At 36.3% G+C, this 62,172-nt stretch overlaps 1 long non-coding RNA gene across 1 annotated transcript; it reads right to left on the reverse strand.

Moving 5' to 3' along the window:
* Positions 1 to 31,673: 31,673 nt before the first annotated feature.
* LOC116419353 lies at positions 31,674 to 60,511 on the reverse strand. The gene is made up of 4 exons (XR_004229637.1): positions 60,429 to 60,511; positions 33,834 to 33,918; positions 32,447 to 32,487; positions 31,674 to 31,745 (listed from the first exon to the last, which is right to left on the reverse strand). It is a non-coding gene; the product is annotated as an uncharacterized LOC116419353 (long non-coding RNA).
* Between the last annotated feature and the right edge of the window lie 1,661 nt (positions 60,512 to 62,172).

Here is a 62,172-nt window from a genome sequence, read left to right on the forward strand (position 1 = left end):
GTACTTTGAGATCTTACTCTCAGATACAGTATTGGCCACAAATGTTTATGAACACTAGTATCAAGTATGGTAAATCTGACTAGGAGATCACCTGAAAAGATGAGTAAAAGATTAGCCGAGGTTGATATCTCAGAAACAGTTTGACATAGAGAAAGGAGAAAAGGTAGAAAAAACAAGATGCACAAAATGAGAAAGGTGAGAGGTCCAGACTGGCTAAATAGGGGATCCAAGAATAAAAAAAGAAAGAAATGGGAGGAAGGAGAAAGAGAAAGAAAAAGAGAGAAAGAGGAGGGGAAGGAAGGAAGAAAGGAAGGAAGGAAAGAAGGAAGGGAGGAAGGGAGGGAAAAAGGGAGGGAGGAGGGAGGGAGATGGCGAGGTAAGTTGGTAGGTTGGTTGGTTGGTTGGAAAGAAATGTTCACACCAAGTCATGCAGGGTCTCAATACCAGCCTTTCTTTGAATCCCCAATGCTTAGCAGAATGCCTGATATAGAGGAAACATTTAATAAATTCTGGGTGACTAACTGCCTTGGACTTTGAGAAGAAAAGTTGAAACATATAAAAATGCCTAGGTTTGGGGAGAGGGAACAGAATGGGACAAATTAAACCCAAAAGGAAGAGGGGGAAGAGGAAAAGGAGAGTGGGCTATTTTAACTACCAAAGAAATAAAAGTATGATCTGTCCCCTGACTAATATGTAAGACTATGTTTAAAGATTCAAGGCAGCTAATACTCATGAAGTGCTCTGAAGCCCATGGAGGGTGGCTGCAGATAAATACAGGGTACATTACCAAGCAGCTAGATAATCATTATTATTTCCACTTACTCGTACCCTGCTTTTCCAGTTCATTTGAGATTGGAGGCCTTTGGGCCCTCATCTGTAAAAAACAAACCGACAAGAGACACGCAACAGAGGAGAAGGGAACATAGTGTCTGTGCTCAGGAGAGGTGTTAAAATTTGGGGAGAGTTTGAACGTTAACAACAACAGCAAAATCCACCATGAAATCAGAGCTAGAAACCATATGGTAGCCAATAGACAGACTCAAAGATGTCAGAGCTGGGAGGCACTTGGGAAGTCACTGAGTCCAAATGCAGTTCATGTGAAAAGTCCCCCCCGTCCCTCCCCCATCCATGACAATTTTTTAACTTAAATGTATGAGGACGTTCCATTTTGGACAATGTCATTATTTTAGGGACAGCGTCTGGACCTGAGATTTATCAGAATAAGTAACTCACTTTACCCATTCAGACCAGCCCCTAGTCTGCAAATTAGACTCTTAGAAAATTTCCCAGAACAAAAGTGTCACAACCGTAGCCTAAATCAGATTAAAATATGATGGGGAAATATTTAATAATAAACATTAAAAATACAATAGAAGATAAATAATATGTGTTAAAAAATTGCAGCCTGCAAGAATCATTATGGTTTAGTGACTGAGATTTCTTTTTGAGTAGATAGCACTGGTCTAGAGCTCTGCAAAGTTAAGTGACTAGACTCGCACAGCCCATGTGTGTCAGTGGTGAAATTCTGAAGACCACCTCCCTTTCCCCTGTAACCCACAATTGAGCCTTATGAAATCTATCTCTATGTAAAAGATAGAAGCACAGTCTGGTGTTATGGGTCTGGATTTGAAGTTTGAGTCAGTAGTTAATGTCAATAAATATACACTTAATAAGCACCTACTATGTGGTAGGAACCGGGTTAAATACTGGGAATGCAAATTTAAAAAAAAGACAGTTCTTGCTCTGGTGAAGATTACTGTCTAATGAGGAAAGGCAATGATCAAAAGAAAATCAAAAGGGGCCATGGGCATCCGGTCAAGGGCATGGTAGAAAAATCAAAGGGATCCAAAATGCATGCAGCCAGTTGGGAAACAAGAAGGTATTATACTTGAGAATCAGAGTTAAAATGGTTTCTGCTATTTCCTACCTGTGTGACCTTCTGTAAACTACTTAACCTCTCTGAGTTTCTATATTTACATTAGTAAAGTGAGAGATTGGCCAAAATCACCTCCAAGTTTCCTTCCAATTCAAAATTTTCAATTATACAAATTAATCCTTGGTTCTGCCCTTTGGAGCAATACAGACTAAAGCTAATCCTCCTTCCAAAAGTCAGTTTCTTGGATTGGAAGGCAGTGTGCATAAAGAAAAATGTAAAAATGAGGTTGCTGGTCTCTCCTAGCTCTGAATTCATTATCTTTTTGCCTCCCCTCCCCCTGCCCCAGTATGTATGCATATCCATGCATATGGATGAAGGGGAGGATAAGAGAGGGGGACTGAAGGGAGAGAAAGAGGGGGAGCAGGAGGAAGAGGAGAGAGACACATAGAGAGAGGCAGACAGAGAGAGACAGAGGGACAAAGAGAGAGAGATACAGAGAGAGGGAAGGAGGAATGGAGGACTAGAGAGAGAGAATAAATATTCCCTTTTCCAGGATAACTATCCCTCATGTCTCATTAGTTTCTCAGATGAGATGATTCTTTTTCCTATAACCATTCTGATCACCTAACTTTGGTTACTTTCCGACTTGTCAACCATGACCTATGAAACAGCTTGTCAATATACCTCTTAAAGTATGTTGACCAGAATTGAGTGTAATATTTGAGATGTGTTCTTATTATGTCAGAAAGAGGGAAAAGATTACACCTTCCACACTCTGGACATTTATTAGTCGATATTATTGTAACCGGTAAAAGTGAACCCATTGGTTGGGACTCATTTTGAACTAACATCATTTGAATTTTGAATGAGAATGCCTTGGACTTGAAAAAGCATTTGGGGTGAGAAACATAATTTTATTTATCTTATTTTGTATATTCTTGTGCGTTCTATAGACATGTGATTTTATTTTGGTTTCCACTTCATACAATTGACTCAGAATGAATTGATCGTTACCTAAAAATCTTAGATCTTTTTCATCTAAATTGCTTCCAGTGTCTCCAGGATCCAGCTCTTCTGGATTTGGTATTATAGATCAGAGTATCATATTGTAGATGTATTCTTATTAAGTTCCTCTTCCTCGACTCAGTCCATCATTCCAGTCTTTAAGAATTGCTTGGAACTTAATGCCTCTTCTTTTCTCATCCCATGGATTATCTATTACCATCTGCAGATTTGACAATTGCATCTAATGTCTGAATAATTGATAGAAAATGTCGACCACTCCATCTTCTACACAGCTGCCAAATTGATATCCATAAGACAGAGATCCGACTATGTCATTGTCCTTGATAATTTTAAAATGTTTGTCTAATTGAATAGACTAGAAGAGAACTCTTTAATCCATCAAGGGGCTCTCCCTCATCCCAAGTTTATCCATTAATCAATATTCTTTGGATACATTCTTCCAACTAGCTTTAAACTCATGTAGTTGAATTAACTTTCAGCCAGGATTATAATAACAGAAGGTTTTAGAGATAATAGGATCATAGATATAGCGTTGGAAAAAATTACTGAAGCCAAAACCCTAATTTTACAGATAAAGTACAGCAAAAAAAAAAAAAAAAAAAGTAATTTGCCCAGGGTCACACGACTAGGAAGCTTATGAGTCAGGATTTGAATCCACCTATTACACACTATTGACCCTCATAGAAAGCAACATGAAATAATTCTGATCCAAACTATTCAATTTACAGAGTAGGAAACTGAGGTAAAAGAGAAGTAAATGACTTAGGGCCACATGGTAGTGAGGGGCTAAGTGAGGACTTGAATCCATGACTCCTAATTCTAGATTTAGTGTCTTTTCACTGTATGAGACCGCCTCTCTTCCTCCTCACTTTTTTCCTAAACATTGTTTTGCTGGGAGTGAGGTTTGGTGATTGACATAGGGAGCTCTTAAGGTTGCAAGAGATTGTGAAGAGGCAGCCTACAGATGTGTGTGTGGTGATGATTATAATATTTTCACATTGTATTCTAATAGTACAAATGATTTGATGTCTATGACATTTTGTATCTTTAAAGTGTTTTCAGAACCTATTTCTGAAGCTCTAAAGTCAAGTCCAAGTCCATTAATATTTATTAAGTACTTATTATGGGCCAAGTCCTGGGAGGTAAACAAAAAAAAAAAAAAAAAAAAAGCAATGGGGAGGATGGAAAGGATGGACCAATCACTATGGAGAATGGCTCATCCACTTTGTTTTCAAATAAACTCATTGAACTGAGTGTATAGAAGAGAATAACCCCATAGAGGCAATGAATGTAATTGGGGCTACAGTTCAGAATCTTTCATACTATGCCTTTGCTCCCTGAAATGCAGAAAACCTATGAATTCAGTCTTCTCCAGCTAGCTTTGCCTTGGAGAATAATGAAGGGAAAATGAAAATCTGCTTGAGAAAAGGAAAGAATAGAAAAATGGAAGGAAGTGGAGCTTCTCAGTCTTAAACTGCTTGCAGGTGGCTGCGTTCAGAATTGGGTTGGGTTTGGGGAAGAAATAATCCAAACTTCAGAAAAGTCTTATTGACTCCCAAAGACTTTAGGATGCAATATAAATCCTTTCATTTGACATTCAAAGTCCTTCACACACACACACACAACACACACACACACACACACACACAAATGGATTTTATGCTTCAACTCTATAAAACAGTAGAGATGGGACTCATAAAGACTTAATTTCAAAACTAGCCTAATACTTATTAGCCACGTGCCTCAAGTTAAATCATTTAATGTTTACTTAGCTATAAAATGGATTCATTTTAGCAACTCCATTCCAGAATTGTAAAAATCAAATGTGATTTTACCAAATGCTTAGCATAGTACCTGACACATAGTAGGTGCCATATAAAAAATGTTATTATTGTTATTATTGAAATTATCCAAAAAGTCCTATTTGCTTTTTTTCTGTATAAAACATTGCATTTTCTTTCTCTCTTCCTTAACATAAGTCTTTCCCATGCCCAGATTATTCTCCCTGATAATTTCTATCTTTCATTGCCCCGACTTCCCTTTAAAATTTAACTCAAGATCATCTTCTTCTGGAGACTTTCTTGATTTCTGTAGCTCTTGATAATATCCCCTCCATCACTGTGTATTTGCTTTGTATTGATCCCCAACTTATCTATAAATGTTTTGTGTCCTTTTAGTTGAATACAAGCTTCTCAAGGGCTAGAACCCAGCACAGTGCTGGCACACAGTTTAATAAATGCGTATTGATCAATTAAGATTGGGTAGAAATCCTGAAAATTCTGAATTTGATACCATGTACAGATGATTCCGATCTCAGCACCTCATTCTCCCATCCCCCTAAACATACTCAACTAAGAAATCGAGACCTAATTAGCCAAACGGATATCTTGTAGTCTAGTCAGGAAGAAATAATGGAACATCAGCTTTGTTATCAAGTCTCTCATATCCATAGCAGAATTTCGATAATGGCCACTCTTAACAAAGAGCTTGTAAGCTAGTGAAGTGAAGAAAAGGAAGTAGACATAGAAAGGGTGCTAATTCAGGATGAAGAGATGCTTGAATTTTAATCCTCCCCACTACCACTACCATCACCATCACCACATACAGCTTCTAAACCAGCTGTATGAACATGGATACTTCATAGACCCTTTGCTTGCCATATGCCTTCTCTTGGGCAATCACCATTCATCTATTCTGTGTATAGCTTGGCTTTTGGAGGAGTCATATTAGCATCTCCCCTCTTAATCTATAAGCTCCTTACATGTCTAGCACTTAATATAGTATCTAGCACACAGTAACTGCTTCACAAATGCTTGTTGACTTATTTTTAAATTGGGAATCAAAACAAACCGGCTCCAAGAATCCCTCTACAAGATTTCCCACAAATTGTTATCCAGTCACTTTCTTAATATCCCTCATGACCGAGAACTATACACACTCCCTCTCTCACACACAAACACTCACAGGGTCAAACCCACATGTCCCTCTTCAGAGCAGGGTTCAAGTTCTGCCCTACACCTAGTGGCTGTATGATATTGCACAAATCACAGCTTTTCAGGGATTTAGGCAATTCTAACTTTCAGAGAGCATGCAACTTTGCACTGGTGGAGAACATTTCTTCACTGAGAGTTCATTATTCTAATCAAATGTTGTCCAATAACAATGTCAATTAACTCAAGACCTATACTAGCCTCAGATTCATTATGAAAAGGATAATGCTTTGAAAACCAAAAAAAAGTATTCTGATGAGTTACTAATATAACAATAATAATAATGAGAATAATGAGCAGAACATCTTTAACATTATAAAGATCCCAAAATTCCCATTACATTAACCTCATGGTAGTCAGACATTTTCAGAATCTGGACAGGTCTACTGGGTAGGGATATAATATTTCCTCTATTTTCCTCTATATTCCTCTATAAACTTTCCTCTATTTATATATTTATTGCTCAGATCCTATAGTCTCAGCCTGCCACCCCTGCATTCCAATGAAATGGAGAGTTCAAATGCATTGCCCTGATCTTATTGATCCTCAGACCATGTACCAATTTTCCTTTAATCTCTGCATAAGCATTTCTTTTTTTAGCCCAAGTATACCTATGAAAGAATAATAATGGGGATGATTAGAATAATGGTCTGGATAATACATACACACAGGAACTTCTCAGAGAGAGCCAGGGACTCATCCTTTCCTTTTGATCCATTATTACTCAACCATAGTTTCTAGCTACCTCCAGCCAGTAGGGTTTCTTCTGTCTTTTGAGACTCCATTGATTTGTTCTATCCAAAGGACTTTCATCTGGCCCTTCACAGGGATGCATATTGCTTCTTACATTAGCATAATGATATTTTTTTAAAAAATGCTTTGAATACAAAGATAAGTTCATTAAGCTTACATTTCTTCTGGAGTGCACTGTAAGAAAAAGAATTAGCTGTGATAGTACCAAAAAAGCCAATGGGAGCAGTGGAGCTAATTCCATATTAAAAAAAAAGTTATTGGACTTAGAGATGGAAGACAGAGTTCAAATCTGGAAAACCAAATCATTCAAGGTTGATATTGTCCAAAACGAGTCATTACTTCCTCCCCCAGACCCTATTGTTATTTTTACCTGTGTTCCTATGTTTTGGTTGAAAATACCACCATTGCTTTTCCAAATCAACTAAGGTGATAACCTTAGAATTATTCTAAAATTTCCCTGCTGTTCTTCACATTGCATTGTTTCAAACTGCTTTGAGTTAACAGTTATCCCTCCTACATTATGGAAATTAAGGATGCAGAATCTCCATGGTCTGGAAAATATATGTAAAATTTTTTTTGATCCTCTCTTCATAACAGAGAAGTTTAAATTATTATAATATTAAAATATATTGATATTATACAATACTATACATATGTTTTATACATTTCTCATTTTCTAATTTTTTTCTATGTCATCTGCTAGCCTTCACATTTCATCTCCAGCTTCCACAAAACTCCCCCAAAATTCCCTCTGAATTTTTTTTATTCTACCTCTGATATATGAAAACCCCAATGGGTAAAGTCACGATGTGAAACATAATTGTATCCTCTTTTCTGTGTTTTTAACAGAACCTAAAACTATATTCCTGTAGTTAAGCACATAGTAGGTGCTCAGTTCACATTTGTTCAATTGAATAGAATATTTGGGAGAAATTGTGATCCTTATTTTGGCAAGAGGCAACTGAAGTTGAGAACAGTAATTAAACTACACATGATCTTTCAATTAGTGAGTGCTGTGTGTAGTACTCATGCTTAGCTTTCCTGACCCTGAGACTATATAAAGAAATGTGGAAGGAGCCATGAAGAGAACTTTAGATTCCTTCCCCCCCAAAATAATTCAATTCTAACCCTCTGGCCATTCTGGGTACCAGTTGTTTCTACCTTTAGTAGGAGAGTCTAGCCTATTAAGGGCAAGTATTGACTGACTAACAGGTGGTACTGGGGAAGGAGGAGGGCTTTCTGGGAGGCAGATTATAATCTTCTATTCCAGAGCTAAGGCAATCTGCCTGGTCTAAATTAGAGCCTGAGAGCCCTCTAAATGGACCTGCCCAAACAGAGCTGAAAGGGAAATTTTAGGGACATGTAGGAAACATTTAGCTGAGAGGAGAGAAGGACCTTCTGGGGAAAAGCAGAAGAGTCTGTTGCCTTTTCCATATGACAATCCTTCAAATGTACTTGAAAACAATTACTATATCTCCTCTAAATTTTCTCTCCTCTCAGCTAAATGTTTCCTACATGTCCCTAAAATTTCCCTTTCAGCTCTGTTTGGACAGGGCCATTTAGCCCTGTATTTTTAGATTTTTTTATTTGTATGGAGGGCAGGAAAGGTCAACACATGTATGTGTTTCTGTATGTGTGTTTTTGGAGTATGTCTGTGAGTGTGGTATTTGTGTGAATTTGAGCGTTTATATGAGAGTGTCAATGTGTGCTTGTATATGTTTAGTGGATCTCTCTGTGTGAGAGTGTGAACCTGTACAAATGGGTGGAGATAGCATACAGGCGATAAGATACTGCTTGATTCTTCTTGGGACAGCACCGATCGATCTTCGTTTGGAAAAACTGAGCCTGATTTTCCATGATCAGGATGTTCAAAGTCTGAATAGTTACCTGGAGATGATCTTTTTGGCCTTCTCTCAACTCTGTGCCTCATACAAATCTACTGCCATTCTTTGGACTAGTTCACAAAGCTCGGGGCAGCATTTGGGTTCAACAGAAAATATAAAAATACACAGGAGCTCATTTAGATCAGAGCAGAGACCTAGAGTTTCATGGATTTCTCTCTCCCCACCTACCAATTATGAAACCATTCCAAGGCTGGGGAAACCAGGGCATTGCCCTAGGGCACTGAAAATATTGAGGCACAGAGAGTCCTTACAATGCAAAGTGAGCAAATTTTCCTGGACCCCATTTTTGCAATAAAATATATGTGTTTTTTTTCCAGGAACCTCATTTAGACAAGAAAGTAAATGGAGAAATATTTTAATGAAGTTTTCTTTTTAATTGTAGATAAGCTTTATTTTGATGTCACCTCAGTTTCACTATATATCCCTCCACATATGCAGGCTTCCTTCCTATTTCTACATCTTGCCACTGAGTATCTCCTTCCACTTCCTTTTTATATCTCTTCTCCCACTGGACTCCTTGAGAACAGGAACTATCATGCTTGCTTGTATTTGAATCTCTAGTGCTTAGCCCAGTGCCCAACTCATGCTATTTTCAGTCATTTCAGTTATATCCATCTTTCCATGACCCATTTGGGGTTTTCTTGGCAAATATATTGGAGTAGTTTGCCATTTCCTTCTCTAGTTCATTTTCAGATGAAGAAACTGAGGCAAACACAATTAAGGGGGTCAAAAGCGTCTGAAGCCATATTTGAATTCAGGTCTTCTTAACTTCACTCCTGGCATCACTCTATCCACTCTCCCCTCAAGACATTTCACCCCTACTTCCTTTCTTGGGCTGCAATCCAAAAATGAAAGATAGAGATAAGTAATGAAATTGTTGACCATTTTATTATCAAGAAACAATGAGAGAGAGAGAGACAAAGAGGAGAGAGAGAGAGAGAAGAAGGGAATTGAAGGAGATAGGGAGAGAAAGAGAGAGCAAAAAAAATTCTTAAGAATCAAAGGATAGGAACTAAGCAGACAGAAACAGAATGACAGTCATGAACACAGACAGAGAGAGATTGGAAGAGAAGCAAAAGACAAAGCAGTGAAGATTCATCAGTTCTGGTCTTAATGGCCCACAGGATTCCAGGTAGTCTGCATTTGACCTATTTCCTCATCTGGGAAGTGAAGTTTCTAGGGTGCCTCTGAATCCATGACCCCATGATTTGTTACCCTCAAATCCACTATCGGTGGGACTGCTATTACCTTGTCCTACAGACACACAGTGAGGAATTGACTCATAGAATCACAAGATTTCAGTGATGGAAGGGGTTAAAGCCAACACATACATGAATAAGCATGTACTCTATGACACCCCAAGAAATGGTCAACCATCATTCTCTTGAAGATCTCTAGTGAGGGAGAACTCATCACCTCTCTAGTAATCTATTCCGATTCTGAATGGATCTGAGTGTCAAGTTTTCCCTGATATCCACTCTAAATTGCCCTCCCTGTGCCCCATAGCCATTGCTTCTAGTTGGATCCTCTGGGGCAAAGCAGAAGAGTCTGTTCCCTTTTCCATATGGCAATCCTTCAAATGTACTTGAAAACAATTACTATATCCCCTCTAAATTTTCTCTCCTCTCAGATAAATGTTTCTTACATGTCCCTAAAATTTCCCTTTCAGCTCTGTATTTGTGGGTAGATATTGTAACATAGTGCTATCATTATTTCTGAAATGAAGATAGCAAAGAACACAAAAGTTAAGATATTTGCCTGAGGTCACAGAGTGCACCCTTATTAGCAGAACCTGAGCCTCGGGAGATTTCATTCTGTCCCATCTCCAGCTCTAATAGGCTTTGGAAACTTGTTTAGAATCTTTAATAGCAGGAGAATTTGTCATTTCACCGCTGTGGGTATCCCATACCTAATGAAGATGGGAAGCTCTCTCCACCTTAGTAAAAGATTATTGTAAATTACTTGTCAAAATTAAAACCATCTGATCATACTTGCTGAGGGCTGCCTCACTGAGGAGGAAGAAAAAAAGAAAACAATCCTTAAAAACATGTCTCAGGAATGAAGAGAAATCACAACTTTTTTTTAAAGTGCAACCTGATTCCTCCTTCACTCGGATCTTTCCTGCATCTTCCATATTTCCTATGTAATTGTCCTTCCTGTTTACATGTAGTGTAAGGAGCAGTAATGAAAACGTGAGACATTCACATATCCTTCTAAAGACAAGGACTTTTGATCTTTTCTATGTGTCCTGGACCCCTTTGGCTGCGTGGTAAAATCTATGAACCTTTCTCCGAATAATGCTTTTTCTAAATTCATAAGATAAAATCTATAGTATTACAAAGGGTCCAATTATATTGAAATAAAGATGTAATTTTTCCCAACCAAGTTCACGAACTCTGTGAAAGCTTCACCTTTGGGTGGAGGTCTGTAGACCTCAGCTTTAACTTCAAGTCTTCTTGAAAATCTATTGCATTGAAGAACCTATCATAGAGGCTGCCCCTGAATTAATTTGTACAGATGCCTGTGGGTTAATGCCATTATGCATATTTAAATCATTTACTTCTATAATGGCCACAAGATGACAACGGCAAGCCTTGTCGGAATTTGAAGTCTGTAGGGAGAGGCTTTGGGAATCCATAATTACCTGCATACAATGAAAAAGCTTCAGAAGAAGACTTTAGCAAATATTACATCAATTACATGGATTTAAGCCTCCCTTCCTCTATTTTATAAAATATCCCTTACAAAACTGTATATATGATGGCAAAGAAATATGTAGCTTAATAATCAGTCAATAAATATGAAGCCAAAGTTCTATGTTAGACACTAGATACAAGTGTAAAGAATTAAACCATCTCTACCTTTAAGGAAGTCTTTGTGAGTCCAGTCAATGATATCTTCTTGTGGTCATAAAGGAGTAATCATGGAAATATAAGAACGCATCCATACGGCCATTGTTTGACCTAAAAATCAGAGAGGGAAAAAAGAGGGGATTCATGGATATTTGAAAACACAGAAGTTGTCCTATGTTGCCTTCATTTTGGGAGACGGAGCGTCTCAGAGCCACTTTCTATGACATAGCTATTATACCACACATATTTCTGATCCATCTTATATGGGTAAGAATGATGTCCTTCTTACAGGCAGGAAGTATGTTTCTTTTTTTAAATTTATACCTTTAGTACTTAGTACAAGTGCTTAATAAATGTAAACTGAATTAAAGTGCTTAACTTCAAAGAGCATATAATAAAGAGAAATTGCTTTGAATCAATCCAGAGTAATTGCAAGAATGAGAAGTCTATCTCACAAACACCCATTGGAATCTCCATGTGTGATTTTTGTATTTATGACATTGCTTTTATAGTCCCTGGTTTTCTTCCTGAGATTTGTTTCTTTTTGAATCTATTTAATAATTTAAAGTCACGTTTAACATAAAGAGGCAACATAACATAGAGATAGGATACTGACCTTAAAAACCAGAAAGACCCGGCTTCAAGTCCCACTTCTGGCCATCGTGGCTATGGGACCTTGTGTTCTAGGCAACATTAAGACTGTAACTTGCAGAATAGGTGCCTACCTACATTAGTAGAGGAAGCTTCCTCACCTAGGAGTTCTCTCTGCTAATGAAATCACAGGTCAAACTTTATCCCTATGCCCTGTGTATAACAGAATATTAGGGAGGAAACATGCCCTAGATCATTTGAGAAGTTATGGTTGTTGAGTTGTGTGTATGTGTTGTCTGTATGTGTATGTATTGTGTGTATGTGTATGGTGTGGATTGTGTGGTATGTGTATAAACATAAGTATAAGACATAAGGAGAACTAATTCTTATTCATATTTGGTTCTTTCCACCCAACCTGTTTTTCCAACCATTGTCCCTGATAGTTGTTCCTTTTGTCAGCCATTTTCCAGAGTAATTCAACAGAACTCCTGATTTCCAATTCCAGACCAGCTCAATTCAATATAATTTACATTGAAGGTGCGGGCAGAGGATAAGCCAATCCCCAGTCACGGCGGAAGGGGAGGGGAGCAAACTTAAATTCAATATCACTAATGATTCCGTGATTGTATTGCCACTTCTCCTATTGTCCTACTTCATCAAGATGCCTTACCCTGGAATCTAGGGAAACTGGAACTCTTTTTTTTTTTTTTTTTTTTTTTTTTATTTAATAGCCTTTAATTTACATGATATATACATGGGTAACTTTACAGCATTAACAATTGCCAAACCTCTTGTTCCAATTTTTCACCTCTTACCCCCCCCCACCCCCTCCCCTAGATGGCAGGATGACCAGTAGATGTTAAATATATTAAAATATAACTTAGATACACAATAAGTATACATGACCAAAACATTATTTTGCTGTACAAAAAGAATCAGGCTCTGAATTATTGTACAATTAGCTTGTGAAGGAAATCAAAAATGCATGTGTGCATAAATATAGGGATTGGGAATTTAATGTAATGGTTTTTAGTCATCTCCCAGAGTTATTTTTCTGGGCATAGCTAGTTCAGTTCATTACTGCTCCATTAGAAATGATTTGTTTGATCTCGTTGCTGAGGATGGCCTGATCCATCAGAACTGGTCATCATCTAGTATTGTTGTTGAAGTATATAATGATCTCCTGGTCCTGCTCATTTCACTCAGCATCAGTTCGTGTAAGTCTCTCCAGGCCTTTCTGAAATCATCCTGTTGGTCATTTCTTACAGAACAGTAATATTCCATAATTTTCATATACCACAATTTATTCAGCCATTCTCCAACTGATGGACATCCATTCAGTTTCCAGTTTCTAGCCACTACAAAAAGGGCTGCCACAAACATTCGTGCACATACAGGTCCCTTTCCCTTCTTTATAATCTCTTTGGGATATAATCCCAGTAGTAACACTGCTGGATCAAAGGGTATGCACAGTTTGATAAAAAACTGGAACTCTTAAAGGTTCAAACCCTGTAAAGTCCAACCAAACTGGAAAGAACTTGGGTTCTTTACTGAAACTTCTCCTGAATCTCAGCTTTTCCTAATGAATCTCTGCTAGGGTACAGAAGAGTTGTGGTCTTCATCAATGGCAGGAGAGCAAGTGATATCAAATGATGTAATTCTCTAAATATTGAAATATACCGCAGAGTCAGGTAGAGCAAATTACATTTGTGAATTGAGTGAAAAACCCTGGCTCCTGAGTGAAGCTAGAAATGGAGATTTACTCTGGAAACCTTGATAGTTTCTATGAAATTCTTGTATATATTTAGGGTAAGGAACTTTATGAAATGCAACTTATCCCTCACACTCACAATCTGACCTCTGTGCCAAAGGAAAGAAATACTTTATTCTCCCTCACTGACTTTATGCTTCAACCTTTGTTCCCTCCCTGGCCGTTTTCCATACACATCATTCATTTTTGCAAAGGCTGTCCCTCAGATCAGGAATCTTTTCCCTCCTTAAAAAGGCCTAATAGAGACTCGAGCTTCTGTCAAAAGATGGCTCAGTTGTCTCTTGCTTGCTCCTGCTTCCTATCCCATAATTGTGTGTGTTCTCCCTGGCCCTCAAAACTAGTTTGTATTTCCTATTTATATTTGTGATATAGATAGATAAATCTATAGATAGGTATATATGCAATAGATTTAACTCTATCCATCTATTTATATAGCTGTATGTATGTATGTGTATATATGTGTATATACACACATATATATAACAATGTATATGTTTGTATAGACATGCATTGTGATTATATAGATTAGATAAATAGCTTATATATACCATATATATATATATGTATGTATGTATGTATCAACATGCATATTATGTGTGTTATATATGTGTTTATGTATACCACATATACACACATGCAGATAGTATGTGGGTATACATGTATATATGTACATGTTATATATGTATCATATTATATATTATATATACATATGTATATATATAAATTTAAGTGATTATTATGTGCCAAATAATGCTTGGTAGGTGTATGTATGTGTATGTATTTATGTTTTATCATCTGTGTAGATAGAATATATGTATATGCATATGGTTTATTGTTTATTCATATATACATATATAATACAAGATATTACATATATATTTATATATACATATATGAACACATGCATAATGCATAAAGTCCCTCATTTTAAAAGAAAGTTGAATGACTTGCCTTAAATAATAGTGCTCATAAGTAACATATATAAAATGTGAATCTCCGTTCTGATATCCCATAGTCGATGCTTGTTCCATTGGACCATGATGCTTCCCAGACTGTACAGAAGAATTGACTGGCTTCTGTTTCACGTCATCGAACATTATTAAACATTTATAGTATGCAGAAAACTCAATGTCACATCACTGAACATTATTAAGCACTTACAGTATGCAGAAAATCCTACTACTTACTGGGAGGAGGAATAATACCTGTCCTCCTGTTGATCCCCATCTAATGTGTTGGGGGCCTGGGATGATTTCGGGGCTTTGTGACAGATTCTGCTGGTTCTTTACAAGCAGTAACAAAGCTTTTTTTCTGCTCACATTTTTTCCTTGTAAGATGTGATTTTACATATTTAATTGCCCATGAAATAATGGAAAATTTCATGCTATACCAGAGCACACTCTTTATTAATGGATGCCTTGCCAGATGACAAAGTGAAGCAAGTTCACTGAGGCAGCCCAAAATGAAAAATTAAAGGTTATCAGAATGAAAAGCATTGGAAATCTATGCAGTTTTTCCCCTTCTCTTTCTCTAAGAAAAACCAAGCATCTGAACACGGGGGAATCAAAAGTATTAACTATCAAATATGTTAAAGCTGGAAAAGATCCTGAGTATGTCATTTTCCAGACCAACGGGGCCTCATGCTCTCGATTCAGTCTTTTGTTTCTATCTTTGATTATCTTGTGCCTCAGATCCACCTCTTTAATCTTTAATTTAGCCTCTTGAACAGCAAGAAAGCAAAAACTTTTTATATATTTTGCTTTAAAGGAAGACTAACATCCCTCCTTGATTGCTCCTTTCCACCATTCCATTTATCTCTTTCTCTCTTTTCTGGTTTTCCTTTTCTTCTATTTATTTATTTTATATAGTTTCCCCATTTTTATTTATATTTATCATATATATTTATCCTAGATATTTATTAAATATTTATCCTATTTATGTACATGTTCTCAGAGTTGGTGGTATTTGGGACTTAAAAATTGTAAGACTTCTCAACCTAGAAAAACTGAATTTGGAGACGAATTATTTTTTCTACTAGTGTTCTAATGCACATTGGGCAGGTCCCGTCTCTCTGAACCTTGGTTTCTTTATCTAAAAATAATGTTACAAATGCCTGTCATACCCATGTCACAGAATTATTGGAGGATAAAATTGGGCAACGAATGTAAAGCATTCTGTAACAGTAAAATATGTAAATGGGAGCTTTTATGATTCCCTTAATGTCTGGAAGGACAAGGCAATGTCTCTAACTTATTTGGAATGGGGCCATTTTAGAGAGTGTCTTGATCATGAAGGAGGAATAAAAAAAAAAAAAAGGTGGCAGGGGGAAAGGAAGGAAGAAATTGAGGGAGAAGAAGGAAGAGGAAGAATCAGGATGGTTCTTGGAGAATCCAGAAAGTGATGGAGACAACACATCTCATTGAATTTCTCATTTTGGTCCTACTAACAACTCCATGAAGTAGATAGTATAAATATTGCCAATTCATTTTCTATAGGAAAAAATTAAAACTTAAGGATATCAAAGTAAATGGCAAATTCAATTCTTCAATGTAGGTACTATAATCAGTGAGTGGATATTTATTAAGCATTTACCATGTTCCAGGCACTGTGCTTTAATTGCCAATCTTGTGAATCACTAATACTTGGGTACAAAAACTAACTTTACACGTGGGGGAAAAAAAGAGTTAAATAGCTGCTTGGGAGAAGGAAATACAGAGATTTTAGGAAACCAAGCTCAAAAATGAGTCGATAATGTAAGGCAGAAGCTGGAAAAAATCTAATGGAACTCTTAAGTATCATTAAAAAATTGAAAGGTGCCTAGCTCCCAGGAATAAAGGAGGAATAGTCAACCCTACTCTGCTCTGTCTAGGTCAGACCTCATTTTGAATATTGTTTTCAATTCTGGGCACCAGAATTTACTAATGGCATGTACAGCCTTGAGTCTATGTTATATGAGAACAAGTTGGGGGAAAAAATGAGGATTTTTTAACTTGGAAAAGAGAAAATTTCTGTAACTACATAGAAATTTTCTTTAGGTATTAGAAGGAATGCCACAAGGGATTAAGGGATTAAATTCCTTCTCTTTAGCTGAAAAAGGAAGAACCAAGGAGATTAGAAATTACAAAGGAGACTGATTTAAGTTTGATGTCAGGAAATACTTTCCTAACTCGAATTGTCCACAAATGCAACGTGCTTCCTTCAGAAGTCAGGGATCTCTTTTTACTGGAGTTATTCAAGGAAAGATTGGGTGAGTAACTGTCAAATATATTATAGTGGGAGTTCCTTTTGAGATACGGGGTTAGGCAAAAGATGCTTGATGAGGTCCCTTTCAACTCTAAAATTCTGTGATTCTCTGAGTTCTGACTTGAACCACGGTCTTCCTAATTTTTATGAAGTACATAGAAGAGAACTACTTTAAATAATTCATATTTCTATTTCACCTTTAGCTATAGGAAGCACTTTTAGCATGTTGCCTTTCTGAGATACTTGGGTCGGAGGTTTTTAATTTGTTACTGTTCAGTCATTTCAGTTGTGACTGACCTTTGTGATCCCATTTGGGGTTTTCTTGGCAAAAATACTGGAGTAGTTTGCCATTTTCTTCCCCAACTCATTTTATGGATGAGGAAATTGAGGAAAACATGATTAAGTGACTTGCCCAGAGTGATACATCTAGTGTATGTCTGAGGCCTGATTTGAACTGAGGGAGATGAGAGTTTTTCTAACTCGGAGATATTTTTAATACCCTTGTGGCTCAGTATCACTGCACTTCACAAGCAGCCATTAGTATTGCTCACCACCAATTCTTTTGAATACTATATTATGTAGGATCAAAAATCAGAAACTTTTCAATGCTGAGACTTTAGAGGTCATTAATGTAACAGCAAATAGGGTGGACCATTGAATAAAAATCTGGGCTTAAAATCATGAAATATGGTCTCAGACACTTACTAATTACAAGTCAATTACCCACTGTCTATCTCAATTTTCTCAAATGTAAAATGGATAATAATAGCACCCACCTGCCTGAGTTGGTGTGAGAATCAAATGAAATAATATTTGTAATATGCTTAATAACGGTGCCTGGCGCATAGTAGGTACACACATACTCGTTCATTACACTTTATAATGAAGAAAGTTGAATTACAGAATGGAAAGATGCTTACCCAGAATTACACAAATGCTGTGTCAGTGCCAGATTTTAAATTTAGCTCTTTGTGGGTATGATAGAAATCGAGCTGGATTTGGAGTCAGAAAATATAGGTTCAGATCATCCTTCTACTACTTGGAATCTCAAACAGATCAATCAACACTCTGAGCCTCAGTAAAATAGGTGGATTTCTTTACTTTATGGCTTCTAAGGTCCTTGCCAGTCAATCAATCAATCAGGAAAGGGCCATTCACTTTAAATAGATTTTCATTAATCTTTTTTTTTTTGTTATTTGGAGATTTCACCTAGATTTCACCTTCTTTTCTTCTCCCTCTTTTTCCCAGAGAGTCATCTTTTTTAACAGAGAAATTTTAAAAGAAAGAAAAAAAAAAAAAAAGGAAGAAGAGGAAACATGACAAAAACCAATCAATACACGCAATGTTCCAGTGTTCTGTAAATATCCCCCACCTCTGGAAGGAACCGAGGGGGGAGGAGGAACAATTGTCCTTTCATCTCTCTGCTTTGGAGCCAAACTTGTTCTTAGTAATTTCACAATATTCACTCTCAATTATGTTGTGGTTTTTGTTCTTTCTATTTACATTGCTGTAGTCATAATGCGTATTATTTTCCTAGCTCTGCTTAATTTACTTTGCATCAGTTCATTGAAGTCTAAGCTTCCCTGTATTCATCATGTTTCTGACTGCACGGTAACATCCCATTACATTCATTTGCCACCCTTTCTTGAGCCATATTTCAGTCAATGGTTATCAACTTTGTTTCTAGTTCTTTGTTACCACAAAAAAAGTGTTGCTATAAATATATTGGGCTATACAGAGAATGTTGCACTAATTCATAGCTTTTCCCAGAATTCATTAGTTTGCCTTTCTTTTCACATCCCTTTGCAACATTGACAATTTCTAGTTTTTGTTATCTTCTCCACACAATGTATATATACAATGTACTTGGGTACAGTGTGCAATTCACCCAACACGTGTATATATAGAGAACATAGGTGGATGCAGGTGTGCTGTGAACATATATGTGTATGTATATGTATGTATATATATATATATATATATATATATATATGTTACACCATAAAATGCATGCACACATGTGTATTGTGAATACCCAACTGGCTTGTGTTGTGATCATATGTGCATCTAGTGTATGTTAACACTTCACACATGTATATTATTAATATGGGCATAGTATGTGCATACGCATGTATATCTAAGGAATACATGCACATGCATTGCAAGTGTGTACGCACTCATGTGAACATGATACACATGTATACACACACACAAATGTGTGAGTACATATTTGTACACAAATGCATTGTGGGCAAGTGTATGGATCTGTGGGTGTGTATGTACATACAATTTGCATACATATTGATGCTTTGGTGGATTTGTTTTGTAGCCAACAATTTTACTGAAGCTATTAATTTTCTTGAGTATTTTTTTTTTTGCTGAATCGCTAGGATTTTCTAAGTAAACAATTATGTCATCAGAAAATAGGGAGCATTTTCTCCAATTTGTCTCTCTTTACACCTTTGTATTCTTGGTCTTCTTGTACTGCTATTGCTAGCATTTTTTAACTCTAGAAAATAATAGCAGAAAAAAGAATATTTTGATTTACTTCAGTGTTTATTGGGAAAGTTTCTAGTGTGTCTTGTTTGTATATGACAATTGCTTATGAATCTGGATATTTTTAAATGACTTTTTTGTTTAAAGTTCTCTTCTGTACCTATATTTGGATGGGTTTGGACATAAATGGTGGTTTTAATTCACTTGCCCTGTATACCTGGAACTTTCTTCTTCCTCATCCACTCTTTTGCCCTTCCTGGCCCCCTGAGAACCCCAGGAAAACTACACCTTAGAAAAGAAATCTTTCTCAACCTTCCTCAATGCTGCTAATATGAAATGCTAATGACAAACCAGCTCTATTGGCTCTCGCAGAGACCGTGAAAGCAAGAAAAGATAGAAAACATCGATGTATGTGGTCAAGATGTATTTATTGTATCTATGCTCTCCATATTTAAGCCCTAAAACTGCAAAATCACTAAGGAAACATAAAGCAGACAAACCAGTCAGTGCATGAAGGGGCAATGTTTTGTGTGCTAGTAGAGACCAGGCATTCTCTATAGAAATGGCTTCACCCCCTTGCCATCCTGATACACACCCAACATACCCATTCCTAATTCTTCTCAGTCTTAGCTGGCTGACATCTTAGGGGCATTTAAGGGAGGTTCAAAGCCAGGTCAAAATAACCTTGAATCCTGCAGCTAAGGAGCTGTTAACAAGGTAAGTGTCGTTGCTTGGAGAGGCACAGGTACCTTCCCACTATAGATTTTCTCCAAACTGCCCTGGCTATATCGTATTTGTATTTGGTTTGCATGTTACCTTCTGCATTAGATTTGGGACCTTTGAGAAAAAGCATTGTCTTGCATCCTTTTTTTTTGTTTGTTTTTACTGAGGCAATTGGGGTTAAGTGATTTGCCCAGGGTCACACATCTAAGAAGTGTTAAGTGTCTGAGGCTAGATTTCAACTCAGGTGCTCCTGACTTCAGGGCTGGTGTTCTATCCACTGTGCCACCTAGCCTCCCTTTCATGAATCCTTTCCCCCCAGTGATTGGTATACAGCAGACACCTAATAAATGCCCTTTGACAATATGACCTATCACAAGCTTTTTCTACATCTATTTAGAAAATTATATGATCGGGATGTTTTTATTCTTAATATGATTCATTATGTTGATTATTTTCCTCCAATAAGCATTTATTAAATACCTATTATTCAGAAGTACTTTGCTAAGGACTGAAGGGACAAATACAATAGACGAAACCATCCTTACTCATGAAGATTTTGCATTCTAACATGGGAGAAAAATAAGGACATAAGTTTATACAGAATAAATCTATGATCTCGTGAATCAAAGTTCCAGACTTTTTTCTTCCAAATCATAATTGCCTGAATATTCATACAAAGAGAATATGGTAGTAGCAGTATGTATTAAAATACCAAAGAAAAGGAAATTCAACTTCTTTTATGATGCATTGTCCTTTGGCTCCAAAAGGGGTTCCTTATCAGAGTGAAATATCTCCTGGGAGCTAAAAGTCTAAATGAGACTTGAAACAGCTTCCCTACCTATACTTGTGAGCAGCAGGGTAGCGAGAGAGATATTTAGAATGATTTGGGGGATTTTAATATGTAACCAGTGTGTTTATGAGAAAAAAAAACCAAGGCAGCTCTCAGAATTTTTAGAAATGCAATTCATTTATGGGGGGCTAAGAGATTGATGGGTTTGGACAGATCTATTTTCTGTGAAGGCCTACCCTTGGCTAAAGTGGTCTCTAAGTACCAATATGCTAAAACCTGGGCTAGAGGAATTAAAATATTTTCAGCAACTACTTCTGAGACTAATAAAACCATCCAAAAAGGGAGGAATAAAAGAAGAAAAAACAGAACAAATTTCACTGACAGCAGTACTGGACCTGAGATGAAACAGCCAGGCCCCCAGAAAGAAAGCAGGGGAATGGTAGGGAACTCATGGGAGATAAGGTATCCATGAAAAAAATACCAGGAATCAGAGGCTGTGGTGTGTCAGTTGGGGAATTGTTGGTGGAAGCCACTTTTTACTCTTGCTGGATATTTTGAACAATTGAAAAGCTGTGCTAGAAGCCTTCACTCAGTCCCATCTGTCCAACTTGGTTCAATGTGGGTTGTGAGCTTGCGAAATAAACTGACTTGAATCCTGCTGGAAAAATGTAAAGAGTGGATAAGTTATAAAAACAAGAAGCATAGGATCATGGGTTTGATAGATAGGAGGATCTGGAGAAATCATTTAGAGAAGGATTATTAACTTAAGTCTTCGACCCATTTAGCAGTCTTGTCAATCAATAAATCAGTCAGTAAGCATTTATTAAGCACCTATGAGATACCAGGCACTATGCTAAGATATGAGGATACAAAAACTCAGCAAAAGATGGAAGCTACCCTTAAAGAGGAAAAATACAGGGAAGCTTATGAATCCTTCCTCAGAATACATAAAAATTTTAAGTATATAGAAGACATTTTAAATACATAAAACAAATATTTTGAATTAATTATATCAATTATATCCAAAATTTCCTAATTCAGAGTGTCTTAGAAATCTGTCTATAGATTCTGGTGGGGTGGAAGGTGGAGGTGAGGCCCTGTAATTCCAGGTTAAGAACCCTAATATAGACTAATATCTTTTATTTTTCAAATGAGAAAACAGAAAAATTTCCCAAGTCACACAGTAAATTATAGTTAAGATTTGAATCCAAGGCCTCTACTCCCAGTCAACTATGCTTTCCATTGTACCATTGAGAAGGAAGCATAACCAGAGATGTATGTTGTATTATATATACATGTGTGTGGTACGGCAAATCCAATTTACAAATACTCAGAGATATCTCAAATGAAGAATAGAAATATTTATTTTTAGAATCTTTCAAGAAGTGAATATCTCCAGATTGGACTCCAAACCAGTTAGAGAGGTTAATTTCCACAGAGACTGAAATGAGTTATATAGTCATGACCACAAGAATAATGCTTGGAAGTAAAATGAGTTTGTTCAATTTTGACCTGAATTTTATGATGGTAAGTTTACAACTGCTTACAATTGTTTACCATATTTCATTTCCTAGATAAACTAAATCTCAATCTATTTTAGTTAATGATTTTATAAGAAACCATATAATCCCCTCACAAAGAGATTTGTTTAGAGGTAAGTAATCCATTAAAGTAGGATAACCAAGGAAGCTAGGTTTACCTCAGGCTTCCTCAACAAATAGAGATTACCCAGTTTACAGATCCCTTAGAATGTCTCCAGTTCATTAATTAGTTAGCTTCTTCTAAGAAGTTAAGTAAAGGTCTAGGAGATCAGATATTTCTACTAGAAGAGCAGGTCTTTTGTTCTCCTTCCCAGAGCCTTAATGATTAACAGATCCTTGAAATTGGGTCTGGAATTATTAAGTGAGAGGTTTAAGTTTTGGGGTTCTCTTCAAATGATTATTCTTGGGAAGTCCTCAGTTTCCCGTTAGGCTCACATGTATGCATATATGTGTGTATGTACTATGTGTTGTATTATATATACTATATATACATACATACTTATATTTATATTTATTTTATAACACGCACATATATGTTCATATGTGCTCTGTAAATTATAGTCTTACAGATTTGCTTGGGAAACTAAAAGATTAAGCGATTTAGCTCATATCACTGGAATGGGATAGGTCAGAAATAAGCTTGGGATAAGGCCTTCCAAATTCCAAACTTAGCTTTCTATTACAACACAATACTGTTCCTCACTCATTTTTTATCCCACATCTCTATCTATCTGTCTATCTTATCAATCAATTTATAGCTGAATATTTATTTATACACGTTTTATATATTCATATTTATTTGTATATATCTTTTGCATAGTTACATTTGTGCATATTTATATTATATGTATGTTTATATTTATATATATATATATACATATGTCATACACACTCATATATGTATAATTATGTGTGTATATATATAGGTATGTGTTTATATTTATATATTTGCATACATTTATAAATACATAATCAGAAAGGTATACATGTATATATATGTATATATGTGTATATAGACATATACACATATATGCATCAAGAAACACACATGTATTATAAATATATGCACATGTACTGCATATATAGAAATATATGCATGTTTGGATAGATAGATACATGCATATATATCAGACACTTACTAGCTGTATGATCCTTGACAAGTCTCTTACCCCTGTTTGCCTCAATTTTTTCATCTGTAAAATGAGCTAGAGAAGGAAATGGCAAACTCCTCTATTATCTTTTCCAAGAAAATGGGGTCACAAAGACTCAGATATGACTGAAAAAAAAACCTTTAATGTATTTAGATTGTCAGCCTCTAGAATGTCAACTAAAAGGGACTTTTTAATTTATACCTAGCAGATCCCCCGTGTCTAGTAAAATGTCTTACACAATAAATAAAAATTAATAAATGTTTCTTAATCCACAGTGGCATAAATTTAGATCTATAAAAATTTTTTAAAAACCTCAGAGATTATTGAATCCAAGTTTCTCTTTTTGCAGAGAAGGAAATTGAGGCACAGAGAGATTAGCTAATTTGTATAGTCACAGTAAATAAATGTTTGAGACAGAATTGGACTGCAGATCTTTCTGATTCTCAGTCCAGTTTCCTTTGATTAATGGATAGTTCCAATACTCACAAACCATGTGTGCCTTTGGAAATAAATCTTATAATAACCATAGGGAAGAAGAAGGGGGGAAAGACAAAACATGAGTTGCTTAATAGAAACAGTAGGGGGATGGAGTTTCAGAAGTCTAGTTTCTCATTCATGTTCCTTCTCAAGCTATTTTTCTTTTTTGGGATCATTTGTAAAATGATCAAAATCAGGCACTCAGTCAGTCAACAAGGGTTTGTTAATTGCTTATTTTGTTGCCAGACACTGGACTAACCATGCAGAATACACCATACCCATACACATACATATACATACATACATACATCATGTATACAAACTCATATATTATTTTTCTATCAAGTTGTTGTGATGATAGCACATTATAAGCCTTAAATTACCCTCCAAGGTGTTGTTACTGTCTTCAAAACAAGGATGGATCACCATCTGTGACTGTGTGGTATAGTGGATAGAGTTAGGTTAAGAGGATGTGACTCTGATACTTAACAATCTGTGACACAGAACACATCAATCACTTCATGCCTTTGAACCTCCTGGGAGGTCCCTTACAACTCTAGACTTCTGATCACAAGTTTCTGGGTATCAGTTTCCTCATCTGTAAAATAAGAGCTTGAACAATGTGGCCAGTGAATTCCCTTCTAGCTGTTTAAATTAGTACCCAGGTTTCCTGCCTCCCAGTCAGAGTTCTTAGCCAAATTTCAAACACTGAGGTTTCCTGCAGCTCTCTCCCAAGAAAATTATTTGCATTATCTTTATCACAAGGACCAATGCTGCCATCTTGTGCCTGCCATTTTATCTTAGCTGCTGCCCACTGCAGCACCAGCTCCCCTGAGAATATCTGCTGTGGCTGAATGCCAGGAACCAACCAAGCCCTGAGAACTAGCAGAAATTTGCCAAGCTCAACAAACACTATTTAAAAGAGCAAATGGTCTCTAATAAGGACAACAACTAAATGAATGAGTAGATTGGGAACAAAATAATTCAGCACAAGGAGAACATGGCAACAGGAGGTCATTTGAACAAGGGAGCTGGTTCCTGGACAGCTCCTGGAACAAATCTGCATGGACTAAAAGTGTCAGCTACTAGGTCCTTACTCTGAGGTTGCCCATATTCTAACATTATTTCATAGATTTTATGTAGATTGTGGAAGTGAATAGCCTAATAAGACTGAACAAAGTGAAGAAAGCAAGAGAAAACTTAAGGAAGATTTGTCTTTAAATGGATTGGGAATCAGTAAAATATTCTGGTATCTTTGACAAATTTAACCAAATGAAAATAATTCAAAAGATTATTATCTTAACAAGAACATTTGATTTCTACTAACATTTAAGACTTGAAAATTTTAAATACATAGGATAAGGATTATTACCTCCATTTTACAAATCAGAAAACTGTGAGTTATCAGAGTTTAAGTACTTTATGGGATTGTCCATTTAGAGCTGGAAGGAATCTTATCATATTCAGCCTAGGGAAAAGAAATGTCTTTTTAAAGATTGCACATTTAAAAAGTGCGCAAAGCAGAAGTTGACACTTTCTAATTCAAGGTCCAGAATTATAAACACTATCTCTTTTCTTCCAGTTATGCTACCGCTAATAAGTCTCCTGATTCCCAATTAAACATTTTATCCACTGCGCAACTTTTGTAACAGTCTAATTATAGTATTATCTATTTAGGGCTGGAAGAAGTATTTATTAAGTACCAACTATGTACCAAATCATTAAGTAAATACTCTACAGATATTTTACTTCAGCCTCACAATAACCCTGAGAGATAGATGCAACTGTTATCCCCATTTTATAGTTGAGGAAATGGAGGCACACAAAGGTTAAGTGATTTGCCCATGGTCATGTAGCTAGCAAATGTCTGAGGTGAGACTGGAATTTAGATTTTCCACCGTCCCACCTACCCGCCTTAGAATGAAACCCTTAGAGACATTCAAATCCAACTTCTGTATGGATCTTGTGTCTCTTGCCCAAGTTCCCATCTAGGAAATTATAGTAGAGTTTGTCAGTAAATGATAGATATTTAGTAAAATATTTTGTGGTTCAAGGCAACCTATGGAAACAACCAAAACACAAAATGGTACTTAGTCCTACGTGACCCCTTCAAGCCTTCAACAACCCTAATGGAATGGCTTAAAAAGAGGTGGAGTGGGGGACCAGCAACAGGGAATACTAAGAAACACAGTTCTTAAACTATCTATACTCATTAATTCAACTCGTGGTATCCTTGATGTATAATATTTATCCAATGACAGCATCAACAGCTAAGTGGTGCTGTAGCAAATAGAGCTCCTGAATCATAGTCAGAAGACTCATCTTCCTGAGTTCAAATTTGGCCTCAAACACTTCCTAGTTGTATAACTCTGGGCAACCCAGTTCACCCTGTTTACCTCAGTTTCCTCCTTTATAAAATGAGCTGGAGAAGGAAATAGCAAACCATTCCAAAATCTTTACTAATAAAACCTCAGTGGAGGTCATGAAGAGTCAGACACAATGAAAACAGATGAACAAGAGAAGCATCAAGGGAATGCATGTGCATTTATCTTGCCATGACTGTGGCAATTTAAGGTAGAAAACAGAAGTTGATTGCAAATGGAAAGCATTATCTAGAAAATTGTGAAAATGGAACCATGGGTGAATAAATTGACACACTCTATCCAGAAAACATAAGAGAACTGATTTGATCACGGTCCATGGTGTCAGAACTTGATGAGGAGTGGAGGAGGGAGAGAAGAAGGAGAGGTTATTACCATAGCTAAGGTGGCTGGCAAGGAAACTGTAGTAAAGGTAGCTAGAAATAATGGTGCTAAATGAAATATATCTAGATATGTCCTGAAATATCTCTATGGGAAAGAAAAACATCAATCAGAAGAATAGAACCCTAAGGACATTCTTCCAGGACATGAATTCCAGTGTGTAATTTGCTCAGGGACATACAGCTAGTAAGAGTATGAGGCTGGATTTGAACTCAGGTCTTCCTTACTCTAGGTCTGGTGCTCTATTTTCTGTATGATCTAGTTGCAGATAATAATAACACTTATAAATATTTATAATAGTTATAAAGTACTTTAAGATTCACAAGGCACTTTATACACATTGTCTTGTTTTTTCTTCACAATAATACTGGGAGATAAATGTGAGTACTAGGCTTGTTTTATAATTAAGGAAACCGAGGCACCAACTTTATGCCAGCCAATTTGATAACGTAACTGAAATGGAGGAATACTTACAGAAATATAGATTGCCCAGATTAACAGAAGAGGAAATAAATTACTTCAATAGTCCCATTTTAGAAAAAAAAAATAGAGCAAGATATTCATCAACTCCTTAAGAAAGAATCCCTAGGACCAGATGGATTTACATGTGAATTCTACCAAACATTTAAAGAATAATTAATGCCAATACTATATAAACTATTTGAAAAAATAGGGAACAAAGGACTCCTACCAAATTCCTTTTATAACACAGACATGGTACTGATACCTAAACCAGGTAGGGTGAAAATAGAGAAAGAAAATTATAGATCAATCTCCCTAATGAATATTGAAGCAAAAATCTTAAATAAAATATTAGCAAAAAATTAGAGAAAATCATCCCCAGGATAATACACCATGACCTAGTGGGATTTATATCAGGAATGCAGGGTTGGTTCAATATTAGGAAAACTATTAACATAATTGGCTATATCAATAACCAAATTAACAAAAACCATATGATTATCCCAATAGATGCAGAAAAAGCATTTGATAAAATCCAACATCCATTCCTATTAAAAACACTGGAGAGTATAGGAATAAATTTCCTTAAAATAGTAACATCTATTTAAACCCATCAGCAAGCATGATATGTAATGGTGATAAACTGGAGCCATTCCCAATAAGATCAGGGGTGAAACAAGGTTGCCCACTATCAGCATTACTATTCAATATTGTATTAGAAATGCTAGCTTTTGGCAATAAGAGAAGAAAAAGAGATTAAAGGAATTAGTGTAGGTAATTTTATTTTAAGGAAATTTATTCCTATACTCTCTAGTGTTTTAAAAAAACTATTAGAAATGATTCACAACTTTAGCAAAGTTGTAGGATACAAAATAAATCCAAATAAATCATTAGCATTTTATACATCACTAACAAAACCCAACAGCAAGAGATACAAAGAGAAATTCCACTTAAAATAACTGTCAATAGTATAAAATATTTGGGAATCTTATCTGCCAAAGGAAAGTCAAAAACTATATAAGCAAAACTACAAAACACTTTTCATACAAATAAAGTCAGATCTAAACAATTGGGAAAATGTCAAGTGTTCTCGGATAGGTCAAGCAAATATAATAAAGATGACAATACTATATAAACTAATCTATTTATTTAGTGCTATACCAATCAAAACTCCCAAAAAAATATTTTACTGACCTAGAAAAGGTAACAACAAAATTCATCTGGAAGAACAAAAGGTCAAGAATTTCAAGGGAATTAACAGGATGATTTCAGAAAGGCCTGGAGAGACTTACACGAACTGATGCTGAGTGAAATGAGCAGGACCAGGAGATCATTATATACTTCAACAACAATACTATATGATGACCAGTTCTGATGGACCAGGCCATCCTCAGCAACGAGATCAACCAAATCATTTCCAATGGAGCAGTAATGAACTGAACCAGCTATGGCCAGAAAAAGAACTCTGGGAGATGACTAAAAACCATTACATTGAATTCCCAATCCCTATATTTATGCACACCTGCATTTTTGATTTCCTTCACAAGCTAATTGTACAATATTTCAGAGTCTGATTCTTTTTGTACAGCAAAATAATGTTTTGGTCATGTCTACTTATTTGTATCTAATTTATATTTTAATATATTTAACATCTACTGGTCATCCTGCCATCTAGGGGAGGGGGTCGGGGGGTAAGAGGTGAAAAATTGGAACAAGAGGTTTGGCAATTGTTAATGCTGTAAAGTTACCCATGCATATATCCTGTAAATAAAAGGCTATTAAAATAAAATAAAATGTAAAAAAAAAAAAAGAATTTCAAGGGAATTAATGAAAAAAAAATCAAATGAAAGTGGCCTGGCTGTATCATATATAAAGCAGCTGTCATCAAAACCATTTGGTACTGGCTAAGAAACAGAGTAGTCGATCAAGGGAATAGATTAGGTTCACAGGACAAAACAGTCAATGGCTATAGCAATCTAATGTTTGACAAACCCCCAAAACCCCAGATTTTGGAATAAGAACTCACTATTTGACAAAAACTGCTGGGAAAATTGGAAACTAGTATGGCACAAACTAGGCATTGACCCATACCTAACACTATATACCAAGACAAGGTTGAAATGGGTTCATGATCTAGACATATAGAATGAGAATATAAATAAATTAGAAGAACATAGGATAGTTTACCTTTCAGATCTGTGGAGGAGGAAGGAATTTGTGACCAAAGAAGAACTAGAGACCATTATTGATCACAAAATAGATAATTTTGATTATATTAAATTAAAAAGGGTTTGTACAAACAAAACTAAAGCAGACAAGATTAGAAGGGAAGCAACAAATTGGGAAAACATTTCTACATTCAAAGGTTCTAATAAAGGCTTAATTTCTAAAATATATAGAGAATTAACTCAAATTTATAAGAATTCAAGTCATTCTCCAACTGATAAATGGTCAAAGGTTATGAACAGACAATTTTCAGATGAAGATCTTGAAACTATTTCTAGTCACATTAAAAGGTGATCCAAATCACTATTGATTAAAGAATTGTAAATTAAGACAACTCTTGAGATACCACTACACACCTCTTACACTGTCTAAGACTACAAGAAAAAGATAATGATGAATGTTGAAGGAGATGTGGGAAAACTGACACTGATACATTGTTGGTGGAGTTGTGAACTGATTTAACCATTCTGGAGAGCAATTTGGAACTTTGCTTAAAAAGGTTATCAAACTATGCATATATATCCCAAAAAGATCTTAAAGTAGGGAAAAGGATGCAGTTTAGAGTGGTCTAGATTCCTGGTGTTCTAGAGGTTAGAGGCTATAAGAGAGTTACTAAGAATCCCCTTTAAATCAATCACAGGTTTTAGGAGTGAAAGAATTCACTCATTCCCAAATATTAGTTGCAAAATGAAAGTTTATTGTTAGATAAAAATCAGTTTACCCAGAGACTGGCTTCTATAGTGGCAGATCTATGGAAAATGGAGTTTTGCACTGAGAATGCAGTTCTCAGTGGACAGAAAGTCCTGGCAGCTGAGTAAGCTACCAAGGTCCATCTGCAAAAATCTTAGTTGATGGAAGCCATTTTATTGAGTGTCTTGGTGGGGTTTGGGAAGCCCAAGCAGATCAGAACCAGTGGGGACTGGGAGAGCCCAAATTGGCTCAGATCCAGGAAGGCTGGGACAAGCTAGGATCACCTATTGCAATTCAAAGGGATGCTTTTTGATCAGGATTTATACTTGAATCAAAGGCTCTGGCATCCTGGAAAGAAAACTTGTCTGGGGATGATATGCCTCAGCCAGGAGGGGCTGGGAATCTGAAAGGAACCACACATCAACAGGCAATTCAGTTTCTAAAGGGATCCCAACCTGCTTTACTTTTTGTAGTGACAAGAAACTGGAAACTGAGTGGATGCCCATCAGTTGGAGAATGGCTGAATATATTATGGTATATGAATGTTATGGAATATTATAGTTCTGTAAGAAACAATCAAGAAGATGATATCAGAGAGGCCTGGAGAGACTTACATGGATTAAGTGAAATGAGCAGAATCAGGAGATCATTATACATGGCATTATACACGATGATCAATTCTGATGGACATGACTCTTTCCAACAATGAGATGATTGGGGCCAGTTCAATAATAAAGAAAGACATATACACCCAGAGAGCTGCCTGTGGGAACTGAGTATGAACCACAACATATCATTTTTTCTCTTTCTGTTGATATTTGCTTGCATTTTGTTTTCCTTCTCAGGTTTTTTTTCTTTCTAGAGCTGATTTTTCTTGTGCAGCAAGATAACTGTATAAATATGTATACATATATTGGATTTCACATATATTTTAACACATTTAATAAATATTGAGCTACCTGCCATCTAGGGGAGGAGGTAGGGAGAAGGAGGGAAAAATTTGGAACAGAAGGTGTTGCAAGGTTCAATGTTGAAAAATTACCCAATTAGAGAAAAAAATATATGTTTTGTAAATAAAAAGCTTTAAAAAAAATTAGGCACAAAACATTTATGTGACTTGCCCAGGGTCATATAGCTAATAAATATCTGAGGTAGACTTTGAATACAGATCTGTTCATTAACTTATAGTACGTGAAATCCAAGGTACAATGTCCACATACAGTGACCCCTAGAAGCCATCTTATTGGCTCAACATCATCCACAGGATGACATTTGCTGTTTTGTGTCAGGATTACCTACGTGCTATGTAGTCAGTGGAGCATTTATAAAGCACTTACTATGTGCTAAGCATTTTGCTGAGTCCTGGGGATCCAAATACAAGCAAAAAGAAAATAATCTTTGCCTTCCAAGGAACTTGCAATCTAAAAGGGAAAGACAATACATTGATTGGGAGAGTGTGGTGGTGAAGTAAGAGAATGAAAGATGGTTAATGTAGATCCTTCCTTAAAGCAAAGTGAGAAGGAAGAACTTGCCAACCCAGGAAGGGGCTCACTGGGGCAGAGGGAAAAGATATGAGACATGTTCCCAGTGATTATCCCCAGATTAGGATAGGTTAGTATAGCTAAGCACTGACTGGTAAATCCTTTTCAGCACTTCTGCTTGAATGTGTTACCACTTAATTCCCTTTTAATTCAATAAGCATTTACTATGTGCCAGGAACTGAATGGGATGCTGGGAATACAAAGACAAAAGCAAAACAGTCCCTTCCTCAGGGGAAGCTTACATTCTCCATCTTGTTTCAAAACTCTCTTTCTCTATATTCTCTTAAGATACAAGTGACATAGGAGCAGATCAGACCTAAATGAAGGTCATGAAGAATCAGACCAATGGAAACAGCTGGACAATGGAAGCATCAAGGGAATGACTGAATCACTGACCACCTAAGGGCTTAATGGGGCTTCCTATATGTCTAAGGGCTGTATGCATCCATCCCCCACTTCCTTCCACTTTAGTTGTGCTATAGCAACCAGTATGATACCTATATGATACCTATCTCTGGGTCAAGCTTCTTGTATGTGCCTAAAAGCAATTAGAGAGAACACAGCCTGATTCAAATACTTACTGACTACATGACTTAACTTCTCCTTGCCTCAGTTTAGTTATCTGAAAAATGGAAAGTTGTTGTAAGGATTAAATGAAATAAAATTTATAAGGTGCTTTGCAAATTTAAATTGTTGTATAAATCCTAGTGCTAAGGATGAGAATGGTGATGGTACCAAGCCAATGGTTTCTTCCACGTCGAATTAATTCTGACAGCATTCTTAATTCCTTAGTGGTGTAAGGCAAATCTGGATTCATCTTCACCACAGTGATCCAGGCTACTTCCACACTGGAACTACTTCAAAGAGCATAGTCAAGTTACAAGCTGTGGAGATGGGTTTTGTTGGACTCTGTCGCAGACTGTTTTCTTCTATTCGCTGAGCTCTCCAGCTATTTGTCCAGAGGTTAGAAAGTCACTATAATACATCACTCTCATTGAGCCTGGAAATTTTCTAAGGCTATTCTGTGGGTTGGAAAACTTCCTAGTCTCTTGACTACCTGGTTTTTCATTTGTTTTCAAGAAATGAAAAATTGTCCAAACCATAAACATATATCTTGATAATCAACAAAGGGAGGCAGAAAGAAGAGGTAATACCTGAGTTTAAAAACTGGATGTTACTCTGGGAGATGACTATGAACTATTACATAGAATTCCCAATCCCTCTATTTTTGTCTGCCTGCATTTTTGATTTCCTTCACATGCTAATTGTATACTTTTTCAAAGTCCAATTCTTTTTGTACAGCAAAATAACTGTTTGGACATGTATACGTATATTGTATTTAACTTATACTTTAACATATTTAACATGTATTGGTCACCCTGCCATCTGGGGGAAGAGGGAAAAAGTTGGAACAAAAGGATTTGCAGCTGTCAATGCTGAAAAATTACCTATGCATATATTTGTAAATAAAAAGCTATTTTAAAAAACTGGATGTTATTCACTCTCTAACTTTGGGCTAATCATTTCTCTCTGGTTTTCAGTAAGGAATGAGGTCAGATTAAATTATAAAACTAATAGCTTCAGTTTCAAAAGGACACAAGGAAGAATGGCAAAAACTATGTAGAAAATATGGTTGGAATGAAGTGATGAAGCAAGATTTATGATAATTCTGAAGTCTCTGACCTCCCATCATCCCACAAGATGTTTAGATGATGCTGATAGATATACTGATCAAAATCTGATACTGGATTTAGAGCAAGAGGACGTGATTTCAAATTCTACCTGTTTCTTATTACCTCCTTGACACTGCACAAATCTTTTATCTTCTCCATTTCTAAGTTTCCTTAACAATAAAATGTGGATTAGGGGGTTGGATGAAATGACCTCTCAAGTTTTTCAGCTCTACACATATGAATCTATGAGTTAGCAATATACATACACTCCAAAAAAAAATTTAATTGACTATACCTTAACAGAGACAGGATGTTACTGACCGCAGATGTGATTCATTTCCAAATCAATCACCTTCATGTACAATTACATTATCTAGAGGCTAGAACAAAGATCAAAGTGAACAGGTTAGAAGAAAAGATAAACAGAAAATAAAATTCATCCCACAACAAAAACTGCAACCCAAACTATTAAATCAGGGCAGCTAGATGGCTCAGTAGATAGAAAATTGACCCTGAAGGCAGGGTGACCTGAATTCAAATCCAGCCTCTTCACTTAATACTTCCTAACTATATGACCCTGAACAAGTTATTTAACCCCAATTGCCTCAGGAAAAAAATAAAATTAAAAAATAAGCTACCAATAACAAAGGCAAAGGTAACAAAACAATGATTATATAGTTGAAAGAGCCCCTAGTTTAGGGGTCAATAGACATGGGTTCATTTGTCCTTTTGACAAATGCCTTTGGTGATCATTGACAAGCTGGTGAACTTTTCTTAATCTTGAGTTCCCACGTCTTAAAATGGGAGGGTTGGAATGAATAATCTTTTTGTTCTAAAGTCTACATTTGTATAAATCTGGTTAATTTTGTTCCTAGAAAACTGTAACCAATTTGAAACAATTTGGCCCATGAGGCAGGTTAAAATAACCTTGAAATAGTCCCAAACAACAAACTCTTAATCTCCTTGCCAAGAAGAATAATGTGGCTGTGAAATTTAAAGTCCAAGGTCATTTGGTGGAGGAGTATGGAAGTCTATAGGCAAAAATCAGTTGAGAAAAATGAACCTTCAGAAAACTTGTCAAGTTATATTCTGTGCTGTTCAGAGAAAACTGATAGATGCAATTAGAAAGAAGTCAACTAACAGATGGGGGGACCAATGTATCCATAGTGATTTCTTATCAAGAAGGACAATGGTAAAAATGCATTAGAACTCCTCTATTTCAGTGGAAAGGAGGAAATAAAAAGGGGGAAAGAATAAGTTAGAGAGGAAGACAGGGAAAAAGGAAGGGGAAAGGTAAGGGAGGGAGGAAAAAGAAAGAAAGGAAAAGGAGGAAGGGAGAGAGGGGGGAGAAAAGAAAGGAGGAAGAAAGGAAAAAATTAACAAGGAAGATAGAAATGAAGAGAGGGAGAAAGGACGAAAGGGAGAGAAGGAGAGGGAAAGGAGAGGAATAAGACTAGGTATACAGAAAAAGGATAAATGGTAATGACAATCTATAGACAAAGTTGTTTAAAAGTGTCTGAACTTGAACAAATACAGGCAGAAAAAAATCCCAACTAGAGGTGACATATTGTTAGAAGCTGTTCAGTGACCAATTTTTAAGATACCTCAGAGGAGAAAAGATTTCAAAAGAAAGAAAAATGTCATGGTCAATATTTTTTATTACTACCTATGCCCAGTAAAGGATACCAAGAAGACATAAGACACTGCTAAGCCCCATGCCTCCTTTTTATCTCTGTAAAAGCCTTCATGAGAAAGAATGATCTATGTTTGCATTGAGGGGCTCACTGATGAGAATATAAGCAGAGAACAGGAGGGCTTTCACAGACAATTTTCTAGAGCTAAGCACATCTTTATGGTCACACAAGTGACTGAGAGTGTAGGGAATATAAATGAGCTTCCCTTTGCATTTAGTGCTCATTGATTTAACGAGAGCATCAGTGTAGGAGAACAAGATGCTACCTTGGAGGCTCGCCTTAGACAAGGTGTCACTCATGTGTACATTAACATCACAGAAGACAATGACAGATACATTCGCAGACATAACTTTGTTCATTGATCTGTGGGGAAGTGACATAAATCCAGGTGCCAAGCAAGCAGATGTGCTCATGTAAAATGACAGGATCATAGATTTTGAGCCACAAAGGACACCAAAGGTCATTTAGTGAGAGGATCATAACATCAGAAATTGGGAATTTAAGGAGGCCCTAGAGATTGTGTGGCCCCAACAACCTGGTTTTAGAGAGGAGAAAAAGGGCCAAGAAATAAAACCATTTGCCCAAGATCATACGGATAACAAAGGGGAGGACCAAGATCCTTGGTTCACTATGAATCCTCGTAGGTTGTCCACTTTACCATATTGGACATGAGATTCAGCAGTATCATGGGGATAATAACTCATATACCTAAAGTACTTTAACCAGAGATATGATGTGTAAGTGTTATAACCTCCATTTTTCACATAAGGAAAATGAAGTTGGTGAAGGGGGACAGGATCACATAGTCAGACAATTAGTATTGGAGATGAGATTTAAACATAAGTTACTCAAGAATCCATATCTTTTTATCCTTCCATTTCTATTCTTCTCATGGAAGGTCAAAATAGGGACAAGAACCGGGACTGAGCTAATATTAATTCAGGAACCTCCTGAGTAAGAAAAGTCTCTCTCCCAATGCAAAGAGCCCTTTATGTAAATTTAGAAGACCTATGTTCCATCCTGCCCTTCACGCTTGCTAACTAGGTGGCCTTTAATAAGTCAGTTAAACTCTCTGGACTCTCACTTTTTTCCTGCTGTACAACCTAATGCCCAGAGAATGACTTTAGTTTAAAAAGACATGGGTTCAGGGGACAGCTAGGTGATACAATGAATAGAGTACGAACTCTGCAGTCAGGAGGTCCTGAGTTCAAATCTGATCTCAGACTCAAAACTGAGTAGCTATGTAACCCCAACTGTCTAAAAAAGAAAAAAGAAAAAAAAAGACATAAGGTCATATGTTTTGCATGATTATACATGTATAACTTATATTCAATTGCTTGCTATCTCAGGGAAGAGGGAGAAAATGAAGGAAAGGAGGGGCAGGATGTAGAACTCAAAATTTTGAAAAATGTTAAAATTTGTATTTTATTGGGGAAAAATGAAATATTAAAAAAACTAGGGTTCAAGTCCTTCCTGTGACACATTCTGGCTATGTAACCTTGGGCATTTAGGGTTAGATAGAGTCTAACCCTAACCCGACTCTAACCCTAAAAGGCAATAATAATATGCACATATACCCATTAACTCTTTTTTCTTTTTTTTCTTTTCTTTTTTGGGGGGTGAGGTAATTGGGGTTAATGACTTGCACACAATTAATAAGTATTGAGTGTCTGAATCTGGATTTGAACTCAAGTCCTCCTGACTCTAGTGCTAGTGCTCTATCTACTGTGCCATCTAGCTGCCCCCATGAACTCTTTAAAGCAAATTCTAGAGCAGATACTTTGGATGAAAATTTTAAATGGGGAATAACAATAATTGAAGAAGTTTTCTGACAGTCTCATAAAAACAAAATGAAATAATAGATGGGCTATATTGTATAATTTTCAAAGCTTTAGAGATGTAACAGTTATAGGAACATAATCAATCTGAAGTTACGTCATATAGATCACCTAATAATACCTTATATTTTAACTCTGTTATTTTTCCACCTGGGATGTGAATTTCTTTGCAGCAGAAATCGTTTCATTTTCTGTCCCTGACAAAAAAAAATGAAAACAAAAACAAAAACAGAATGTCTTGGACAAAGTAAGAACTTTGCATAAAAGGAAGAAAACAAGGTGGGGGAGGGAGGAAAGAAGAAATAAACAAAAAGCAGAGGGAGAGAGACAATAATTGCTTATTGAATTGGTACAGAATTAACTAATAACCTATTGAATTGAATACAGAATTGGACCAGAATTAGCTTCTAGCTAATACCAAAAACTAGGGATAATTTTCCTTGTTTTACAAAAGACAGCACCAATATTTTACCTGTAAAAAGATAGTGAATACTAGGAGAAGTACATATTCCTGTAGAAGAAACAGCATCACCAAGGGACCATGCCTTTGATTTAGGTTTTTGAGAAAGGTATGAACACTGTTGAAATGGGTTTTTCTCTGGTGTTTTCTTCAATGAAGTTGAAGGCACAAGTTTCTGAAGATCATGAAATCCATGAAAGCAACTGGGTGGGAAAGGATGAAGCAAATTCCCTAAAAACCCTCCTTAAAAGCGCAGAGGATCATGGAGGAAATCTCCAAAATCTGTCTTCCCTTCTCTTCGATCAGAGGAAGAGAGGGATCCTGGGGGCAGACGGTATTAAGGATGTGAGAGTTTGAGTTGTTTTCATCTTACTTCGCAAGGGCTTTTGCTCATTCACTAAACATTATTTAACTACTCTAGATACTTGATAAAAATTCTTTACAATTTTCAGGCTTATAATGTGTGGAAAAAATCATGGTGATAATAATATAATTAAGGTGACATAAACTGATTTGGAGCATCACATTAAAACTCTCAATAAAACTAAAATAGAGAAAACCAATCTCATCCATACATAAGGATTCCTTTAAACAGCATATTGACAGTTTTAAAATGTATTTCATCTATCTTTTTTATTTTTTATTTTTATTCTTATTTTTATTTTTTTAGTTTTATTTTTTATTTTTATTCTTATTTTTTATCTTATTTTATTTTTATTCATTATGTTAAATGTTTCCCAAGTTTATTTTAATCTGGTTCAGGGAGCACTTGGGAATGTTGTGGGTGAATATAGCATGTGTATTTGATCCCTGTATTGATGTAGAGGAAGCTTTTAAATAGCCTAGGAGAAAAAAAGGCCTAGACTGTCTCTATGAAATAGCCATTTGCAAAGTGATTCCATTCCAATTCCAATAGACTTGTGATTGAAAGTGCCATCCACATCCAGAAAAAAGAACTATGAGTCTGAATGTGGATCAAAGAATAGTATTTTCACCTCCTTGTTACTGTTTGTTTACTTGCTTAGGTTTTTTTCTCTCATTTTTTTCCCTTTTGTTCTGATTTTTCTTTTGCAGCATGATGAATATGAAAATATGATTAGAAAAATTGTACATGTTTAAGCTATATCGGATTGCTTACTGTTTTGGGGAGAGGGAAGGGAGAAAGGGAGAAAAATTTGAAACACAAAGTTTTGCAAGGGTTAATGTAGAAAACTATCCTTGGATACATTTGGAAAAAAATATTCTTAACAAAAAAAAAAAAACAGCTATTCACAAGGGAACTTTGTCAGATCTCAGATCTCAGATTTTATTTTCTCAGTTTTCTATCTTAGTTTCCTCCAGAGATAAATCATATGATTTAGTTACAGGAAGTAGTTAAGGTAAACTTTTTTGCAAACATTTTTTGGCCCAGTGATTTTGGTCTATGATCTAGTAAAGATGTCCCATCATCTTATCTTTAGGGGAGAAATGTCAATAGCCTCTGGGCAGTGTAAGAGCTTTGTGGTGAGAACATCAGGTGTAAACAGAGGTGTGCTAGTAAATGTTTAAAGACCAGCTCCCTGGGAAATAAATGTTCATAGAAGACACTTTTAAATTTAATTTGCATTATTAATATTTTTATCACTTTCTTAAATCTAGACAATCAGCAAAACACTAGAAGCAAAGTCAGAGCAAAATTAAATGTTCATTAAGCATCTATTATGTACCAGACACTGTATCAGCACTGAGGAGACGAAGAAAAGCATGTGACAGTCTTTATCCTCAAGAAGGTTATAATCTAATAGGAGAAGACAGCTCATAAGAAGCAGCTATCAAGCAGAGGAGGGTTATGGGTTACTGGGCAGATGGAAAGGGAAGGGGACAATGAAGTACTACAACTGGAGAGAGAGATGATCTGAAGAGGTGAGAATTTCAGAACTGATTTCACCCTACCTCTAGAATGACTTTCCAGAGATCATGAAATTCACGAAAACAACTGAGTGGAAAATGAGAAATTTTTCTAAAAATCCCTTTATATGGTGGAGGATCATGAAAGAAATGGCTGAAGTCTTGTCTTCCACTCTCTTCAATCAGAGAGAGAAGGGTCCTGGGGGAAGGGGATGGGGGAGTCAAAGGTACCAAGAATGTGAGAGCTTCAGAGTAGATTTCATCTTGCTTTGCAAGGGCTTCTGCTCATTCACTGAACATTATTTAACCATCCTAGATACTTGATAAAAATTCTTTACAATTTTCAGGTTTATAATTTGTGAACAATCATGGTGATAATAACATAATTAATGTGACTTATGAGCTGATTTAGGGAAGCAAAATTTCTCAAAACATGATATTGTTGTTAATATTAACACTCATTCTTTTTCACGCTTTAATCAAGATCAATATTCTGTCTTCATAAGTTACCTCAGAAAACTCATTTCACACAGATAAGATGCTATGAATAGTTACTAAATTTGTGCTGCTTTCTTTGACATCTTGGAGTATGCTTTATTCATCCGTGGACAAAACATAATAAGATTTTTTTAATCTTGGAATTTACATGCTTCGTGTCCAAATGCAGCATGCGTCAAAACAATTCAACTCATGTGTATCATGAGCTTACAGTGAAGGATGGTACTGGTGACAGACCATGGCCTTGTTGATATCACAAATATGCACATGCACACAAACAAAACACACACACACACACACACACACACATACACACACAACCCTACTTAAATTTGGCTTCATTTGTTCAGACTCTCTTATCACTGGGTTCCATTAATCATGAGCTGGAGCAAATGCACCATGTAAATTTTGCTTTGTTCTAATTTTATTTAAAGTTTTTTCAGTGAAAAGATAGATATTTATATTCAAGAATGTCTATATTTTTGGCCTTTTCTTTGCTCTATTTGATATTTCCAGGGAGATGTGTCTCCTTAGCATTTGAAAACTGCTCTAAGATGGTAAATTGTATAATAGTTGCTGATCTGTGTTAAGGGAGGGAGACATGTAATTGAGAATTCAATGTATATAGCCAAATCAAAGATCAGTCTTGTTTAAAAAAAAAAAAGCAAAATAAATATATAAAGGATAAGGACTGTACCTGGGTTTTCATTTTTTAGAGAAGTTTCAAGTAAGGAAACTTTTTTAATGCAAGATGATAACTTCTTGACAAGATATAGTCTTAGATGATTTCTTTAAACTGAGAGTTTGTAACTTGTCCAGGGTCAGGGAGCTGGTATGTGTTAGAAAAAGGACTTCTCTCCTGGGTTTTCCAGTTGAAATCAGTTCTCTATTAGCTATACTATCTCATATATATATATATATATATATATATATATGTATATATATATACATATATATATATAGGTTTTGTTTTATTATATTTCTCTGGGGAATAAATGAAAAAAAAAAGCTTGGAAATAGAGGCTTATATGGTTTCCCAGACTCATTTGAAATGTTGATTTGGCAGATCAATGACAAATATCAAGCTTTCATCCTAAGAAGGCTGATAGATATCATTGTTTTCTAGCAAGTTTTTATAGCCTCGACCCATTTCTTGTCATCTCCCTGTCGTGTCCAGAAGGTCTCTGAGGGCAGAAAAAAGGCCATTAAAAGTAGAATCCCTGTCTCTGTTTAACTCAAATGAAAATCCAATAAGTTAATGCATAGATATTGTTTTGCAAACTCTAAAGCATCATATAAATGCGAGTTGTTAATAATGACTAAGCAGAGAAATTTTAATCATGGAGACTCGGGAATTAGCATCATCAACTGCTGAAACTTTTAGTATTGGAAGGACCAAGCATTCAATCTCTTCATTTGGGCCAAGCAAGAGGTAAGGATGGCTCTAAGCCAAAACACTGTAAAAGAGAGTCTGGCACATTTGGAATCTTGCAGTGGCCCTCAAATAGTGCCTGGGTAGGCATTTACTTTTAATACCAATTCTGTTCCTGTTCTTGCTCAGGATCTGCAATCTCATCATTGTTGGGTAACATTATGGTTTCTAGAAGCTGTGATCCAACACTGATGGTATCCATGGGTACACAAAAGAGTACTTGGTAAAGTCTTTGAGAGGTCTGGCTTACTTTGGAAGAAACATCAGCTATTTCCTAAACCACTTCAGAGATTCTTGACTTTTGGCACTGGAATTTTCACCTGCAACTCAGTGATTCAGTACAGCAAACATTTACTAAACATCTACTGTACAGATCCAATAATATCTATGTTTCTTGAGGACATTTCCATTTTTATTTCCCTAGAAGTTAGCACAGCTCCTGGTACATAATAAGTGTCTAATAAATGGTCGGTGATGGGTTGGTTTGACTGATTGACTGACTCTGGGAGAAAAGCAAGGTGACTATCAATCCCAAAGTGGGAATCTAAAATCTCAGCAGAGTAGTTTACTCCCAAGACATGAAGTGATAGATTGTATAGGGGTCTTTAAAGTGAGGAGACATGGCTTCTAGCTCTTCCTCATCCAACAGCTAGCTTTGTGATCTTGGTCAGGTCACTCCTCTTCATTCTTGCTTTATTTCCACAATAGTAACAATAAAATGGAACAAAATAATCTCCTCGCCTCTCCCAACTGAGATTCTGTTCCATCCAAGCAGATGCTTTTGAAATTATAATTGCATTTGGGTATATTGTTCTAAGATTCAGAGTTGTTTCTTATCTCCCCCTTTTACTTGCTTGGGACTGCTACCGTTGGAAAAAAAACATGACATATTGATTCAGTAACACCTAGGGTAGTGTCCAGAGAGGTGATATTTGTGAAATGTTGTTGACTGATGGATAGAAAAACATTGTGTAGGCAGGTGGGACATTCTGATGAAATCTTCAGTGTAAATTTCCCATGTAGTCTTCTGTCCCGAAGCTGTCACCTGTCAATGTGATCAAGAGGCAGTGAGATGCTATAGAAGAGTGCAGAATTGTAAATGGATGCTTTGAATCCTGATTAAATTACAGATGGAACCCTAGTAAATTACTTAACCTCTATGGGTCTCAGTTTACATCTCTCTAAAAAGGAGAGAAAGGGAGAGAAAGTACTAAACAGCACTAAACCTATGATCTTTGTTCTCTTGTTTCATTGTATTCAATGTACTAATATAATAAGTAATTATCCCATTTTAGTCACAGATACAGGCTGGGTAAATCAGACTCTTTCAAGCAGGATGGACATGAAGTTAGGTAATATGTATTAGACACAATGACAGTAACTGGTGGTTATCTGTGAATGTAGTCCCTAACTTGAAAGAACTTCACCTAGGTTTTTTCCTAATCCCCTGACTGCTACTTCCATCTCTCCAAAACACCCATATATCTATTTTTATTTGCCGACATTTCTGTGTTTGTTGTCTTCCTCAGGTAGACTATAAACTCCTTGAGTGCAGGAACTCTTTTCTTCTTTAAAAAATAAATTTTCAATTATATGTAAAAAATTTAACATTTTTAAAATTTTGAGTTTCAAATTCTCTCTTCCTTCTTCCTTCTCCTCCCTCCTCTTTGTTAAGACAAGAAATTTGATATATTTTGTGCACTCATATGAAACATTTCCATATTAGTCATTTTGTGAAAGAAAACACAAACCAAAAAATAGTAGAATTTTTAAAAAAGTATTCTTTGATCTGCATTCAGATTCCAAATAGTCCTTTCTCTGGAAGTGGATAGCAATTTTCATCATGTCTTTTGGAATTGTCTTGGATCACTGTATTGCTGAGAATATCTAAGTCTTTTACAGTTGATCATCAAATAATGTTGCTATTTTTGTGTACAATGTCCTGATTCTATTCATTTCACTTTGCATCAGTTCATATAAGTCTTTCCAGGAGTTTTTGTTTGTTTTTTGAAAGTGATCTGTTCATCATTTCTTACAGCACAATAATATTCTATCATAGCAGGAACTATTTTCATGTTAGCATTTTCATCTCTATCACCTAACTCATTGTCTGGCATCTGAAGTACTTGACGAATGTTTGTCGGTTGATTACTATTTTATTTATATCCCCAAGTCCTAGCACAGATCCTTGTGTTTAATAAGTTTAATAAACACTCAGTAGATTAAATTGGATTGGAATAGAGTGAAAGGGAATAGTTCTGTTTACCTTTAACTGTTAACAATTAACCCAACACACACACACACATACACACACACATACATACACACACACATACATACACATACACACAATTCCTGGTCATTGTCAGGAATAAAATTTTATATCCTTGGGCTTGTAATAAACCAAAAACTTCACTGTGAAATGATCTCTTTCCTTATACATCCAATTCTTTTGCTTTCTGATATTCACATTTTATTTGTCGAAAGAGACAGGAAATGGGCATCTTGTGTAAAACAGAAAATAGTATCTAGAAGAAGAAAACATTGATTGTGCTAAAAGAACTTGAGGGGAAAAATCAGACAGACTCTCAGATTTTTATGAGGATCAGAGAAAGGATAGCTCTTCAAAGGAAAAGGTATTGACTAATGGTAGAGATGCATTTCCCAACAGATATTCTGAATATGACTATTTTCAGGACTTTGAAGATTATTGATAAGAAATTCTGAATCAAAGAACTATGGTGAGACCACAGACCTATGATATGTAGATTATTTGTGGCATAAAAAATAATTTAATCATAGTTAACATCATTTCTTAAAATCATATCTAACATAAATATGGATTTGATACTTTAAAACTCAACCTTTAGAGATTCATCGCTGCTCATGAGTGATTAGAAGACAGATCAAAATACCAAAGGTCTGTGACTGAAGAAGCCAAAGATCAGGAGGGAGATATGAGAAGCTGGTGAAAGAAGCTGCTTATGATCAGTCAGTAAATATTTATTAAATGCTTACTATATGTGGACACTATATGTGGATACAATGAAAGGCAAAGGACTCTCCTTATCTTCAAGGAGCACACATTATATTGGGTGAGAAAACATGCAAAATCTGAGTACACATACATTAAAGATATCTGCAACATACTTGTTCAGTCATTTTTCAGTTTTGCTCAACTCTCTGTGATCCTATTTGGGGTTTTGTTGGCAAAAGTACTGAAGTGAGTTGCCATTTTCTTCTCTGACTCATTTTCCAGATGAGAAAACTGAGGCACCTAGTGTTAGGTGACTTGTCCAGGTTCACACAACTAGTAAGTATATGAAACCAGATCTGAATTCTTGTAAAGGAGTCTTTTTGACTCCAGATCCAGCGCTCTATCCACTGCATCACCTAGATGTTCATATGCAGTATGCATCGAGGTCATTTCAAGATTTGAGCTGAATGTGGAAGGAAGCCAGTATAAAAGCCCAGCAACAAGAGATAAGAGTATCACATTTGAGGAACTGCAAGAACACCAGTATCAAAAGGTATAAGTCAAGACATCGGAAGCTTATGGAGCTGTCTTTGTGACATAACTTTATAGAGATGGAAAAAACTACAAGAAGGGAGAAGTTGATAAGTGGTGAATCTTGGTGGCAAAGGGCTGTTGATGAGGGAGTTGATTGAGTAGAGGAAAAGCAATTGGTGAAAGATGGTGAAATTGGATGAAATACTCCACTGTGTGAGAAAATCTGGCAATAGCAAAGCTGCCTTGCTCTCTTACACCATCTTTAACTTGAGAAAGAAAATCTCACAAATTTGTGTCTTCCTTACATGATGCTGAGTGAAATGAGCAGATGCAGGAGATCATTATACATGGCAACAACAAGATTATACAATGATCGATTCTAATGGACATGACTCTCTTCAACAATTAGATGATTCAAACCAGTTCCAATTGTTCAGTGATGAAGAGAGCCATCTATACCTAGAGAGAGGCCTGTGGGAACTGAGTGTGGTTCACAACATAGCATTTTCACTCTTCTTCTTGTTGTTTGCTTGCATTTTGTTTTGTTTCTCTTTTTTTACTGGTTTGATTTGATTTTTCTTGTGCAGCATGACAATTGTATAAATATATATGCATATATTGGATTTAACATATATTTCTACCATGTTTAACATATTTGGACTACTTGCCATCTAGGGGAGGGCGTGGGAGAAGGTGAGGAAATTGGAACACAAGGTTTTGCAAGGGCTAACGTTAAAGAATTGTCCACACATATGCTTTGAAAAATAAAAAGCTTTAATAAAAAAAAATCTTGTCTTCATTGCACTAGACCTCTCACTATGACTCAAACAAGGAAATGCTTTTCTCCCTCCAAAACCTATAGAAAGCAAGTTTTGAATAGCTTGACAGATCTCAATATCAAATGAAATGATTTCTCACTGTAAGATTGCCACACTGCCAAGATATTATACTTGTTCCAAGCTCAAAGCTGCTGTTATCCTCAAAGAGCTTACCACTATTTCAGTAGCCCAAGATGATCAGAAAAAGTATATCATCCAATTAAGATAATTAGAAAGGGTCAGAAGAGGAGCAATCCTACCCAATAGGTAATGAGTCTTGTAGACTATTCCTATTAATAAATATTTCATAAATATTTAGTTTCGGCAAAAACAATGAAAGAATTTTTATTCTCGAGGAGCTTACCTAAGGGAACCAATATGTACATTATATGTGTGTATCTATAATATATGTATATATTGTATTGTGTACACACAATCTATAAGTGAACATGTATATACACATGTGTATATATGTGTGAGCATATATATGTGTATGTGTGTAAGTATATATATATACATATATATATATGTGTGTGTATATATATATATATATATATATATATATATAGGATAAATATTGTCATTGGTTGTCCCTTTTGCCTGTAATTCTCTCCTTCCTCTTCATCTCTAGCTCCAAACTTCCTGGGTTCCTTCAGCTAAAATTGCACCAAGAAGCTTTTCTTGATCCCTTATTTTTTAAAGTGAGAATGCTTTAGTTTGTATTTAGACACAATCAGTTCCTTGTTTGGTTATGGATAGGTTTTTTTCATCTTAAGTCCTTCAGAGAAATCATGGAAGATTGTACTAGTGAGGAGAGCAAAGCCATCGCTTGCTAACCTGACATGATTAAATGAATCATTCATATCTTCTAGAATATTAGATGGAAAAGGTGATTCTTTGCCTTAATTGCTACCTAGCCTTACTCACTCAATGGGTGTGAGATCTGTTGAAGATCTTAGCTTAAAAAGGTCTCCCATTGTATCCAGGGTTACCTTCAGTTGTCCTGATCTCTATCTGGCCACTGGACCCAGATGGCTCTGGAGAGGAAAGTGAGGCAGGTGACCTTGCCTATCCCTTCCTCATGTAAATCCAATTCACTTGCATGTCATGGCATCACCTCCCTGATGTCATGACTCTCTCTGAGAACAAAGGACAAACAACAAAAAGAAGGGACACAGTTGCAGGGTGTTATAGCAGAAGGAACACTGGGCCTAGAGTCTGGAATCCTGACCCTAACAATTACTACCTTGGTGATTACGGCAGTGTGGTTTGACAAAACGTTCATGAAAGATAAATTCACTGGACTTGAATTCAAATCCAATCTCTTCTTCTTATACCCTTTGTGATTTGGGGCAGATTCCTTCTCTGGGTCTCTGTTTCCTCATCTGGAAAATGAAGAGATTGATCTACATGACACTAACATCTCATCATCTCTATGATCCTATGACCTCTCTGAGCCTCAATATTCTCATCTTATTTAAAATATATTTTATTATTATTTATTATATTTTATATATATAATATATTATTATACATTATTTAAATAATAATGCTACTTTTCTCTTTCCTTTTAATTCTTTGTTCTAATCTAAAAGATGGCTTTCTGGGAATGGGAGATAAAATAGTATATTAGGAATTAAAGATGATTTTTTTAAAAAGAGATATCAATAATTTTTTAAAAATAAAACTATAACATCAATACTGCCCTACTTTCTTTCATAGTTATTGTGAGGAAAGTGTTTTGTTAACCTTATAAAGCTATTAAAATATTTAAAAATAAAAATATATAATGCTATTAAAAATAAAACTATAACATCAATACATGCCCTACTTTCTTTCATAGTTATTGTGAGGAAAATGTTTGGTTAACCTTTATAATGCTACTTAAAAAATGATCAGGATGTTTTCTCTGTCAGATGTTCCTGTTCTCAGATGACAGTGTTGACCAGTACACATATAATGAGGGAACAGCAGAGAAAGATTCTTGTGTGGATCAGATGGTTTTGCGTGTTTTCTCTCATTTTTCATTCTCAGCAAAAAAAAAAAAAAAAACAAAAAAACAAACTTCAATTTGATTCAAATGAACAAGTATTTTACTAAGCATCCATTATGCATGAAATAGTGGATATACAAAAATTGAAAATCATTGGGGATTTCTTTCAGATATGAATTATATTAGACCTAAGTTTTTTAAACTATGGGGTGTGATCCCATATGAAGCCATACAACTGAATGTGGAAATCATGAAATTATGATTTATTATCAGCAAATGTTTTATTTGTATACCTATTTTATATACATATATACTTGGAATTGTATAAAAATTTCTCAGGGGAAATGGAACCATGAGTGGAAAAAATTTAAGAAGCCCTTGACTAGACCAGACATTAAGAACCTTATTTTTCATCTAATGGACCCCTTTGTCAGTCTAGTAAAGCCTATCCATTTCTCAAAATAATATCTTTAAATATTTGAAGGATATCGTGGCTTCCTTTTAGACATCAGTCTAAAAATATGAATTATTTCTCATCCAAGTTTATGGATACCCTGAAATCTAACTACAGACCCTACATTCTAGGTTAAAAATTCCTAAACCGGGTGAATACCAATGTCCCTCACAATATTCAAATTCTGTGATTATTTAATCTTCCAACTTTTATTTATACCTTTATTTATTTATATCTTTATTTTATTTTGTTTATTTCTTTGCTTTTTTTTACCTCATTCTCTTCCTGATAAATATGCTACCTTAGAACTTCTCTAACTTCTCCACCATGCCCCAGGAACCTCATCATTGGGAAACCCCATCATCCTGGCAAATTGAATCAGCCTTGGTACTTATATCTCATCACTACTTCTCTGCCTTGGATTCGAGGGCAGAGTCCTGAATTCCAAAATCTCCAATAAGGAAAGAACTCTTTTCATTTCCCATCAGACTGCACTACATTGAAATTTCTTTCATTTATTCGCCATGATATGGATCCAGGTACCTCCTACTCCTTTTTTCACTCTCCTTCTGTGATTTGTCTTCTCAGTTAGATTGTCAGCTCTGTGAGAGTTTTCTTTTTCATATTTGTATCCCCAGGGCTTAGCATAATATCCATCATATAGCACATTTAACAAATAAATGTTTATTGACTATTGACCACATTTATTTTCCATCGTCCCCTTCTTCCATGGGAAAATTTCAGATGTAGTCAGGAAAGACATCACAAAAAAAGTAAATAAACTAAGCCTTGGAGGAAAAGAAAGGATATGAGGAGGAAGTGGATTCTATATGCCAGAGATAATCTTTGAAAAGGTACTGGCTGAGAGGTGATTCAGGTCAATTCCAATGGTCTTGTGATGAAGAGAGCCATCTGCACCTAAAGAAGGGACTGTGGGGAATGAGGGTGGATCACAACATAGTATTTTCACTTTTTGTTGTTGTTTTCTTGCATTTTGTTTCTTTCTCATTTTTTTCCTTTTTGATCTGATTTTTCTTGTGCAGCATGATATGTGTAGAAATATATATATAGAAGAATTGCACATGTTAACATGTTAATCACTTGCAGACTTGGGGAGGAGATGGAGGAAGGGGGAGAAATTTGGATCACAAGGTTTTGCAAGGATGAATGTTGAAAATTATGCATATGTTTTGAAAATAAAAATCTTTACTAAAAAAAGAAAAGGCTGACTGAGACAGAAGGTAGCAGGATAAAAACAAATAACAGTTTCTCTACTTGTCCTTTCTCTTTGTGAATGACCTGTGGTATATGGGGTGAGAAACTATCAGTAGAGGAAATATGGAAGGCAGACTTACAGTTTCAAGAAGAAGATGTATAGATGAAAGGGTATAATACACTTTTAGAGAAATCATAATGGAGGAGTTGTTGGAAGCCTCCCTTCTTAACACAACACAAAGGAAATATGACTTGATATCATTCCTGAAATCAGCTAGAACCCCATGACTACTGGGCAGGAAGAGAGATGTATCAGTCAAGAACAACTCAGAACTGAGGAAAAAATTCATTAAGTCCTCTAGAAGAGGGAAGAGCCTAAATAAGTGCTCCCCCCACTTCTATGACTTACACATTATGTAAGATTCAAAGGAACAAAGAAATAATAGCATATTGATCAACATGGAGGTAGTTTCCAGATTAGCCATGTAGGTCACCCAGAATGCAAGAATGAAACTCCTCATTTTTTATATCAACCTTCATATCCCCAGAAGGCTTTTTGGGGTCAGAATAACCTGGACATCCTCAGTTAGACATTAAACAAATCTGGTCTCTAAGCAACAAGCCTGATCTCTCATCCATGCTGAACTAGATTCAGACAATACAATGAAGTTTTCCCACAGGGGGAAATGGTTGTTAGATACATAACTTCTTTCCTAATGCAGTGAAATTCCTCGATAATCCTGGTTTTGAAGGACAGGATGCACATTGACTTTATGGGGTGGATTTGTTATATCTTTGTTCTCCGACATGCCCTTAAGGTAGTGGGACAGAATTTCAGTTAATCTCATCTGAGATAGAGCATGAAGCATCTTCCAATACCATATCATCTTAGACTCACACTTGCTCAGAAAACTGATCCCTACATTCTACCATAGGGCAAGTCCCAAGTGCTGATATGACTCTTTCACTCATCCATTCAATGCTTATTAAATGCCCCCCATTTGTTGGTACTAGAAAAGATATCAAGTTTAGTTAAAAATAATTTTAGCCTTCATAAAAGATTTAAAAATGTGGCCTTAAAGATTAAAAAAGCTTTTTAGTCTTCATAAAAGATTTTTTAAAAATATGGCCTTAATAAATTTTCATTCTAATAGTCGTGCCAAAGGACAAAATTTTCCTGGGGAAGAGAAAACACAATTACATATGTTGGTTATTTTCAAACTGACTCACTTCTAGCTAGTGTACAGCAGGGCTTCTTCTTTTTTTTAATTTTCCTGAGAGTTAAAGCCTATTTTTATTTATTTTTAAATAGTTTTTTATTTACAAGTTATATGCATGGGTAGTTTTACAGCATTGACAATTGCCAAACCTTTTGTTCCAATTTTTCTCCTCCTTCCCCCCACCCTCTCCCCCAGATGGCAGGATGACCAGTAGATGTTAAATATATTAAAATATAAATTAGATACACAATAAGTATACATGACCAAACCGTAATTTTAGCAAGGCTTCTTAAACTTTTTCCACTTGCAATCCCTTTTCACCCAAGAAATTGTTATATGACCCTGAGTGTACAGATATATAAAATCAAAATTTACTGATAATAAATTATAATTTCACATCTCCCACATTAACTTATAAAATGCTATGTGGGGTCTTGAACCCTAGTTTAAGAAGCTGGGATATACAAGGATATGAGGCACAAAGACATGTCCGCTTCAGGGATCTTGTGACTCTCAGACGGTGTAATTGTACCCTTCCTGAATGCCAAGGGTTCCTTGGATCAGAATTTCATTCTGCCAAAAACGCCTAAAAGATCAGGTCACGGTCCTCCTAATTATGTCCCAGAACTTGCTAATTTCCATTCTCCCTTTCTTAAGTAATCACTTGGAGACACTTCCACAGGCCACTTACAATGATCCAAATTGCATTTGTATCTGGTCTCTGTCTCTTAGCAACATGTTTATAATTATACTTCAGGTAACTTGAATGTTTTCAGGGATGTTGACATAGCCAGTTCTGTAATTATAAGCCCTATTCAAGAAGATAATACAGCTCTCTCCTATTTTTAATGCGTGTGTCTGGTGGCCATGTGGGGCAAATCAAATGAACATTGAAAGTGGAGGAGCTGCTTCTCTTTGACTGAAACCTATGAATTGTTATCCCCTTCTTATTGAAAGTCATCCATAAGAGAGACATGTTATCATTCAAAGATAAATGTTCTCTCGCTTTCACTCCCAGACTCCCTGACTGACCTTGGGGGCTTGTCCATATGATTTATGGGGATTTTTAGGGAGGAAAGGTAAAATGAATGACCCATGGTGGAGTTGCAGCTCCCCAAGCTATAGCAGGTAAAACACTGAAAAACTGATCTCACCTGATGACTGTAAAGGCATGAGACCTGAACTAGAGCCAACCACCAAGTCTGCTCAAGTTCAAGATGACCAGGGAGCCATGACACATCCCAGCTTTATTCATAGACTTTGGCTTCTGCATCCTATTTCCATCAGCAGCTACTCCAGAACTTCACTAACCTCTCCCCAAGTCCTTAGGAACTTATTTTATGATCAATTCAGTTGATCAGATCCCAGATTTCAAGCCATAAAGGACCTTATAAGCCATTAAGCTCATCTCCTCTTCCATTTTTATAGACAAGAAAATCCAATTCAATTCTACATTTTTCATCGCTATGGATACAGTAGCTTCTTACTGCAGTAAACTATTAAAATTTCCCTGGGTCTCAGTATCTTTATCTGTAAAATGAGGGGATTGGGCTTGATGAATTCTGAGGTTCCTTCCAAATCCTAGATCTAAGATTATATGATCTTTCCAATGAGGAGGCAACTTCATCATTTATAGTAGTATAGAATGAGGAGCTGAAATTAAGGGCTCGAAGGTGAAGGGGCTTCTGGGGTTTATCCCAGCTGTATATCTATGACCCTATATGATAAATACCTTCCTCCTTTTAAGAATAATCTTTTCCCAGGTTCCTTATTTTCTTCAATCCACCAGCTCTACTTCTGGACTCTCCCTTAGCTCCCAGGGTACACCTTTTTCCTAGTTCTCCTCCTGTCTGATTGTTCCTTTTCAACAACTAACCTTCAATCAACAGCAATTGGTGCTAACAAATCAAAGAACTCCAGGGATTTTACTTCACTCCCTCTAACACATTCTCATCAACAACTTCAATAACTAGAACAGAGACCATGGTGGTCTTAATGTTTTATCTCAACAACTCGCACCTCGGATCTGCACTATGAGTTAGTGACCATCGTACTTCCCCCACTTGACCCAGTCAGCTCCATTTCAGCTACTACTCCCTGGTGACTGAAGATGGCCCTGGATAGGAAGGAAATAGGAACCATAGTAGGGAGATGGGGGCTAGGGACCACTGGTTCCCCCAGCATCTGCAAGCAGCTCTTTTAAAGAACTTTTGCATCCTTTTGAGTTCAGTTTCCTTTTTTACTTTGTAAAGCAGCTCTGGTTGGAGATGGACAATTCTAGAGATGCTTTCCTCACCCTTCTGTTTATGTAATGCTAATCAAATCAAATCAAATCCCATTGTTCCTAGAAGCTGTTTATAGAATTTCTCCTCCATAACCCAATTTATCCTTCTCTTAACTGTTTGTCTGGCCCAGCCACCCTTGCTAGGTACTGGCATCTTAAGGACAAAGACTGGACAGAGACTCTCTTTGCTTTTTATTTGCATCTCTAGCACTTAGCAGGGTACTTGATAAATTTATTGTGGTTGTTCAATCATGTCCAACTCTTTGTGACATCATTTGGAATTTTCTTGGCAAGGATGCTAGAGTAGTTTGCCATTTCATTCTCTAGCTTATTTTCCAAATTAGAAAGCTGAGGCAAACAGGGTGAAGTGATGTGCCCAGAGTCACACAACTAGTAAGTGTCTGAGGTCAGATTTGTACTCACAAAATGAGTCTTTTCTGACTCTAAGCCCAACATTCTATCCATTGTGGCACTTAGCTGCTCTGATTGGTAACTAGTGATTAAGAAATGTTTTAATATTTAATTCATTCAAGAAGCATGCTTTCTATTGGCAGATGACAAAATGTATACATAAGTAAAATCAAAATTTATATCAAATGATAAGTTAATTTCCATTTAATCTTTTGGTTTATTATTATTGAAAAGAGCCACGTCCATCAGAATTGATCATCATATAATCTTGTTGTTGCCATGTACAATGTTCCCTTGGTTCTACTCACTTCACTCAGAATTAATTCATGTCAGTCTCTCCAAGCCTCTCTGAAATCATCCTGCTGATCGTTTCTTTTAGAACAATATTCCATAATATACATATACCATAACTATTTAGCCATTCTCCAACTGATAAGCATCCGCTCAGTTTCTAGTTTCTTGCCACTAAAAAAGGGCTGCCATGAACTTTTTTGTACATATGGGTGCTTTCCCTTTTTTATGATCTCTTTGGGATACAGACCCCAATAGAGTGTGTCATTTCTTATAGTATAATAGTACCTTATATTCATATACAGCAATTTATTCAGACAGTCCTTTTATTATAGTCACCTACTTTATTTAGAAATTTAATTGCTACCACAAAAAGTTGGCAGTAAATATTTTGATGCATAATAAAAGTGGGCTAAATATGACACATTAATGTTTACAAAGTGCTTTCTATGGCCTATTTAACTTGTGTCTCACAAGAACCCTGTGATATAGTTATAACTGTTGTTATTATCACCATTTTACAGATGGAGACACAGCCTGAAGTCAGTGAGTAACTCATTCCTCACTGAATAGGACTTAACTCATTATTTTCCAAATTTGGCAAATCCCCCCAAATGCCTGTAGAGGGTGCACAGGTACCACTAATTCAAGGGAAAACCAAAAATCAGATGCTAAAGGAAATCAAGAGTGCCCTCAAAACTTGCAGGATTGTCTCTCTGGAAACAAAGGACTATGGTGAGAGGCAGTGACCTGTTAGAGCAGGAACACAACTGCCCTTCCTCCAACAAGAACAAGAGTGAAGGGAATAAGCATTTCTATAGCACCTAATATGTGCCAGAGCCTGAGCTAAGCACTTTTCACAAGTGCTATTTCATTTGATCCTGGCAACAATCCTATGATACAGGGGCAAAATCAACTGGGGATTGTATTCCCTTTTGTTCAACAGAGGTCAGTACTAATTATTCAAATATATCACAAAAACCTAGCAGTAGAAGCCATAGGAAGCTGAGTACAAATACAGGACAAGGTGGATTCAACTCTTGTTCTTGTTGTTGTCCTCCATTCTTGGAGAGGACTATGCTATGGCTTGCAAGTAAATTGGATTTGAGTGAATGAGAGATGTGCAAAATCACCACCCTCAATTTCTTCTCCAGAGGCATCTAGACCCAAATTTTAAATGTGCAGAAACTGAGACTCAAAGAGGGGGGATGACTTGTGAAAGGTCACATAGGTAGCATACAATAGGACTTTAATCCTCTGACTCAGAATCCAGTATTCTCTATTATACCAGAAGTCTCCTTTTTCTCCTACTTTTTATCCCAATATTTACCTCACAGAGGCACAATAATTTTTTGGCACTAAAAACAAGAGCAAGTGAGTCTAGTTGGTGGAAGGATATTATTGGCAAAATTTCAAGTTAAGCAATGGAGTGAAACCAATATAAAAAATTACCTTTGGAGGAAGAGGAGGTGAGGAATTCAGTAAGATCTGGAGATAAATTTGTGCCTCAAGAATCTGGGCTACTTATCCTTAGCAATGAGATCAACCAAATCATTTCCAATGGAGCAGTAATGAACTGAACCAGCTACGCCCAGAGAAAGAACTCTGGGTGATGACTAAGAACCATTACATTGAATTCCCAATCCCTATATTTATGCCCACCTGCATTTTTGATTTCCTTCACAAGCTAATTGTACAATATTTCAGAGTCTGATTCTTTTTGTACAGCAAAATAACGGTTTGGTCATATATACTTATTGTGTATCTAATTTATATTTTAATATATTTAACATCTACTGGTCATCCTGCCATCTGGGAGAGGGGGTAGGGGGTAAGAGGTGAAAAATTGGAACAAGAGGTTTGGCAATTGTTAATGCTGTAAAATTACCCATGCATATAACCTGTAAATAAAAGGCTATTAAATAAAAAAAAAAGAATCTGGGCTACTTGATGCCCATCAATTGGGGATGGCTGAACAACCTGTGGTATATGAAGGTAATGGAATATTATTGTGCTATAAAAATGATAAACAAGCTGAATTTAGAAAGGCCTGGAAAGATTTACATGAACTGATGTTGAATGAAACAAGCAGAATCAGGAATTCATTATACACAATAACAGCAAGATTGTGCGATGAGCAATTGGGAAAGGCCTGGTTCTTCTCAGTGATTCAGTAATCCAAAGCAATCCCAATAGACTTCGGACAGAAAATGCCATCTGCAATCAGAAGAAGAACTAAGGAGACTGAATGTAAATCAATATGTTCTGTGTTCACTGCTTTTTTCTGTTTTCTTTTAAATCTCTTCCGTGGTTTTTTCCTTTTTACTCTTATTTTTCTCTCCCAACATGATTAATAAAGCAACACGTCTGGCCTAGCTGTGCCAGACCTAAAACTATATTATAAAGCAACAGTCATCAAAACCATTTAGTATTGGCTAAGAAATAGAGTGGTCGATCAGTAGAAGAGATTAGGTCCACAGGACAAAATAGTCAATAACTGTAGCAATCTAGTGTTTGACAAACCCAAAGATCCCAGATTTTAGGATAAGAACCCACTATTTGAAAAAAACTTCTTGAAAAATTGGAAACTAGTATGGCAGAAGTTAGACAATGACCCACACCTAAAACCATATTCCAAGATTCCAAGATAAAACCCATCAAAATGGGTTGATGATTTAGACATAGAGTGATATTATAAGCAAATTAGAAGAACATAGGATAGTCTACCTCTCAGATCTGTGGAGAAGAAAGGAATTTGTGACCAAAGAAAAACTGGAACTCATTTTTGAAGACCAAATAGACAATTTTGATTATATTAAGTTTAAAAGTTTTGTACAAACAAAACTAATGCAGACAAGATTAGAAGGGAAGCAATAAATTGGGAAAACATTTTTACATTTAAGAATTCTAATAAAGGCCTCATTTCTAAAATATAGAGAGCATTGACTCAAATTTATGAGAATTCAAGCCATTCTCCAATTGATAAATAAATGGTCAAAGGAAATAAAAGGTCAAAGGATGATTTTCAGATGAAGAAACTGAAACTATTTCTAGTCATATGAAAAGTTGTTCTAAATAACTATTAATCAGAGAAATGCAAATTAAGACAACTCAGATACCTCTCCATAACTCCCAGATTGGCTAAGATAACAGGAAAAGATCACAAATGTTGGAGGGGATGTGGGAAAACTGGGACACATGCATTGTTGATGGAGTTGTGAATGGATCCAGCCATTCTGGAGAGCAGTTTAGAACTATGCTCAAAAAGTTATCAAACAGTGCGTCTATTAGGCTTATATCCCAAAGAGATCTTAAAGAAGGGAAAGAGATCCATGTGCACAAAAAATGTTTGTGGCAGCCCTTTTTGTAGTGGCAAGAAATTGGAAACTAAGTGGATGCCCATCAGGAGAATGCCTGAAAAAGTTATTGTATATGAATGTTATGGAATATTGTTGTTCTATAAGAAACAATCAGGAAGATGATTTTAGAGAGATCTGGAGAGATTTACATGAACTGATGTTAAGTGAAATGAGCAGAATCAAGAGATCATTATACATGGCAACAATAAGATTATACAAGGTTTAATTCTGATACACATGGCTCTTTTCAACAATGAGATGATTCAGCCCAATTCCAATAGTCTTATGATAAAGAGAGCCATCTACACCCAGAGAGAGGACTGTGGGAACTGAGTGTGAATCACAACATAGCATTTTCACTCTTTTTGTCACTGTTTGCTTCCATTTTATGTTCTTTCTCCTTTTTTTTCCCTTTCTGGTCTCATTTGTTGGGTAGGTTGGAGATCAAGAGGACTCCTTCTCTGAATACCTGAGGATCCCCCATTTTACTCAGCTTGTGACTTTGGGAAAATCACATTCTTTTCTCTAAACATTAGTTTCCCCATTTATTATAGGAAGACCGCTCCTATAGAGTTTTCCTGGCATGGTGTGCTGTGAGGGTCCAATGATATAATGAAGGAACAGTGTCATTCTCTTATTAACTATAATTATTATTCTATGTCTATTCTGTTATTACCTATTGTTGCCTGTTTTCATTCAAGGAAAAAAAAGAAGCAGTGTGAGGTAGTGGATAAAGAGCAAGAAATACTTGAATACAAGTCACACTATTGATATCTAATGACAATGTGTGACCTTGGGCAAGTGTCTAGAGTTAGAAAACCAGGATTCTAAATAATTCTGATGTATACTACCTATGTACAAGACACTAAATCTTCCTGGATCTCAATTTCCTAAATTGTAAAGTGGGGTTTTCAATGTCTCTTCTAGCTCTAAGATTTTCTCAGTATTCTGATTGATTTACTCAGTACTTCTGAAGAAGTTGATTTACAATTGCAGAAGTTCCTCACATAGAGATACCAATAGGAGGAATTATACCAATGAATCCAACTGCCCCCCTTATTACCCCCCGCAAAAAAACCTTAGAAATGGTTTTATGACTCACACCAATGTGAAATCTAAACATAATTCAATTTGGCTTCATACTTCTTTTGGAAATCTGTTGTAACTCCTGGCTTACAGTCCCACTTTGGAAGATGTCTAGGTTAATGTTAAATGGTTCATATTTCCTAGTTTCCACCCACGGTCCCTTGGGAAAGATAGTCACAGAATATAAGTGTGGAAAGAAAATGAATCTGAGTTTAGGAATTCAGCAGAGGTAATCCAAGTTGATAGGTAATCAATTTAACTATTGTTCACTTTGGGGAGTTATTTCTTAAACTCAAACCCATTCATTGGATCAGAGACTTGTAGCTGCAAGACACCTTAGTGGTCTCACTTTCTTCCCCCTCATTTTACAAAGAAGGAAACTGAGTCCAGAGGGAGGAAGGCATACAGTACAGTGGGAAAACTTGAAGTCAGAGTCGGACAGGAGAGAATGTTATTACTTGACCAGCCTTGGTACTTACAAGGCATTCAATATAATTGAAAGATTTGAACTTAGAAAACATACCTCTGAATCCCACTGTTCAATCTTGTCTATGATTCCATTAGGGATTTTCTTGACAAAGATACAGAGTGTTTGCCATTTCCTTCTCTAGCTCATTTGAGGAAACTGAGGCAAACAGGGTCACACAGGTAGCAAATATATGAGACCAGATTTGAACTCAGGAAGATGAGTTTTCCTGATTCCAGGCACTACATACTATGCACTATGGTGCCATATGCTGATGAGTTCTTTCTTTGCTAATTGTAAGCTTTGGAACTGAGTGACTAACTAAAATTCTATGAACGTCCTTACACTGTGAAATAAGTGAATTTGACCAATTGACTGATAAGGTCCCTTTTAGCTTTAAATCTGTCATCCGATGATCCTAAGTCATTTACCCTCTCCAAATCTCACATTTCCTTCTCTATAAATGAAAAAAGTTCAACTAGATGGTTTCTAAGTTTTCTTTCCAGCTCTGGATCTATCAGTCCTGGGTTCCAAGATTACAACCTCTCTGTAGCTCTTTCATCATTTGGAAAAGAAAGGAAGTTAGCAGCAATGTTGTGATCTAAGCAATTCCAATAGGCTTAGGATGGAAAATGCCATCTAAATCTCGAGCAAGAACAACAGAGATTGAATGTGGACCAGAGCATTGTAATTTCACTTTTTGCTTGTTTGTTTGCTTTTTTTCTTTCTCATGCTTTTTCCTCCTTTGGTCTTACTTTTCTTGCACACCATGACAAATATAGAAAGATTTTTAAAAGAACTGCACATGTTTAAACTGTATCAGATTGTTTGCTATCTTAGGGAGAGGGGGGTTGAGAGAGAGAGTTAATGGAAAACAAAGTTTTACAAAAATGAATGTTGAAAACTCTCTTTACATGTATTTAGAAAAATAAAATACTATTGAGAAAAAAGAAAGCAAGTTAGACTAAATTGTTTCTGAGGTGCTTCCAGCTCTAAATCATGTGATTACTTTGAACCAATAGACTTGGGTTGGTTTGCTTAAATCCTGATTTCTGAATCATATTCATCATTCAAAGCCTGATCAAAGTACCACTTCCAGGAAGTCTTCCCTGATTATCCAAGCCTGTAGTCACCTCCCCAACCTTTGTATTCCTGTTATATACATTGGGTAGTTAACGGGATGGCTGCTAATATTGGCCAAAACCCCATAGACTTCTAGAAGAGATCTTAGTTCTATTCCCAAATCTTCCTTGATGCATAAATCCCATACATACATAGATCCATATGTACATATAGACATAAGACATATGCACATCATATTTAATCAATTATGTTTCAAGCTCTCTAAAGGCAAGGTTTGGGGCTCATTCATCTTTCTGCAAATCTCAGTGGAAAGATGGCTGGCACTGGAATCACAGGATTTAGGTTCAAATTCTACCCATGAGGCTTTCTTACCTATGTGACCCTGAACATTTCATCCATAAAATAGGAAAGATATTAGTGACCTCAAATCCCTTCTGGATTTAATTCTGTGATTCATTAAATGATCTTTATTACCTAGGTCAGGTCACACTCTGTCTGTTTCTCAGTTTTCCTCATTTGAAAATGGTGGAGGTGAAGCTGGTGACTTCAACCCTCTTTTAGATATAATTCTGTGGTTCATTAAACATCAAATAAGCCACACAATCTCTCTATGCCTCAATTATCTGTAACATGAAGGGAGTTAGATTGGATGATCACAGAGATCCCTTCCAGCACTCAATCAGTGGTGCTACTAGAGTAACCTGGGCATCAAAAAGCCTAGTTTCTATGATGCCCCTAATTTATTTTGTGACTCTAACCAAGGCCCTACTGCTCTTTGGACCTCATTTTACCTCTTCTGCAAACTGAAGAGGGTTGGGTTAGACAGTCAGAATCCATTACAGTTCTAATGCACAGGAATCTTTCAGGGAGGCAAGAATGGCACCGATTACCTGTCATTCTCATTTCATGTTACTTTTTCAGAGAAATAATCACTTTATATCCAGAGGCATGTTCCTGCAATGTGTTGATTGTAGTTAACCTGCAGTAACAACAACAGCAACAACAACAATCTGATTTGAGCTTAAAAGGTTAGTTGAACAGAACCCCCACTCATTTTTTTTTTTAATTTTTAAAAGAGAACTGATTTCTAGTCTGTTGGATACTCTAAAAAGTTATGTGGCTTTGGGTAAATCACTGGGCCTTATTTTTTTCTTCTACAAAATGGGAGAGTTTGGCAAAAATGGGCTTGACATTGTTTTTAAGCTCTTTCATGTCCTGTTCTAAGCTCCTTCCCAGCCCTGACATCCCCTGTTCTAAGCTCCCTCCCAGCCCAGACATCCCCTATTCTAAGCTCCCTCCCAGCCCTGACATCACCTGTTCTAATCCCCCTTTAATACCAGCTCTGGCATTTTATGTTTTAAGGTTCCTTCCAGCTCTGACATTCTAATCCCATCTAGATTTGACATTTTCATGTTCTAAGGCTCCCCCCCCCCCACCATGTTCTATGTTCCGAGGTCCATTTAAGCTTTGATATCCCATGTTCTAAGGACTCTCTAAGCTTTAACATTTTTTTTCTCTATGTTCTATAGACTCTCCCAGCTCTGACATTCTCTGAGTCTATAACCCCACCTAGATCTGACGTTTTCAGGTTCTAAGGTTCCTTCCCCCAACTCAGATAGATGTTCTACATTCCAAGGTCCATTTAAGCTTTGATATCCCATGTTCTAAGGACTTTCTAAGATTTAACATTCCATATTCTTAGCTCCTTCCCAGCTCTGATAGTCTGTATCCCAAGACCTCTCCCAATTCAGATATTCTTTGATCCTATACTTGACAAATGGCTGCCCTATATCATAATGGCCCTTTCCCATCAGAGGCCATTGGAGAAACTGCATTTCTATGAGACTTTGAATACACAGGGACCAGTTCTGCTCCGCCCTGGGCTTGTGATTTGGATGAGTTTGGGAAACACAAGCTGGTTTTTAAAAGCTCTGCATCTATTAAATACAAGTCCATTATCAGAAGGTGTGCCTGCTTCTAGCTTGCCTTGCTCACATTCATTTCTCAAATTTATAGCAAGTGCTTAAAGGGCTGAGACAAAGTGGAGATTTTTCTTCCCAAAGGCGTCTGAATGAGCTGTGACTCACTCTCTCACTCATCTCTGGGTGTCTGGTTAGGCGTCGTGCCTTTTCTCCTCCAGAAGGGGGAGGGAACATGGAAGGGGGAAAGCTAAAGCCCTGGGGATCACGCCAGTCTACCAACAAGATGCCAGGCAGCTTCAGGCAAACTCCACTGTACTCTGGCTCAGTGCCTGTGGGAAAAGTTTACTGTAACAGGCCTTTTTGTATCTCGGTACTATTATGCTTACTAAGTTATAGGTATACATAAGGTTAGAAGGCAGGTTAGTGTCATGGATTGGGCACTTGAACTTGAACATGAAATAAATGTTTTCCAGCCTCATCTACTATTTTTACCTTGTTTTATTTGTTTTTTTCTTTCTCATGTTTTTTCCCTTTTGTTCTGATTTTCTTTTTGTACAAGATGACAAGTATGGAAATGTATTTTAAATGATTGTACATAATCATTATTGATCAGAGAAATGCAAATTAAATCAACACTGAGGTACTACTACACACCTCTCAGATTGGCTAAGATGACAGGAAAAGATGATGGAGGGGATGTGGGAAAACTGGG

The sequence above is a fragment of the Sarcophilus harrisii genome, chromosome 5 (genome assembly GCF_902635505.1).
Source record: "Sarcophilus harrisii chromosome 5, mSarHar1.11, whole genome shotgun sequence".
Classification (NCBI taxonomy): Eukaryota; Metazoa; Chordata; class Mammalia; order Dasyuromorphia; family Dasyuridae; genus Sarcophilus; species Sarcophilus harrisii.